Raw genomic sequence first — 72,089 nt, forward strand, 5'->3', positions numbered from 1 at the left:
CCTGGTCGGACTTGCATTCCTGGACAATCAAAATTTAAGTCCGGTGGTACATATAAAAAATAAATTATAAATGTAAACCAAGGTCTTTATTCATTGCGTGTTGTTCCAACTAATAAATGTTTAAACATTTAAAAGTAACTCGAAAAGATGTTCCATAATTCGAAGCATGTACTAGTACTCACAGATAAGTATAACTTGCCCATCTGATATACCAACACAATTACATGTTAGACATTATATACTGGTATTTGATACTACTACTACTACTACTACTACTACTACTACTACTACTACTACTACTACTAATATAATTAATATAATTGCCCGAATGAAACGAAAATGTCCGAATCTGGAACACAACGTATATTTATATTCGCATTACTACCAAGACGCTATATAGGATTCCAAACAAATCAGTCTGCATTTGTACATGGATTACAACTAATATTGTGAGTAGAATGATGGAAATACATGGTGAAGATTTCAAGCCAGCTCATTTTGCCCGAAAGTGACCATTTGACCCCCCCCCCCCCCCCCGACCCCACCTCCACCCAGTCTCCAACGCTCATTATGTTCCTAACGGCCAGGTATAACAATACAAAGACCCTTTCCCCAACTCGTCTCTTGTGCTTATGATGGTCAAAACTGCCATAAGACAGTCAGTGATAATGAATTTCAAATGTTTTGATGCTATTTTTAATTGTTCATCAGTAAAAGGTAATTTATCATGCTTATTATTCCTGTTATTTTTATATTGTAGTAGGGCCTAACTGGTCATTATAGTACTAGTTATTAGTACTAACTACTAGAACTAAGTACAGTTTTCAAAGTTTTATTTCATGGATTTTCAGGAATCATGTAATAAGCAAAATATCGGAAATAAATTCCAGAAGGACTAGGAGTACTAGGATTGAAAGTCCTGTGGACCAGGAGTACCAGGAATAAAAGTCCCACGGGCTTACATTCCTCGGAATCCACGTCCCACGGACATACATTCCTCGGAATCCACATCCCACAGACTTAAATTCCTAGGAATACAAGTCCCACAGATTAGGATTCCGAGGAATGGAAGTCCGATCGGGCAAAGATTATATTGTTTCTTTCGTTTGAGGAACGAATTAGAAAGTAACTATTTTCTCCTTGGTCGAAGTACATAAAGGTTGGTAATTTGCATAAGTGTTTGGTAGGGAGCGCTGTTAGTGCACTATATAAGGAGGTGGCAATGCGTTTTTTATCATCTCGGTTGTGGTGCACGCATTTTACACTGTTTTGAAAGTATCTCACATTAATTGTGTGTCGTCTTTTTATAGGTTGGCGAACCGTGAGAATACGTTTTTGAAGGTGAACAGCCACTGGAGGGGTAACGGCCCATTATAATTCGTTTAGAGGTTTACGTTGTAAGAGTGGTTTTCAGACTGTTGAGTGTTTATTATGGAATAAACTGTGGTACGTCCGTATGTGCGCCACACAGTAAGCCATTTACTTGTTGTTTTGTTTTATGTACAGAGGGGGGGGGGGGGGGGGGGGGGGGGGGGGGGTGAAGGGAGAAAAGAAAATAACAAATAATCAGATTGTGATTTACCGTCAAAATATAAACTTATAAAACATATTATTAAAAATTATGTTGGTATATACAGAAATTGTCTTTTGCTGTTCGCCAAAAGTTAAGCTTTTTGGAGTTACCAGTTTTCATATATATATATTTAAAACAATTTTGGGTTACATATTGTTTTTTAGATATATAGTTCTACGTATTGAAAACATGAGCACATAGCCTACTTTATATCTGTAGTTGCATTATATACTTTTGAAAAAAGCAAGATATTCGTCCTACTTCAATATGCTGACAAAATGTAAGACGATTACAAAAATTCACTCACGTATCTGATCCACACGTCTATGACGCAAACAAATAATTAAGTTGATACTCAAACTTAAATATAATATTTTGACATTAAGATTTGAACCCACAATCATCTTAAGAGACTTGTACACTTATCCATCACACTACGTGGGAAGGCTGCCAAAACCTCACTTTTTTCTCGTGTCTTTCTGGCAGCTCGTGCGAATTGCAGAGCATAACAAACGGACATCTAATTTGCCGGACTAGTATTTCTGTCACTGCTGTAGAAGGAATGTAAGTCCGGTAGGAATACAAGTCCTAGGATAAAAACAACTTAAAAATAAATCAGGTATGAAAGACCGGGTAGGACTATGGTTCCTAAGCTATGGAGGTCCGAAAGGACTACTGTTCCTAGGAACCGAGGTCCTACGCACCTGCGTTCCTTTTACACCGGCTGTAATATTCTAGTACTGGTACAATGGATCACATACACAGCGATTCACCTACTTCATGACTGTGATTATGGGTGTTGTATTTACATATCTGTTTTCAGTAATGCAAACATCATTAAACGCTATCTACATTCGGGCATGTTGTTTAATTCGGAAGAAAAACTCAAGATTCAGCACGCAGCACTTGTGTAGAATTAAACTTATAAATAAATACATACACGTTTGTTTAATAAAGACAAGGACACATGGGCACACATTAAGGACTTTATTACAGAAAACAATATGTGTATACAAATAATATATCATTTTAACCATCTTATAGTCCAACCATATGCCAAATAATTGATGCACCCAGCATAAGCCGTTGCCTGACACGTGAATCCCCAAGAAAAAGTACAAATGAAAACGAAATAAAAAGAAACTAGCTGTATTTTTACTAGTGTACTTTTCGTTGTAATTAAATTCGATCAATTCGATAATTTCAAATTAAATTTAAATGAGAGAGAGACTGACGAAAATCCAAGCGATGAGAAAACACCTCCATTTGAAGTTCGACATTCGGCATACTTGTGCAAATATATTTTCTGTATGTGAAATAGATCTGTTCGACCTTCCCACAAACTCTATCCCGTGAATAAATTGTATTTTGTGTCTTTGAATAATGAAACATCACAGTACACATATAACATCTACTGACGCCCCTCTCTCTCTCTCTCTCTCTCTCTCTCTCTCTCTCTCTCTCTCTCTCTCTCTCTCTCTCTCTCTCTATCTCTGTCTCTGTCTCTCTCTTTCTCTCTCTCTCTTTCTCTCTCTCTGTCTCTCATACACACATATCACTATCAAGCTCTATTATAACACTAAATCGTGGGCCTTCTTTACATCGTTATGTAGATAAACTTCTCAAGTTGCTGTACTTCGCATCTGAAAAAAAGTACATGTTTATTAAATAATTCCAAAATGGTAAATAATTCTATTACCCCTCTCCTAATATTCCTTTATTTCAACTAATTGGTAGTTGAGAATTTTATTTATAATATTCAAAGTGTACAGAAAATTAGCATACTTATATCTAATGCCATCTTATGCGAAGTTACGAAAAAACAGACGTAAAATTTGCCAGATATGTAACGTGACATTAGCGAAGACACAAGTTGTACAACAAAATAAGCATGTTTCACTCTTTTACTGCTTTAGGGTGTATACTACCAAATCAAATCCCATAGACGACAATAGTAACATATGTGGCTAAAACTCCTACCTGCAACGTATCAACCGACATAAACGCCACGGATATAAATACTACCACCCCTTACACTTAAAGTGAATCAGAAAAAAATGGGGGTCAAGCTGCTCGTTTCTGAGATAACGGGTAGCGTCTATGACTACCCTAGTTTCGCACAGAAATTCGAGTACTTTTTTTTACAGGTACCCCATACATGTTTCAAGCACAAGGCTACTTGACACATTGGTACTAGATGAAATAAAATTGCACATTTTGTTTACACAGATGAAATTATTATTTTTTACAACCAACACACTCACATTTATAACCAATCACAGGACTTGTGGTGTTCACTTCTCTATCAAAAGTTGGGTGCACCTCGAACTTTGACCCAGCCGGAAGTTATTTGGTTTAGTACTACCTATACTGATAACATACATTTTTCAAAAAGTGTCCAGCTATGTGTCTTTATGACAACCAGGATCTGGTGTATTCTGACATAAACTGACAACCTCACTGAAACTGTTGTTTCTACAGTGCAACCTAATATAATGTACACCTCAAAAAGCATATATATTGCATATCGTTTTGTACAAATGCAATATGTCATATTAAACAATAAAATGTTTTAAAATAAAACTCCTGAAGATATTTACTTTCAGTTGGGTGTGTGTACTCAGGTATATATGTAGAGACAACAGAGATAGTCAGAGTACCTCTACCCCTTTAAAGAATTCAATTAAAACACATGCACTTGATTGACCCCTAGATTATGAAGACCTTAACAGGCACATCAAAGAAAAATCAGTATTAAAAAAATACACTGTCTGAGGAAGGAAACACAAACATGACTGTACCTGTATGAAGTAATGACTTAAGGTCCTGAACATTAGTGTTGGGAGGAAATCCTGTATGCTGGGTGTGGGTGTCTTCAAGTTACCAGGTGTGGGAATTTCAAAAACATCGGCCATGCTGATTTTCATAATGAACCATCAAAACTATTGGCAGCCACCAATATTCCTGACTATATTTTATTTATAGCCTACTGTAGTTGGAGGTTTTAATAGTTGTGATATCTGGAATAATCATGCAGCTTTAACACATTTATTTTTGATTAATTACTGAAAAAAACTATTTTTAAATGACAAAATTACCTGAACATCTATTTTCTTGCATTATTATCTAATCCGGATGAATACAATATGTACATTAGATGTATTCCTACAATCTGTAATCCAGCATTTTATTTAGCTAGTAACATTAGGTAATACAGCTTTAACAATAAAATAAATTATCAACTTAATCCAAGGCAGATAATCAAATCTGAAAAAATTGGTTCTGAATCTAGTATAAACTCAAAATGCTTTTCATGAGAGCTAACTAAGTGATTATTTAAAAAAAAAAATGATCTGGAGATCTAAGTATATGTTTAACAACCTTATTGTTATGTACAAATAAGAACAGAAGGCACAATAGTGACAACAAATTTAATTATGTTTTTGGTAAAGTTTTTCTTCAAATTTACTTTACATTTTGCATAAAACTACAAATTTGTCTAAAATATAACTTAGCACCCTATAAATATGTCAAAATGACAATAAAAATCAAGTTCTTTACAAATTTGAGTTTTCAGAATTTCATACATAAAAAATTAACAATGTTAATGGAAACTAAAGACATTAACCCACTATTGGCACATGCTATTTTTAATATAAAAATAAATTGCTATTAAAATCTTAGTTCAGGTTGCCTATATATAATACCATATTTAAGAGCAGTTGTATATGGCAAGTCAAATACCATGTAAAAACAAATTATTGAAATCTTTACAGTATGAATTATAGGCCAAAACCAACTTTTCTTCAGTGCTAACTTTGATTAAAACTCCATTCAGAGCCATGTACAGAGATTATTGTCAAGGTCAAGGTCATTGTGAACTTGCATGATCGAGTGATGGCTAATTAATCAACCAGTATAGTTTAATTAAATAAAATGACAAAATCATAATATTTTTTATTATGCACTGAATATGTGCTATAGGGTGTATACTACCAAATCAAATCCCATAGACGACAATAGTAACATATGTGGCTAAAACTCCTACCTGCAACTTATCAACCGACATAAACGCCACGGATATAAATACTACCACCCCTTACACTTAAAGTGAATCAGAAAAAAATGGGGGTCAAGCTGCTCGTTTCTGAGATAACGGGTAGCGTCTATGACTACCCTAGTTTCGCACAAAATTCGAGTACTTTTTTTTACAGGTACCCCATACATGTTTCAAGCACAAGGCTACTTGACACACTGGTACTAGATGAAATAAAATTGCACATTTTTTTTACCCAGATGAAACTATTATTTTTTACAACCAACACACTCACATTTATAACCAATCACAGGACTTGTGGTGTTCACTTCTCTATCAAAAGTTGGGTGCACCTCGAACTTTGACCCAGCCGGAAGTTATTTGGTTTAGTACTACCTATAAGTCACTGATGGTAGTTACTAACGAATACATCTGGCATTAACAGTATGGACTAGAGCTATATGCATTATTTACCAGATTTGTGTAGATTTTGATACACGTGATATTAGCGAAGACACAAGCTAAACAACAAAATAAGTAGCACGTGTTTCACTCTTTTACTGCTTTAAGTCACTGATGTTAGTCACTAACGAATACGTCTGACATTAACAGTATGGACTAAGTATATACTTACTATTTACCAGAGCTGTGTAGATTTTGATACACGGTGAGTTTGGAGTATTGTGCCGAGTCTCTCCGTTCTTGAAGTCCTTCATACGTGCGGTCAGAATCTCCGGTCTGTGGTGCATCATCTGAACAGAGATATATGGAGGTATTATGGATGTATGAATGAACGGCAAGGTGGATGAATGAACAAGCAGATGGACAAATGAATGGATGGGTAGGTGGGTAGATATATTGGGCGATAAACAGCTAGATAAACAATAAACAGAGACAGACAGGCAGGTAGGTAGGTAGAAAGATAGATCAAATACTTAGTGTAGTTGTATTACATTTAGTAATAATTTTATTACCGCCACTATTTATACCACATCATCATGAACTACTAATCCTACCAGTAATCCTACTACTAATACTACTACTACTACTGCCATCACCATCACAACTACAACCACTAATACTACCATAATAACAACAAATAATGCTATAACCCATGACAACACGTTTACTCGCTTATATAAATTACTGATGTATATGGACTAAGAGTATTTTAAATATTTACCAGAGCTGTGTAGATTTTGATACATGGTGAGTTTGGAGTATTGTGCCGAATCTCTCCGTTCTTGAAGACCTTCATACGTGCGGTCAGAATCTCCGGTCTGTGGTGCATCATCTGAGATAGATGGAGGGATCAGTGGGTGTATGGATAGATGGATAGAGAGATTAAGCATAGAGCTGGATAGGTAAGTAGGTAGGTACGTAGGCAGGTAGGTAGGTAGGTATATATCTAGACAGGCAGGCTGACAAACGGACACGCTAGGTAGATACATAGACAGACAGACAGACAGACTGTCATTAGTTATATTACCATGAGTACTATTTATATTATAAACTTTGTTTCGTTTAATAAGACCACAGACAGACAGACATACTGCCATTAGTTATATTACCATGAGTAATATTTATATTGTAAACTTCGGTTTGTTTAATAAGACCACAGACAGACAGACAGATAGACTGCCATTAGTTATATTACCATGAGTACTATTTATATTGTAAACTTTGTTTTGTTTAATAAGACCACAGACATACAGACAGACTGCCATTAGTTATGTTACCATGAGTACTATTTATATTATAAACTTTGTTTTGTTTAATAAGACCACAGACAGACTGACAGACTGCCATTAGTTATATTACCATGAGTACTATTTATATTATAAACTTTGTTTTGTTTAATAAGACCACAGACAGACAGACAGACAGTCTGCCATTAGTTATATTACCATGAGTATTATTTATATTGTAAACTTTGTTTTGTTTAATAAGACCACAGACAGACAGACAGACAGACAGACTGCCATTAGTTATATTACCATGAATACTATTTATATTGTAAACTTTGTTTTGTTTAATAAGACCACAGACAGACAGACAGACAGACAGACTGCCATTAGTTATATGACCATGAGTACTATTTATATTATAAACTTTGTTTTGTTTAATAAGACCACAGACAGACAGACAGACAGACTGCCATTAGTTATATTACCATGAGTACTATTTATATTATAAACTTTGTTTTGTTTAATAAGACCACAGACAGACAGACAGACAGACAGACTGCCATTAGTTATATTACCATGAGTACTATTTATATTATAAACTTTGTTTTGTTTAATAAGACCACAGACAGACAGACTGCCATTAGTTATATTACCATGAGTACTATTTATATTATAAACTTTGTTTTGTTTAATAAGACCACAGACAGACAGACAGACAGACTGCCATTAGTTATATTACCATGAGTACTATTTATATTATAAACTGTGTTTTGTTTAATAAGACCACTTGAACACATTGATTTGTTTCATGGCTTAACAAAGTATTACTTAAAAATATATATATTTGATTTGTCCCTAAAGGTACTTTATTCAACCATCTACGTAACCACCATACTCCACTTATTAATGATATTTTGTAAAAATAAATGAACTATGGCAATGGTCCATAATTCAAAAACTAACATTGCTGAGAGGATTGACATGGATTTTACTCCAACATGATGTAGTTAAAGTGATGCAATATTTAGATTTGGTCTGTAAAAATTAATGTAATTTGTATTTATTATTTGTTAAAAAAGAAATAAGGTCCTTAAATCTGTGACAGTATGTCTTTAATCATTGGCTATTGGATGTCAAACATTTGGTAATTTTGACCTGTAGTCTTAGAGAGGAAACCCGCTACATTTCTTTTTTCATTAGTAGCAAAGGATATTTTATATGCACCATCCCACATACAGGGTATAGAGTAAGCATAGATATAGGTATGCAGGTAGGTAGGTAAGTAGGTAAATAACTAGACAGACAGGCTGACAAACGGATATGCTAGATAAACAGATAAACAGACAGACGACAGACATATAGACTGCGAATAGTTATATTACCATTAGAACTATTTAATTATATTATAAAGTTTGTTTTATTTAATGAGACCAATCTAGATGATTTATTAATAATTGGCTATTGGATCTCAAACATTTGGTAATTATGACCTGTAGTCTTAGAGGGGAAACCCGCTACATTTATGTTTCATTAGTAGCAAAGGATTAGAGATATATGTATATGTATATATATATATATATATATATATATATATATATATATATATATATATATATATATATATATATATATATATATATATATATATATATAGACCATCCCACAGACAGGGTAGCAAATACCACGGCCTTTGATATACCAGTAGTGGTGCACTGTCTGGAATGAGAGATAGCCCAAATGGACTCACTGACGGGGATCAATCCCAGACTGACAGTGCATCAAGCGAGCGCTTTTACCACTGTCAAGTATAGAAGCACAAAAGTTCTATTTATACTATACATTATCATCAGCTACTTAGTAGTTTGACTACTATTACTACTACTACTACCATCACCACCACCACCACTACTACTACTACTACCACCAACACCACCACCACCACCACAACTACTACTACTACCACTTGCTATTACTAGTACTATTAGAATACATGTTTAATGACTCCCTAACACGATAGTGGTAGTTGTAGTGGTAGTTGTAGTAGTACTAGTACTACTAGTAGTACTACTACTACTACTACTACTAGTAGTAGTAGTAGTAGTAGTAGTAGTAGTAGTAGTAGTAGTAGTAGTAGTAGTAGTAGTAGTACTACTATTACTACTACTACTATTACTTCTACTACTACTAATACTACTACTACTACTACTAACAATAATCTAGATAATTTAAATACAGACCTGTACTGTTTTCTGCGGCGACAGTCCTAAGAGTTATGCCTTCGTATCTACAACATTAAGTATCTGTTATTAATCAAATCTGAACAACAAAACCGCAACATTGTGGTTGATTCCGTGACCACTATCAAGTGCAACGTGTACTACTACCAACAGCCACCCACCCTACTAGATACTTTACTGGATAATACATCATTTCTACACAGATCAAAGAGGACTGCCACTAACTGACTACTAAATCAAAACTAGCACAAGACAGAGTTCATTGAACTAAATACATCTGTGATGACATCCACTCAAGAATCACTGTTAAACTAGTGATGATATCATGTGTTTGCGAAAGGTGAGCATATCCTGTCTCACTGGTGACACCCTTCATATCACACCAAATTAATAGCTGTATAAATTAGCATGTGCAGGTGTGTTTCTTTTAAATATATTTCAAACACACAATTCTTAGTCATTAACACAGAACATATTTTCAAAAACTGCGTTATAAAATAATAAAAAATTATAATAATAACAAGAAAAATAAGTAGAAAATAAAGAAAGAAAGAAAGAATTGACAGGGATTAAGAAAAAACAAGTCAAAATCTTTAAAAAATAGCCACAAACAAAAAGACCATAAAACAATATATATATATATATATGTATATATATATATATATATATATATATATATATATATAACTATATATATATACTATATATATATATATCATTATATAGATAGATAGATAGATAGATAGATAGATGTATATATATGTATGTACAGTGTACTACTCGATTTATTACCCCAACTATTTAACGCTAACCTCGCCACCTGCCAACTTTCTTTAAAGTACCGTTTTGATTCATGTTTATTTCCCTCGATATAACGCCACCCTCGGTATCCGCCATCCGCCAACGACGTTTTTGAACCGAACTCCATTTAGCCATTATAATTCCCTCGATTTTGCCGCCAATGGTCTGGTCACAAAGTTGATTATAGTGACATAATTACTAGCGATCCTAACACCGTTGTACACTGGCAGTACACACTGAATCTGTTTTTGTTTATTGTGTAGCAATTAACGGATGTAAATGGCTACAGATTACAGTTATCTTCCCATTTGGTTGTCCAAAATCCGGAAATTTGACCGCGCAAGTAGTCTGCTGTTTGACTGTGATTATTTCATGGCAGACAGCTATGAAGTGGCAACTATTTGACTGAAGTGGCAGGGGATAGCATGTAGTTTGTAAACATACTGTAACATCACCACATTGACTACAACCACTTGTACTTCCGGCCAACTGCAAAACTAGTCCTTTTTGTGTAAAATGGGTGTACTCCGGCCTGGTTTAGAGGGTGTGTCTGTTTAAACCAATATGCTAGGAGAAAGAGCTGGACAACAGTGGTTGTCCTTTTCAGGGTATGTGTCCCCCATGCTGGCAATGGTACATACAAAACCTCACGGGCCTGCTGATATTAATAAAAATGTTATAGCCACTAAGGCTATATAGAAACATATAGCGAAATTAATTGTGGTCTGAGGCCAAGTGCTAGAATTGTTTAGGCAGGCGCGGTGTTTGTGTCTAATCAACACTTGGTATAGAAAGAACAGCCGCTATAGTGATCACGTGACAGAGGGGTGTATTAGATTCATTATTTCAATCGCGGATTGTTACGTCGGGTCTTTTAAGTGCTGGCAGCAACGACTCAAGTTTAATTAATAAACAAACTTTAGGTAAGTTTTATTATGCTCAAGCATATTTCGACCATGGCCTCATGTTAAGTTGCTATTTAGCTTTGGCATAAATACGACGACACCGGTAACGCATTTTATTACAGCAGAATGGATTTAAAGCAAAAACGTATCGTATTAGACGCGATAAAAAAGAGAAATAATTCAGTACTCGAAGATAATTCAACTAAAAGTCAACAAGATATAGCCACTCACTTTTCAGCGTAGGTGGTCTTATCCTGTAAAACGAAGGACAGTTGGCGATTTTCTACTTAAACGGAAAGTTGTGAGAATTGTGAAAATGTCGACCGGCCCGACTCCTGAAATTGGCAAGACCCGATTTGGAAGCGCATTATTCTTATGGTTCAGCAATGCCCGTGCTCAAAATGTCCCTATAGATGATGATATTCTGAGCATAGATAAAGCCAGGTAGGTAGGTTGGTAAATAACTAAACATTTCCGACTTCGCGTATTCTAACAGGGTGGCTGCAGAGGTTAGAGTCGAGATAAACAGCATATAGACATCTTATTTCAGAATTACCAGTGAGTACTATTTGACAAACAGTTGTTTTGTTTAACAAGGCCAACCGAAGCCATTGACATTATCAAGAATTACGCCTTAAAAGATGTGTTACAACACCGATGAATTGGGTACATTTTTTTAATTTATTGGTTACATTTGTTAATTTTGATCGAAGTCTCTGAACGACGATCGATAACCGGGGACCAAACAATCATTAGTACAGAATGACGATTTTTTATGTACACCATCCCAGACGGCTCTGGTAGCAAATAAAACCGCTAGTGATAGGAAAATCGCGAAACCTAGCTGTTTTAAGAAACTTTACGTGAATGGTACGTGGATGAACGGGTTCAATCCCAGACTAAAAAACATGGATGAACGGCATCATTTGCACGCTTTAACAAACATAAGCTACATGATGAAATGACAGAAAATACAAAATCATGCAACCTCATAGACAATTCCACTACATATCACTACACAATCACCAAACTGTCACTACTAAAATTCACTACCACCACCACCACCACGACTAGCCACTAATTCAACCACTCGACTGCCGGCACTATATCCAGCTTCAAGGGACAGTACAGGCGAATGCAACTTCAACGACTGGTACCACTTGTACTGATGACTATTACAAGACTATTAGAATATCTGCAGCTACCACTGAGTGACGGCTTCGTTTTGTGAAACTATGCTTGAGATAATCGTCAGTACACCACCTGCACTGTTTTTGGATTCACAGTCCTAAGGGTCATTCCTCGTATCTACAACATAACCGACTGTTACCAAGCTCCAGCCAATGAAATGACAGCAAAACCACAGATCTGGTTGGTTCCCTCAATTTTTATCCGGTGTCTTTCAAGACGAGGAACAGCTGAGAATGGATGTTGACGAGTTTCCTTGACAACGAAGCAGATACATCCTTCCTAAATAGATCGAAAGAGGATTCTTGAAAGTAAATCAAAACTAGATTCACGACAGAGCTCATTGAGTAAACCATTTGCGATGAATGCACCGACGCTGAAAAGGTGAGCATATCCTCGGTCTCACTGGTGGCAGGGATTCCTATCACAGCGATACAAATTTGTAGCTGTAAAAATTAGCATGTGCAGATATTTTCTTTTAAAAATATTTCAAACACGACTGAATGAGATAATTCTAACCAGGTGCGTCAGCAAAAAAAATTTGAACTTTGTCAAAAAAATTAAAGAACAAAAATAAATGTATTTCACAGATCGAAAAAAAGTAGAAAATAAAGAAAGAAAGCAAGGATTGACAGGGATATACCGAAAAAATAAGCCAAAATCTTTAAAAACATTGGTTGGCAAACATCGAGAAATAAAACATATATATATATATATATATATATATATATATGTCCCATATATACATCAAATCAAAAGTAAGAACCACAAATACCAAAATAATCTACGAATATCGAAATATAATTAAATTCTAAGAAGTAAATAGGTAAATAAAAGGTAAGTAAATAAATTAATTAATAAGTAAGTAAATAATTTGCTTACGTGGTTGTTGCTAGATTATTATCTGTAAGGATAAACATGTTTGTTAGTGGTGAAACCAAAGATTATAATTCAATGGTCCAGGCAGTTACATTAATTTTTTTGAAGGTTGCAGTTTTTTGCGGAAGTAAAAACAAATTTGGTTTTATATTCCCAGGTCCCACCTGAACAAAAATCCCTACCAGTGTTTTTTTTTCTTTTCAATATGGCCCCGGACCCCCCTAAACAACTCGTGCCAGATTTTTTTTTCCAGCATGCAACTTCATTGGTGTGCTCAACTCTCAAAATCCTGGCTACGAGCCTGCGTATTATTAATAAAAGCAAAATTGAAACAAAAACGCTATGTGGTTGTTGAAAATAGCTCCATCTTTATTTTTGGAGCATTGCGTAAATCTGCCATCTTTGTTTCCGGAAGTGTTGGAATCCAGTCCGAGCTGATCAGAATAGGTCTCTCTTTTTGGAATTCCAATTAGGTTTTTAGAATTGCCCAAGTAGCATACCCATTGTGTCCGAATGTTTACATCTTTTGAAAATAAGGTGTTGCAATTGTTTATATGACAGTAATCTAATTTAACAATAAAATGAAATTAAATTAAAAAACCCTCGATAACACAGGTTTGAAAAGTTTGTATCGTGCAGTTCGCTGTGTTGTCGGGGAGCCTGTTTTGGTTTATGCGACGACTGTGCAACAGTATATAAATTTGGCAACTGCAGGTTTCCAACATCGTTGAAATTTGCATGGGGAACATAAATATGCGTCTGTCACATTCACAAGAATGACTCTTCAGTAAGTCTATTTCAGGTCCATATCGACAGTATCTGGAGTGTGTGTGTGTGTGTGTGTGTGTGTGCGAGTGGTGTGTACAGTTTCTAGTGGGAGGTGGTATCTTTAAATAAATAAAATTCGGACGACTTAAAAATTGGACAGGCAAGTCAAAGTGCTGACATGACATGGCAAGTCAATTTTATTTTAAATCCCAAATGCACACCATGTTAATGCATAGAAAAATAGCCGTGAAAACAGACATTAGACCACTAACTGAACATATTGAAATTTTAAAGTACAAAGTCACATTTCGAGTAGAAAAAGATAATAATAATTGTGCATAAATGCTTATCTTAGCAATTTTGTTAAATTACTATAAAGACAAGATTACTGAATGATCTAACATTTTATATTTATAGTGTTACTAAGTGATTAAGATATGTTTACATTACATAAAACATTGTTATTAAGTCCTGTGGTGTTTTAGTTTGTAATTCGTGTATCCAAACTGTTTGATATGGAATGACAATTCGTATTAAAGTGGGTATTAATTAACTAATGTCGATTTAAAGGGATATAAATTGATGTCGCTACGATGTCCATTGCAAATCACAATATTATTATCAAAAACAACCTTTTGGTTAATTTACAAACATTACATTTTGGACATTCAATATAATACGAAAAACACTAAAATTCAAGCACTTCAGGCAAACTTACCACCAACTGAGCCAAATCCCACCCAGCTTTCCAAACAAGTGATTTTTTAAAAGTAACACCACGCCTTTCAGTGATAGAATGTTGAGGTGAATGTGTTAAATGTATATTGAAATGTAAAAACAAATAAAAATTAAGAGTGCATAATCATATGACCCTCAGTTCAACCAGGAAGATCTTGTGGCATTTATATGCAGTTACATTTATTTACTTGTAGCTATACAGAAATAACGTGAAAATAATATTTTGTGTTTAATTAAGTCGATAAATATTAATATACAAAAAGGTTAAACTCCAGAGTATATGTTTTAAAGTAATCCTCCATTTTAATTCTAGAATGAATTTCTATTAAGTGTCCACCACCTTTTACTCTGCACAGATCACTTACTAAAGTTACTGTGCATGTACATACCAATCAAAATCACATAAGCATCACAAAATCTTACTGTTTTTGCTTGATAATCGTGATCGTCGTACAAAGAACACAACCAGCACCACTATAACGCCAACCACAGCAACAGAACCAACAGCACCTCCAACAGCTGCGCCAATCCCAAAACCAGATCCAGTTAGTTTCTCAGCCTCTGTCATATGAGAAATATTACATTTTAATAACAACTCTAATAAATATTGCAAACAAGAATTCCTCAGAATTAAATGTCTCTTCTACAATAAACTTATTCAGTGTCACTTATAGTTGTATCCATAGAGAGGTTCATCTAAAAAAAAAAATTGTTTTATTGTTTTCACATGCCTTGTGATGATCAAACATCTATAGGAACACGTATTAAATAAAAGTTTCATCGATCTTTGACTTATAGTTTGTGAGAAATGGAGCTAAACACAAAACTTTAATCTTCAATTAAATGCAAAAGTATTTTGATAAAAATGTTTAATTTTTAATTCTTTTCTATGATGAACATCCATAGGTGAAACTGTAAATCAAGTTTCATTGATGTAAGACTTACAGTTAGTGAGGAACTGGGGCCTTATTCACAAAGGTCTCTAGGCTCTGCTAGACAATGAAGCATCCTCTTTGCAAGTCTTTTAACATTGCACTGCGAGATCGCAAAGTTGCGACAGTTTAGTGAATAAGGCCCCTGATCTAAACGTAAACTTTAACATTGAGCAAAAAGGAAATACATTTTAATTAAAAATACTTAATTAATTGATAATTCTTTTCATGTGCTTTGTGATGAACATCCATAGGGAAAACTATACAAGTTTCACCCATCTACGATTTAGTTTGTGAGAAATGAAGCTAAAAGCAAAACTTTAGCATTTAGCTAAACACAAAAGTAATTCAATTAAAACTCAGTTGATATTTTACATATTTGTAACACTTGTGACGAATCCTCTAGTTATATCGTTAACAGTGACCTTGACCTTTGACACAGGAGGCGAAAGGTGAACTTAAGCTATTGTTCATGGTATCATGATCCTATTTCAGAGTTCATGAAAATTGGATCAGAAATGAAGTCGGTAAAGCAGAGATGTTGTATGACATTCATGTACAGGCAATATGCTACATCCTTTTTAATGACTTATCACAAGGGGATGATAATGCTGGTGCCTCTGAAAAAAGGGTGTTAGTGTAACAAAACATTTTATTACATACCCATTTAATCTTACTATAGTAACAAAGAAAATTCTAACTGTGCAATTAAAAACATTTTATTGAACATACCTGTATGTGTGATACAAAATCTCACATGCATAGTACCTGTTCAACTGAATGAAATCATGTCTCAGCGTTCTTTCAATTCCATAATATTCAACTAACTTCCCACCCAAAGTAAGTTGTGTTATTTAATTAAACTTTTGTTAACTGTAATATAGAAAGGTGGTATGTAACAAATACAGAACCACATACCACGTGTTTTGTAATGTTATTTATTGCACTCGTTTACAGTGTGCAAGATTTATACCACTTGACTGCTACACGGTCTCATGGTGTAATATTCTTACACACAATAAACTCCTGCAACAAACAAACTGGCAAAACGGCTGGTATGTGGTTCTGTCTATAAATGGGGAGTTGGTTAAGATAATGGCCCAATTGTGCATTATGTAATTGTTGAAACTGCATGTGTATGTATGCACACAAATGCACACACACATTTATGTACCTTTTGCTGTCATTGCTGTTATGTTGACAAAGTCACTAACATTGTTTTTTGGGCGTTCATTCTCAGCTGACAGTCTAATGTCATACACCTGGCTAGCCTCGAGGTTTGTGATGTTGTAAAACATTTTCTGATCTTGATGTAAATCTTCAAACCAGTCACTGGTCCATTTAAGTGTCCATTCAGACTCACTTTGGAGTTTGTACTCCAAGACAAATCTTTGTTTGTAATTTCCGCCTGGATAGTTAGATAGCCATGACAACTTTACTGTGTGAGATGATTCCCCTTCTTGTTGGAACTCTTTTGGAGGAAGAGGTGGTCCTGCTGCTGTCAGCTTTACAGAAAACTGAGAACATCCAACATCATTACAGACATTCAGCGTGTAGGTTCCTGTGTCATTCGGTGAGAATGAGGTGATATTGAGCGTGATTCTGTAGCCTGAGTCCTTTACTGTTTTACCATATATTTCCAGAGTAATGTTTTCTGGCTCAATATTTGTATAATTAAAGGTTGACTTGCTATCAGATCTGTTCCAATTGAAACTAATATCATCTGGTTTGGAAAACACAGTTTTCTGTAGTATTGCTGGTTTTCCAATTTCTGCACCCACAGGAATATGAAGCTCAGTTTCCTTAGTAATCTTTGGTGTTGCTACAAATGAAAACAAAAAGAAAGAAAAAAGAAACAAATTAGGTTTTTATTATTTGTTCTACATGAAAAAATATAGCAGTATTCTTCGGAAATTACATCATAAAAATTGAATCCCGCCTGAACAGGTGGTGTGTTTAGTTTGAAGACTTGCTGTGGCTGGTGATAATGATGAAATTATAGAGAATGATCGATGTCCCTGGAGCCAAATTAATTCATTAATCTATTGAAGAACGCATGAATTTTCAACTGAAAGAGGTAGCTTTAAAATTAAATGCTGTGAGTTAAACGATATGACAAACGTCCACAAAAGACTTTTCTTTACTAAGTCACTGGCTATGCAAAGGATGGACATGTCACTGTTTTGAGTTGGAGCTAATCCAGTGACATCTATTTTCATTACAAAAAAGATGGGCAAACAAAGGCACAATACAAGCGTTTTCCTGACTTTAATGTGTTTGTGATGAAAATTTGAAGAGCAAAACTAGCGTCTCGTGTACCAGCTTCGGGTTCAGTTTCAAGCCCGAAGCTGGTACATGAGACGCTAGTTAATATACTCGTTTGTCCATTGTTTATTGAATTGCGTGTGAAATACATAAAGAAATATTATTATATTAACCCCTTAATTTTTAAACTTATCCAATTATTACGCAACCCTAGCGTCAAAGTTATTAACACTATCTGTAAATTTATTTATGCTGCTACAGCTAAGCATAGAACTTTATTGTAACTATACTCTAGCCTACTGTGTCCCCCACTAGAATCAATCGTCCTATACATATATATCTACATGTATGTACAAAAAGTATTTACCATTATGTCTTATAATTATGGTACTGTATTGTAGTTACCGTTATTGTTATAATATTTACCATCTTACCAAACTATTGTTTCCGATTTAAATGTGCATTATTTTATTCGTATGTGCCGTAAGGCATAAGAAAAAATAAATGGATTGGATTGAATTGTATAAATACTGCATGCTCATTTCTCAAGATCATGTTTTGCATCTGTGCTCTTGATCATGGGTGCGAAATTAAGAAAGACAAAGGAAATATACGAAGCTGCAGTTAAGTATTCATGCATTGATGCAAACAACTATTGTTTTGTTGTTTTTGACACATTTACAACAATATTTACTTGTGTATAATCTTATTGTTAATGTCCGCAACCATGTATCTTGACACATGCGATCTCAGTTGACTATGAAGCGTGATCTATATATTCACACTGACAGGTTGGGATAACCTATACTTATCGTTTGGACCCGAACAAGCATGTATATTGACATTAACATGCATTGTTGACCAGTGTTTAATTACTTTGGTTCATGACTTCACAAAGTTAGAATATCAAGCTACAGATCTTTTCTTACATGCATGTTTAACACGTACACTTAAAATTAATAACCGTGATTATTAAAATAAGTAATTAAACATCATTACACTGTATTCTGGATGACACCGTTTCTCATTACCGGTCGCGAGATCTCTATTATACTAACTGAATATTTGGTATTATTATTATGTTTCAGGTGTCAGATAGATAATGTAACGGTTACCATTTGTTCACATTAGAAGATAGAAAATGGCTTAGCCAAAATTGTAGCCACTTGCAAATTTTATTTGCCATTTTGTTTTGTAAACATTAGCCAATGGCTAATTTGGCTACCGACAGTACGAGTCCTGTAAGACATCCTGGTGGTATTCTTAAAAATTAACCTCCTGCATATATATCCATCAGGAACTCACTGTTTTATGCAGTGTACATGTATGTAAGTTTTATCTGGAGTGCAAATATTGTCCAAGTGTAACTTCAACATGCAGAAGAATTTAAGACATAATTTAGATAAATGGGAAGTATCCAATGAATAGATTTAACCTTCTGACTACTGGATTACGTTTTGACAAAAATCACGTTGAAGCGGGTACAAATGTTTAACGTTTACTCACATATTTTCACTTGACATTTTTATAAATACATAAAATAATATTCATATGTGGGTTTTTCTAATTTTTATATTTTAGAGTTAGTGTTAATTAAAATCAGGCAAAAAATCAATAAAGCCATGTTTACTTGTGCCCAGATGGCCAGTATTTCCAATAGCTGTTTTTCTGACCAGAATTTGTTTCTTGAAACGATCTATGATTCATATTTCGTGATTTTCGTTGTTGTCGGTCAAATTTACCAACAAATTAGCTGTCACAATCAGCTATCAGGGGCGGGACGTAGCCCAGTGGTAAAGCGTTCGCTTGATGCGCGGTCGGTCTAGGATCGATCCCCGTCGGTGGACCCATTGGGCTATTTCTCGTTCCAGCCAATGCTCCACAACTGGTGTAACAAAGGCCGTGGTATGTACTATCCTGTCTGTGGGATGGCGCATATAAAAGATCCCTTGCTGCTAATCGAAAAGAGTAGCCCATGACGTGGAGACAGCGGGTTTCCTCTCGCAGTATCTGTGTAGTCCTTAACCATATGTCTGATGCCATATAACCGTAAATAAAATGTGTTGAGTGCGTCGTTAAATAAAACATTTCCTTCCTTTCAATCAGCTATCAATTCCTGAAAATTATTGCGACATTCTGCCATTGTTGTCAATTGAGAATATTTGCCGAAAAAGACTTTTTCATCTGACAATGACCATGTATTTTCATCGGAATCGCTAGAATATTTATTCTTCACTTGTTATCACACAAGACCGTTGTGGATAAACTTTAAAAACTGGTTTGAGATCAAAACAGGTACTACCTTGAATTTAGATATATATGTTATACTACTTAGAGGTCCACACTTTATTATATTAAACGATCTATTTTAATAGTGAAACGGTACATTTATAGTTGTAAATCAGGGAACATTTTATTTTCAAAATTTTGATTAGCGGTATTTCTAGTCAGTTAAAAATTGATTAGCAACTACTGTTTAATGCTTTAAAATTGTGTAGCAATCTCTGAAACGTGCGTAGCGAATCACGACGCAAAACTGAACAGAATGTTCCCTGTAAATATACAAATCATTCTCTAAATTTTATTGAAGGTGTAAATATAATAAAGTATCACAGAAATATTGAAATATGCACATTGTCAGGAAAAGAAGACCAGTTCACAAGTAAATGGGTGTAATTTACAACTTTAGTCATGTATTGTTTTGTTTTAAAACACACTGTACGTACAAATAACACACCCATCATTTGGATAGAAACTATTATTTCGTCCTCTTTATCCCTCCTCTCCATTTTTTCCCCACCTGTCATAATTGTTAATATTTTGCTTTTCGTCTTCTTCAAAACCTGATGCGCGACCGATCTTGGATCGATTCCCGTCAGTGGGCCCCTTGGGCTATTTCTCGTTCCAGCCAGTGCTCCACAACCGGTGTATCAAAGGCTGTGGTATGTGATATCCTGTATGTGGGATATGCATATAGACGATCCCTTGCTGCTAATCGAAAAGAGTAGCCCATGAATCTCAATATCTGTGTGGTCCTTAACCATATGTCCGATGCCATATAACCGTAAATAGCATGTGTTGAGTGCATCGTTAAATAAAACATTTCCTTAGTTCTTCTTCTTTAAAAAGAGTATTCTTACTACATTAGACACTCACTTAAAGTAGTTAATTAAAAAAAAAAAAAAAAAAAACCCATTTGGGTGTTCATATACAAAAATTAACCTTTCCTTTATGTCCTTTTTTCCCCCTTTCCTTTTTTCTCCTCTCCTATATGCTCGTTTGGTTTAAACAATATTTATTTCTGTTCAAAAACAGTAGTGGCCTGGGGATTGGCCTATTTTAAAAAGACATTCCTGAGTTTGCTGCATTGTAAGATGTTTCCGACTAATAAAATATATCTACGATTAAACTTACATATTAAATATATTCTCTTGTTTAGAATATCAGTGTCTCTATATTTAATGTGTTTCTGGTCGTCGTAATATTTGTAAGAAGCCCAAACTGGATGTTGTCTTCAAATAATTTCGTACGTACCAAAAACAAATTATTTAGGAAATAAAATGAAATTTAACCTAGTACAAATTTTTAGAACGATCAGAAACACGATTAATATACAGCCACTAGAGAGAGAGAGAGAGAGAGAGAGAGAGAGAGAGAGAGAGAGAGAGAGAGAGAGAGAGAGAGAGAGAGAGAGAGAGAGAGAGAGAGAACGAATGTGACTGGTTAATTAATCTCAAAGAAAGGGTTAAGAAAGAAAAGATAAAGAGGATTAACAGGTTATTACCTTTAAGCATTTATTATTTAAGATTACATGTCAGGAGAGAGAGAGAGAGAGAGAGAGAGAGAGAGAGAGAGAGAGAGAGAGAGAGAGAGAGAGAGAGAGAGAGAGAGAGAGAACGAATGTGACTGGTTAATTAATCTCAAAGAAAGGGTTAAGAAAGAAAAGATAAAGAGGATTAACAGGTTATTACCTTTAAGCATTTTGTATTATTTAAGATTACATGTCAGGAGAGAGAGAGAGAGAGAGAGAGAGAGAGAGAGAGAGAGAGAGAGAGAGAGAGAGAGAGAGAGAGAGAGAGAGAGAGAGAGAGAGAGAGAGAGAACCAATGTGACTGGTTAATTAATCTCAAAGAAAGGGTTAAGAAAGAAAAGATAAGAGGATTAACAGGTTATTACCTTTAAGCATTTTGTATTATTAAGATTACATGTCAGGAGAGAGAGAGAGAGAGAGAGAGAGAGAGAGAGAGAGAGAGAGAGAGAGAGAGAGAGAGAGAGAGAGAGAGAACAAATGTGACTGGTTAATTAATCTCAAAGAAAGGGTTAAGAAAGAAAAGATAAAGAGGATTAACAGGTTATTACCTTTAAGCATTTTGTATTATTTAAGATTACATGTCAGAGAGAGAGAGAGAGAGAGGAGAGAGAGAGAGAGAGAGAGAGAGAGAGAGAGAGAGAGAGAGAGAGAGAACAAATGTGACTGGTTAATTAATCTCAAAGAAAGGGTTAAGAAAGAAAAGATAAAGAGGATTAACAGGTTATTACCTTTAAGCATTTTGTATTATTTAAGATTACATGTCAGGAGAGAGAGAGAGAGAGAGAGAGAGAGAGAGAGAGAGAGAGAGAGAGAGAGAGAGAGAGAGAGAGAGAGAGAGAGAGAGAACGAATGTGACTGGTTAATTAATCTCAAAGAAAGGGTTAAGAAAGAAAAGATAAAGAGGATTAACAGGTTATTACCTTTAAGCATTTTGTATTATTTAAGATTACATGTCAGGAGAGAGAGAGAGAGAGAGAGAGAGAGAGAGAGAGAGAGAGAGAGAGAGAGAGAGAGAGAGAGAGAGAGAGAGAGAGAGTGTGTGTGAACGAATGTGACTGGTTAATTAATCTCAAAGAAAGGGTTAAGAAAGAAAAGATAAAGAGGATTAACAGGTTATTACCTTTAAGCATTTTGTATTATTTAAGATTACATGTCAGGAGAGAGAGAGAGAGAGAGAGAGAGAGAGAGAGAGAGAGAGAGAGAGAGAGAGAGAGAGAGAGAGAGAGAGAGAGAGAACAAATGTGACTGGTTAATTAATCTCAAAGAAAGGGTTAAGAAAGAAAAGATAAAGAGGATTAACAGGTTATTACCTTTAAGCATTTTGTATTATTTAAGATTACATGTCAGGAGAGAGAGAGAGAGAGAGAGAGAGAGAGAGAGAGAGAGAGAGAGAGAGAGAGAGAGAGAGAGAGAGAGAGAGAGAGAGAGAACGAATGTGACTGGTTAATTAATCTCAAAGAAAGGGTTAAGAAAGAAAAGATAAAGAGGATTAACAGGTTATTACCTTTAAGCATTTTGTATTATTTAAGATTACATGTCAGGAGAGAGAGAGAGAGAGAGAGAGAGAGAGAGAGAGAGCGAGAGAGCGAGAGAGAGAGAGAGAGAGAGAGAGAGTGTGAACGAATGTGACTGGTTAATTAATCTCAAAATGTTTGCTATTTGAATATAGCATTATTTTTCTGGGGTTGGAATTTATTTATTATTTATGTGTATTTGGAACTACGTTGTATAGTGGATAAAAGTGTGAGAAGAGTTCAGCGTCTTCAATTAGGTGTCCGCAATGACCATTTAAGTTACTATTACCCAAACAGAGTCAGCTATGTAATATCTTCTGCATTATATTGCCATTATAAAAGTAAGATTTTATAATCGGATAACATTTTTTATTTGAATTTTAAATCCATTTACTGATGAAGAATGCCTAATATAAGCTGATGTGTTGTTCCATAGTTTAACGGCGGATGGAAAGAAAGAATTTGAAAACAGTTTTGTTTGACAAAAATATGTGTGCAGATGATCTGTACTCCGTGTATGATGAGGATTTATTTCAGCAGCATAACGCGGTAGTTGTAATGTCAAGAAGGTGGATCGCAGTTTATTTTTAGTTTATACATCATGCACAGTTTGTGACGTTTTCTCCTTTCTGATAACGGTAAGAAGACAGTTTCCTTATATAGTAGCTGATGGAATGTTCCCCGCACAGCACCACATGCTTGTTTCACCTATTCGTCTTGACCCTCAGATCATTTAATAAACAAAACAAATATGGATATGCTTGTGCAATGTATGACAACAAATGAAATGAATATAACTACCATATATATGATTACTTTTTTATATACGTATATGAACTGTCATAAAACCTTTATCCTACAATTAGTTATACATGTGTACACACACAATCGTGTTATAATTTTATTATTGTTGTATAAAACGATAATTCAAGGCACCCCAACCTTTGCATTGTCAATGATATGTAGTAATAAAGGTTTTTTTTTTTTTTAAAAACCCCAAAACCCAACCCCCCTCCCAGATTCATCTTGATCAGTGTTCTGTTATTATTTCTATCAGTGCCATGTGCAAAACAGATGAAAACATGAGTGAATGTACTGTATGCGATATACAGTGTGTCGGCTGGCTTGCAGTAGTCAGAAGGTGGCACTACAGAAAATTGAGTCAACATATTAATGATGAGCTGCTTTTTTCGCGGTCAGTTAAAACAACCCACCTAGACCCTAAAAAGATGATTTAAGTAGGCTATTTTTAACCCACCTGCATATTTTAAATCACAAGGCCAGTTTTTAAACAGTAAATAATATTTACTAATTAATTAAACATTAACGACTAACATAAACATTCATTTTATTAAATTTAAATAAAGAAATTATCTGAAACAATCTGTTTTGTTATTTAAGAATTGTTGAAAGTAGTTGTGAGCATCTGTGGGTTTTTTAGTCACATGACGTTAGATGGACCAATCCAAGCATTCATAACAAAAGAGTACGTACATATCGCAACTTCATGTGTATAACTGAATATAACTGATACAACCACCTCTCTACGAATGACATTTCATATATATGCATGCAAATGCAGGTGGTTTTATGTTCTTACTAAGTAGTTAGGATGGATAAATATTTTGGGTCACTTTTATAAACAGGTTTAAGTACAGTGACATCGACTTTAGAAGACCATTACCTCTGATGTAGACATAACTGCTTGCTGTCTGTTGTTTAGTTCCCGACCTGTCTGGAACTCCATTATCAACAGTACAGTAGTACGTCCCACTGTCTTCATATGTAGCACGATTAAATGTCAGTCTGGTTTCATTATGTCCAACAGGTGTGCCGGACACATCCCGGATAAACACGTCATTCCAGTAATGGCTGAAACGTCTGAAGTTCATGTTGCCCGGGCGACCATCAGCAGGGCACGTAAAAGTTGATGAGTAATTTTCAGTTGAATTTAAAGAAAGGAAGGTCACATAAGGAGCATCTACAAAATAGAAATGACAAACATTACTGTTTTTCTATGAAAGCTGAAACATAATTTGTCACAAATGTACACAGTCCCGTATGATCATGGGGTGGGGGCCCTGTGCTTCCATCCTCCCCCCACTCCACTGGAGGACGAAACTGCCTACTGTTTATCCTATAATGTTCGAAACTTGTGAAGTTCATGTTTCCCGGGCGACCATCAGCAGAGCACGTTATACTTGATGAGTTATTTTCAGTGGAATTCAAAGAAGTGAGGGTGACATTAGGAGCATCTACAAAATATAAATAAAGGAAATCATTGTGTCTAATATTTTAAAATAACAGTTAAATAATAATGTGTTATAAAAGTACAACATTACATTAGTGTTTGAACCTATTCTCAATAGTTATGAACATTCCAACCAGTGCCACTCATTTTTGGTTTCCATTTTAGCAGTTGGAAATAAAAGTAATGCTCCTTCTCTGAACAATTTGGGAAGCAAACTTCCTTTTGTATATAAGTATTCTAGTCAACATTTTATCTTTTTTTTCTTGAAACAACACAAACTTGGTGTCTTACAGTCCATTTGCAAACTTTGGTGACACTTAGTGAATACAATGGTGATGTATATGCTGAAATTTGCTGGGGCGCTTCAGAGAAGAAAACATATGATAGCCATTATCTGCTGTTGCCTCGACCATGAACTTGAGCAGAATAATTATTCCGTTTGCTGTAGGCCTGACAGATCTCAGGTACTAGATGGTATTTAAAAAAAAACACCATTCAACTAACAGGAGAGTTTGAGTCAAAAGTTGAAAAATCTCAGACACCATGAACAGACCAAATACACCCAGGAGACATTTCTGACAGATGGAAAATATGTTTAGAGAAAACAGATGAGGCATTGAAGTCAAAGCTATCAATGACATGATGCATATACTTGTATCATCATGCCCATCTTAATATTTATGAAGGAATGGCTCGTTTCTCAGACCATTACCAGATGAATAGTCGTTTCTTCAAATGACCTCTAGCTCTTAATAAATACAGAGAACAACAGTATCTTCCTTGAAAGAAGACTGTTCTTGGTTTTACTATATTCCTTGTCCATGTGGACAATTCTACCGTACGCCATTAATACATGTCGAAAATTCCACTTACATCTCTGCAAGAAATGTTGTTGAAAGGTTTCAAAGCTATACTATTATGCAGAGATATGTCAGTGTGTTACAGAGAGAGAGAGAGAGAGAGAGAGAGGAGAGAGAGAGAGAGAGAGAGAGAGAGAGAGAGAGAGAGAGAGAGAGAGAGAGAGATCCAAGGGGTACTAGGGGTGAAACCACTTTTATGACATACTAGTATTTGCTGAAATCCTTTTATTGGTGTAAGTGGATTCAGTTCGTGTTCCTAATTGTATCCGATGTATTTCGCACCATGTAAGATCAAATACACCTGTACATGCTGGGGGAGGGGGGGGGTGGGGGGGGGGGGGGGGGGGGGGGGTGGGTTGGGGGTGGTGGGGTGGGGGTGGGTGTTGGGGGGGGGGGGGGGGGGGGGGTGGTGGGGTGGGGGGGGTGGGGGGTGGGGGTGTGGGGGGGGGGGAGGGGGGGGGGGGGGGGGGGGTATTGAAATGTACAAAAAGTGTACATGGGGGAGAGGTGGTAAAACAATCCCCGTTTTGTGCTTAAATAATTTGTGGATGCCACCACCCCCACTTAGTAGTCTGAAAGATATGCTACTTCTTTTACAGTAACAAAATGGTGAACATCTCTCCGGAAATGTACTTTTGTGTTAATAGTCAATACCCAGTAGTCTAGTAGAAAGCTGTGTGGTAGTGCATCCCTTACTTGACACCCCATTTTTGACAGTAACTGCAAACTTTGTTGTGGATTTGAACAAATGTCACATAACATCTAGTAGTTAGCACACTAAACATTTCTCCCCGCCTATAAAATGTCTATATCTGCCCCCAACATATTATATTAACCTGTATACAATAGTGATTATAATTATTAATATAACCTTCCAAAAATTAACATCAAATTCCCACTGGACCTGTTTTAGCTACATATATATGCCCGTACACCTTGAAAACATTTCTTAAAGACTTAATAAATCATTGATATGACTAATGAAAGGAAGGAAATGACATATTTGAATTGGTTAACTTTCATTTTAAACCCCAGCACCAGGCTACATGCTGATAAAATAGTTTATCATGAACATACATGTACTATATGCTACACACAATGCACAGACACTGCATTTTAGCATCGTGTTAATGAACAATATTATACATGTACCTCCAGTTTGTTATATTATGTAGACATCATGTAGGCCCAAATATTTAATACAGTATTACTTCAAGATCACATTATCCATAAGGTCAAAGCAAAGGTCCAATGGTCATCACTTTTAAAATCAGATTTGTAATCCTTATGGAATTCCCTTTCTAAAACAAAAGCTTGACCAAATGGTCATTTGAAAATTGGTGGTCAAGCCCAGTTATCCCAAAATTGTCAAAAATGAATGGAACATATCTCAGAAACAATTTAAGATCCACGATACAATAGATCAAATAAAATGAATTGTGAGCTGCTACAAACATGGTGATGACCAGAAACACATTGACTTTGTTAAAATGGTTAACTTAAGCTAAAAGTGGTCATTTAATGCCTGCAACATTTTCTGGTTATAGTACTTTATATGTTGTACTGTATGTTGTACTGTTCATGCACATTTATAAGACATTAAACGAGCTTCCATTTCGTATCATGTTTATGTCCCCAATGAAATAAGTTTCAAGTGTCACAAAATGGTAGGGAGTTTAATATCCTATTTATTACTAATATCCTATTTATTACTAATAATCAGTCTTAATATATATCACTCAATATGTTTGGTTGACGGTCCTGTAAGGTTGCAATGCACCAAATGATGACATCATCATGTAACGTCGAAGTGTTATGTTCCACTTGGGACTCTAATAGGACGTATAAGTTAGATATGAACCAAGATAGTTTTAACCATATGGGCAATAATTAGAGTTACAACCATTCTCTAGAAAAATAATGCATCTGTTTCTGTATACTTACAGTTCACAACAACTTGGATGTTACTCGAGTTTGTCAGATTTCCGTAGGAACCAGCAGCTACTGTTACATTACATCTGTACTGTCCATGATCAGTTCTGTTTAGGTTTGTTAATCTCAAGTTTCCACCACTGATCTCATGTCCTCCATAGATCCACTTGACTCGCTGTGAACTGGGATTGCTGTCTGCTGTGCAGGTCAAGTCCAGGTCATCACCTTCCTTGTGAGTGTTTGGAGTCAACATCTTTATTTGTATTCTGGGGGAATCTGAAACTCAAAAGTAATAAATAAATAAATATTTGATAATAATATTAATACATAATGTACTATACGTCACAGCAAATTTGTATGTGGTTTTCATTAATAAATCCAGTTTTCCTTAATACACAAAGAAAAGGAAAACTATTTTTTTTAAAGTTATATTTTTATTTGCCATTTAAAAATAACCCACTAGCTGGTCAATACAGATAAAAGAACAATACTCTCCAACATGGAACAATGTCATCTGGTCTTGGGAGTTTAAAATTATATTGTTTTCATTAGTTTATTCTACTAAACTCTGTGTTTGATTATTCTTTTGTTAATGTGTCTCTATTAGTTGAAAATCAGTTTTCTATGTATGTAGGATAACACTAATAATAATAAACTGAGAAGTAAAAGAACCAAAAAGTTTGTTTTGATAATAATTTAGTTGACTGGTTCTCCGATATGCAACCGTATCAATATGTGTCTTCTGGGGAAATTTGGGGCCAACAAGTGTATTCAAATAAAAAGCATTTGCAAAACGTCAGCCAATTTCATATATCAGCATGCAATTACATTGGGATCAAGCATTTCAATGTACCATTCCAATTGTGTTGGACTGTCACCTAGTATGGATTTAGTACAGTGTTATGAGGTTATTATACAATGTTGGAATCTTACTGTATGAGTTCACATTGTGTTCTAACAGTGAAGTGAATCAGCTACAACTTAATTCTACATACAACAGACACTGAGCTGCACTGTTTTTGGATTCAGGTATGGATTGTCCGTCTCTATCTGTGAAGAGATTCCCAGCTGTACACTTGTACTCGTCTCCATTACTCCTACATACTAACATATTACATACTAGTATACTAGAAACTAAAATAGTGTTACTTACAGTACACATTGAGCTGCACTGGTCTAGACACAGGTCTCGATTGTCCGTCTCTGTCTGTGAAGAGATTCCCAGCTGTACACCTGTACTCGTCTCCGTTGTCTTCCTTTGATGGTGTGAACGTGTAGTTGAATCCTGTGTGTTTTTCTATATCATTGTTATTTCTAATCCAGTGAAAGGTAGCCTCTGGGTTTCCTTGATCTCCGCTTGGTAAAGAACAAATCAGTGAAGCTGTTCTGTCTTCAAGCCATGGATGTGATGAACCTGGATACAAACTCGGTGTGCCAGGAGGATCTGAAGTATAAAAACGCATCTGACTATAATTAAGTATCTAACTTAAAGGTTATTGCAATACATGGTTTAGATAGTGAGATAAGAAGAGCAATAATGAGTATTTTGTATGTACTTTCCCGTAGGCAGAGCAGCACAAACCAATTGACGTGCCAACTGACTAGATGTAATGCGAAATAGCTGGGTTCACCTAGGGTACAAATGCTACAGAGACCTTTCGAAAACCCAGGAGTGTAACAACACACACACTAAATTGCTTAGAAGGAATTGGAATAGGAAGTATGTAAGGATAAAAAAACAAACTTATTTTGGTTTATTGACACCACTAGACCACAGTGATTAATTAATCATCAGGTATTAGATGTCAAATAATTCTAAAACACATTGTTCAGAAGAAACCCGCTATATTCATTCTGTCACTATCAGTAATGCGTCTTTTATATGTCAGACATGACAGGCTTCTATTTTGTTTCTAGTGATTCTCTGATACCTGGCCCCTGTTCAAGGCGGGCCACTATTTTTATTTGATGCACAATTTTCTAACATACCTTTGTTATTTTTTTTCAGGAATGAGAAAGTTGATCGCCTATAATACATTATTATGTTTAAACATTGTTTGATATTAAAGAAATAATTTTGTTATATGAATTAACTTTTAGTAAAAAAATCAGAAAACTTGACAAAGTTAGAATACCAAAATATCCAGAACTTTAAAAAGACTTAAAAATCGTTGTTTTAAGACCGCTACGAACCCTGACATGACTATTAAGACATGCATTTAGCTCCTACAAACAAAAGGTAATGTTGATGGCTGCACATTAAGCAGTTATTAGACTGACCACTGTTTACTTCTGAATGCATTTAAAATACAATTTATATATTAGAATATATTATGGAAAATACGAAAATAATGAGAGGGTTACGTGACTGTCATATATAGTCGTTTGGTAACCAACATACAAAACGTCAATGTAGGCTACTCTTTCGAATTATTCACCCTCATGCGAGTACAAAACTTCATATTACTGTTATATAAATGAAAGCATACCTTTATGGGGTTTTTTTATGGTTTTGTTATGATTTGGTAATAAAAACAACAAGTGACTTCAAAATGATGTGGCTATGTATAATCAGCAGAGAAAGATTATAAAATGTATCTGGTATTTCATATCAGTTTTTAATGGAGACCTATTTCGTACACCGGACTATATTAAGCTGCTAGACAACGTAAACACACGGGTAATGGGACACTGCACCGTGTCTTAAAAGGCTGTCCACAGACTCAATTTCAATGTGATAAAAATTTACTTAATATAGCTACTGTACTGTCAGGATGAATAACCAATGTTATTCCTAATTAAGTTAGCTGTCAATATTGTATTGTTAAAAGCTTGTACAAATTACGTTCAATTAATATGTTGATTGGGCGATTCGTATAAAGTGTAAGTATGAGGTTAAAATAAGAATAAAGCCATCTGCTTACAGTAAATGATCATCTTCCTGGATTTACTCTCAGTGTATGCACCATACTGCCAGGATGGAGTACACACACAGTCTACGTTATTATGACGTCTGTTGGCTGTAAATGATATTGTACAGGTTCTGGTTTCTCCACTGTCAGTGTTAGAACAAGGAGTAGACCCTCCAGGGCATAACCAAGTCAGGGTTGGTTTCGGGTTTCCACCTGTTGTAGAACAGTGCAGTGTTATGACGTCACCCTCTAACACAGGGAATCCTGTTCCTGATATAACTGGAGCTTCTCTTGGTGGATCTGAAAAGAAACCAAGAAAACAATTTTAAATACAGTCTCATACAATATGTTAATTTTTCTAAATACATTTTCAGCAAATTTATGAACATTATGATATATATTCACCACATTTAAAATTCATATTTGATGAGTGATACATAAAACCTACACTACTGACACAAATCTGTATTACTTTCGTAACACCAATAGAACCCACTCTACTTACAAAACAAGACCCTCCACAAAAAAACCCCAACAACAACAAAAAGCCACACTGCTTAATTGATATTTGTTTGATTCTCATTTCTGACACATTCAAGAGAAACTCGCAGTAAACTGTCAGAATGAACTATCCACTTCTCGACTGTGGCATAAAAGTGTTGTTCACTGTGCATGTGTGATATCTGGAAATAGGTGTATCTATGTTTACCTTAACTATGTTATGGTTATGAACAAAACCCCATAAAAATGAATAATAAAAACATCTTTTAACATTCAATTTAATGACCAGCCAAAACCTATTCACTGGAATCTAAAATAGCATAATTATAAAATGCTGAATATATTTTATTTAAGTTTTAGTGTTTTTAACACAATGTTAGATAACATCAAAAACCATACAAAATTACTTAATTGTCTAAAAAGATACAGTATTATGGTATCTAAACCCCTAAGTGTTCAGTTGTGTGTGTTTTTAGATGCACAGTATCAGCACAGTGAGAACAGTGACATTATTAAATAACAAAGTACCAGTGTGTACAGTGAAGGAATTTTGTTTAAATGATAATGGAAATACAAATGTCTGGTAACCTATGGGCTACCAGATCTATATTTTGTAGTAACCTGTACATGGGTTACCAGACAAATTGCTTATTTCGATGCCTGTTTCCTGTCCAATCAGGCCTCAATGTAGATTTGAACAAATGGAAGAAGTGACGTCTCCTTCCAAGGTGAAACGTGAGACGTTTCATGTGAATAGGCGAAGTTAAAAATTTTCGGTTCTGGACGTAGCCCAATGGTAAAGCGCTGACATGATGCGCAGTCGGTTTGGGATCGATCCCCATCGGTGGGCCCATTGGGCTATTTCTCGTTTCAGCCAGTGCACCACGACTGGTATATCAAAGGACGTGGTATGTGGTATTCTGTCTGGGTGGGTGGTGCATATAAAAGACCCCTTGCTACTAATGGACAAATGTAGCGGGGTTTCCTCTCGAAAAAAAACTATATGTCAAAAAAATTATGAAATAGCAAATTAAATATAAATCAATGTGCTCTAGTGGTGTCGTTAAACATAACAAACTTTAACTTTAATATTTGCGCGGCACATTTCATGTTTCGTTATGTTCTGCATTCATTCGGAAAGATTCTTGCAAACATTGATAATTAATGAGTCGTTCTTAAATGTTAAAATGAAAGTAATCATTAGATTTTTTCTGGCAGTACTGTAATGAATCTAGGGCGAGACGTAGCCCAGTGGTAAAGCGCTCCGCTTTGCTGCGCAGTCGGTTTGGGCTACATGTGGGCTATTTTTGCGCCTCCAGCCAGTGCACTTAAAACCGTACATTCAAGGCCGTGGTAGGTGCTATCCTGTCTATGGGAGGGGTACATATAAATGACCTCTTGCTGCCAATCGAAAAGGAGTTAGCCATTTGAAGTTGGAAACAGCGGGTGGTTTCCTCCACAATATCTATGTGGTCCTTAACAATATGTCGTACGCCATATAACCGTAAATAAAATGGGTTGGAGTGCGTCATGTACATAAACAATTTCCTTCCTTCCAATAATGAACTGGATCTGGTCACTTATACTATGTGGTATCACAACACTGCAAACGGCGCAGACATTTGGCCAGGGGCGTATAGGCTGGGGGGGGGGGGGGGGAGTTTCGGAACGACCATCCTCCCCCCACCAGCTGTGAAGCAAAATGGTCCTTTGCAGAACTAAAACATAACAGGTTGATACATATGGAGTTTTTGGTGGTGCAAGAACAAAATAGGAAAAAGGGGTCCACTTGGTTGCATATTCGACCCCCCCACCCCCCTACTCCCAGAGTACCGATTCACGCTAGCTCCCCAGCAAGCGTCGATTGTACAGTATGGTGCCAAAGTAACAACACAGGACCGACAAGGTGCCGAGTAAGTTATGTCTTTTTTAACACAATATTTATTCCAATTAAACGAAGAGTGATTCGTCAAACAGGCGATAAGCCTATATAAATGTCTCTCCACAGAGTTCAATGAAGGACATGAAACGTAAACATGTCACCAATTGCATACAAAACTACGAATACTGGGTTGGGTTTAACATATCAGTACACATTACACGTCCAGTGGTCTTGACGTTGTTGTGTGATTTGTTTTTGAAATCCGGGGGAAAAATTTTTGGGTTCAAAAAGGATATTATTTGATTAACGGTGACTTCAACGTGTGACTATTGCTAACTAATTTGGTGGCTAGAATAGAGTCTGGGAATATTGGGGTAATAGACCCCAACAAACTTGAGTTGCACTCATACCGGAATTATCTATGAAACTACAGGTTGCTATGGGTTTTAAAATAATTCGAGCGTAACATTATGTAAATCACAATATTATCAGAAAGTCGATATTCATTGGTCAACAAATGTTAGCTGGAAATACTAGTATCTATGCAGAAGCTGTGTATGACTCACTCATATACAGACTCATTTCTGAACAGAATAAAATCAGGCGATAAGTCAGCTGTAATTAGCTCACAATAAACTGTGCAGATTGAAGGTGGTCCTAACTTTTCGATTTTGGTATAAAAAGTGATGGCTCGCTGTACACTGTGTAAACTCCTGCCTGGGTTCTATTGATGTTTGTCAGTGTTAAACAGAGAACTTGACGAGAGTTGCTGAGTTCCCAGTTGTCCAGGAGTAGCCACATGGTGGGATTACAGTCAGCAGTGGAACATGTTCACAGTCAGATCCTCTCCTTCGTGTGACGGCACCGGTGATGGAGGGACTGAATGTGACAGAGTCTGGACCACCATATATAAAAAGCAAATTCGTCAGCAGTCCAAATTCACACATTGCAATGCCACTAGAAACTAGTAATAGCTGAAAGGCAATCAAAATGTGAAATAATTAGATTACTTTAGTACATGCGTATTATGGCAAATCTGTATCATGCTTATCTAGATAAAGATTTTCTGTATAAGTATCTTTTATACTACTCACAGATCAGCCAGTGGAGAACAGGGACATTATTAAATAACAAAAGACCAGTGTTGTACAGTGAAGGAATTTTGTTTTAAATGATAATGGACATACAAATGTCTGGTAACCTATGGGCTACCAGATCTATATTTTGTAGTAACCTGTACATGGGTTACCAGACAAATTGCTTATTTCGATGCCTGTTTCCTGTCCAATCAGGCCTCAATGTAGATTTGAACAAATGGAAGAAGTGACGTCTCCTTCCAAGGTGAAACGTGAGACGTTTCATGTGAATAGGCGAAGTTAAAAATTTTCGGTTCTGGACGTAGCCCAATGGTAAAGCGCTGACATGATGCGCAGTCGGTTTGGGATCGATCCCCATCGGTGGGCCCATTGGGCTATTTCTCGTTTCAGCCAGTGCACCACGACTGGTATATCAAAGGACGTGGTATGTGGTATTCTGTCTGTGGGGTGGTGCATATAAAAGACCCCTTGCTACTAATGGACAAATGTAGCGGGTTTCCTCTCGAAAACTATATGTCAAAATTATGAAATAGCAAATTAATAATAAATCAATGTGCTCTAGTGGTGTCGTTAAACATAACAAACTTTAACTTTAATATTTGCCGGCACATTTCATGTTTCGTTATGTTCTGCATTCATTCGGAAAGATTCTGCAAACATTGATAATTAATGAGTCGTTCTTAAATGTTAAAATGAAAGTAATCATTAGATTTTTCTGGCAGTACTGTAATGAATCTAGGGCGAGACGTAGCCCAGTGGTAAAGCGCTCGCTTGCTGCGCAGTCGGTTTGGGCTCATTGGGCTATTTTTCGCTCCAGCCAGTGCACTACAACTAGTACATCAAAGGCCGTGGTATGTGCTATCCTGTCTATGGGATGGTACATATAAATGACCTCTTGCTGCCAATCGAAAAGAGTAGCCCATGAAGTGGCAACAGCGGGTTTCCTCCCACAATATCTATGTGGTCCTTAACCATATGTCCGACGCCATATAACCGTAAATAAAATGTGTTGAGTGCGTCATTAAATAAACAATTTCCTTCCTTCCCATAATGAACTTGACTGGTCACTACAAACTGCAAACGGCGCGACATGCCAGGGGCGTAGGCTGGGGGGGGGGGGGGGGAGTTCGGACGACCCTCCTCCCCCACCGCTGAAGCAAATGGTTCCTTTGCAGAACTAAAACATACAGGTTTATACATATGGAGTTTTTGGTGGTGCAAGAACAAAATAGAAAAAGGGTCCACTTGGTTCATATTCGACCCCCCCCCCCCCCCCTCCCCCCAGGTCCAGATCACGCTACGCTCCAGCAAGCGTCGATGTACAGTCTGGTGCCAAAGTAACAACACGGACCGACAAGGTGCCGAGTAAGTTATGTCTTTTTTAAAACAATATTTATTCCAATAAACGAAGTGGATCGTCAAACAGGCGATAAGCCTATATAAATGTCTCTCCACGAGTTCAATGAATGACATGAAACGTAACATGTCACCAATTGCATACAAACTACGAATACTGGGTTGGGTTTAAACATACAGTACACATTACAGTCAGTGTCTTGACGTATGTTGTGTGATTTTGTTTTTGAAATCGGATTGGGTTCAAAATGATATATTTTATTACGGTGACTTCCACGTGTGACTATTGCTAATAATTTGGTGGCTAGACTAGAGTCTGGGATATATGGGTAATAGACAACAAACTTGAGTTGCACTCATACCGGAATTATCTATGAAACTACAGGTTGCTATGGTTTTAACATAATTCAGCGTAACATTATGATAAATCACAATATTATCAGAAAGTCGATATTCATTGGTCACAAATGTAGCTGGAAATATTAGTATCTATGCAGAGCTGTGTATGACTCATATATCAGACTCATTTTATGAACAGAATAAATCAGTCGATAAGTCAGCTGTAATACTCACAATAAACTGTCAGATTGAAGTGTTTACTTTTCGATTTTGGTATAAAAGTATTGCTCGCTGTACACATGTAAACTCCTGCCTGGGTTCTATTGATGTTTGTCAGTGTTAACAGAGAACTTGACGAGAGTTGCTGAGTTCCCAGTGTCCAGGAGTAGCCACATGGTGGATTACAGTCAGCAGAACAGTTCACAGTCAGATCCTCTCCTTCTGTGACGTCACCAGGTGATGGAGGACTGAATGTGACAGAGTCTGGACCACCTATATAAAAATCAAATCGTCATGCAGTCACATTCACACATTGCAATGCACTAGAACTAGTAATAGCTGAAAGGCAATCAAATGTGAAATAATTAGATACTTTAGTACTATGCGTATTATGGCAAATCTGTATCATGCTATATCTAGATAAAGATTTTCTGTATAACGTTATCTTTTATACTACTTAAACAAACTCATCAGTAGTGTATGGTATGGGTCTGAAACAATTAGAATATATATGGGTCTAGAAAATTAGAATATACGTAGCCAACAGGGGCATGCAACAACAGAAAATTAAAAATCTCTGAAAGCCTGAAACGCACATAGAACATAACTCTTTTTATTTTAAAATAACGATCTTCGACTATTTTGTACACCGTACTTTATTATTAGTAGTAGTATTTTTAAGATAATAAAATTCTAGCACATAACAGGAGTTAAGGGTATTATTGACCCGAAGTATTTGTTAAATATTGTTGGCAATTGCTTATTATAACCTCAGTAACAGACAAGGTACGTGTAACTCAGAACTATGATCAGTTCCTTTAATAATGAATATATGTATGAAAAACGAAAGACATTTCCTCCTCAAAAAATATATCACCACGAGTCACAGCCAACATATGCAGACCCTGTTTAGAGTACATGCATAGTAGTCCTCAAACGTTTTCAGGAAAAGGTATTTTCGGGGTTCCTTAAAGAATAAATAATGATATTCATCGCCAATATCATTAGAGTTACATATTGTGCATAATCAATTTTCTACAGGGGTGTTGTTCCATCGTGCTATTTCTATTGGGAGATAGTGATTCGATGTTCTAAATTTAAGTATGGTGATCTATAGTTTTTTCTGTGATTAGGGTGAGGTATTTTTCTAGTGTAGGTTTTTCTTTAAAAATTAAGTACGTTTTTCTCCTAGACGAAGTTGCAATATCATTGGTCCACGTTTAAATATACTGGTCATGCTGTTAATGTAGCAGAAAGTACAATTAAACAATTTTGATACATGTAGCATCCTTTGGTTTGATTTTGCCAGATTAGTTAGAAATTCTGAACGACGTACACAGCAGCTTTGATAAGGGGATGTTAAATGATGAATACAAGCAAATATTGTTTTATGGGAGAGTTGCAAATGTTACAATCAAGTATTTGTGCAATATTTAAAAAAGAAGAAACACCGAACACCGAACCCCCCTAAATACGGGCCTTTGATACAAGTTGAATTTTATTCTAAAGTTTATTTGAGAAATGTCAGTCCATGATTAAGAACAGAAACGTTTGAAAAAAGCAATCAGAGCAAGGAAGGCATTTATTTCCGAGAAAATTGACGATACTATATCTTAGTCTACTATTCAGTATCAAATTAAAATAAAATAAAAACAACTTTTAAAATTGCATGTACATATTTGCTTACTTAATTATAACGTCTTCATGGTGTATTTTTAATAACTGGAAGAGTAAAAGGATACCTACATTTACAAATGCATTAAAAACGAAATGAGGGATTGCGCAGTTTCTATAGCCTCTATTAGAAACCTACTTATCTGCTAAGCTGCCCCAATTAGCCACTCAATTATTTCCGGCGCGTTCACGCTCCAGTCGCTTGCAACAAAGGCCCTTGGTTACAAACATGTAAACATGCACATATTTTTCAGAGGAATAAACACAGGTAACAAATCGTAAATCATGACGTATATTAAATTTAACTGAATACTGATGATGCAAATAAATGCGTTATTGGTGAAAATCGGGACAGCGAGAGAGAGAGAGAGAGAGAGAGAGAGAGAGAGAGAGAGAGAGAGAGAGAGAGAGAGTATTTTTTTAAATGTGCGTGTTCGTCAGGGTTATGTTTTTGGTTGTGCGTGTGTACTGTGTGGGCTTGTTTTGTAGGCTATTGTTTATTTGGGGGCAGATTTGTTGTTGTTACTGGGGTGTTTTGTTTTTTGTTTTTTTGTTTTTTTGGGGGGAGGTAAAATTGTTGAGGGGGGTTTATTTTTAAAATATTAGATTTTTTGTTTTGCCTGCCACTTACACTTATAATCATGCAAATAATAATGTCTTCATTTTAACATGTTAGGCACAGGGCTACTTACCTTAAATAATCGGCATGCAAGACTAACATAAATATGTTTACACAAATATTTTGATGTAAACAAAACAAGTACTGTTACTATAGGTAGATGTTTTTAGGTTAAATTATATATTTAGCTGCAAAATTTACTCTTTAAAATGCAATGCATATAGGCCTAATTGATTTGCAATAAACGAAATGTTTAGTTAACCGCGTGTGCAGGAAATTGGGTAGAGGAAGTCTAGACTGACTAATGGTGTTTTAGGGGAGGGTCCGGTCATGCGTCCGCGGAAATACATTGAAAAACAACAACAAACAAACATAATATAGTACGTGGGGAAGGGGACTGTTTGGATCGGAATATTACATATAGTCGTCCAATCCTCTTACAAAAATGTTTTGTTGTTTTTGTAAATAATTTAAGTTTGGTTTGACGTAAAAATAAAAATAAAATTGTTTTGGAAATAACCAAAATATACTGTGTTAAATGGGAGGAGAGATATATAAAGAAAATATAGGTCATGGGAATATATGACCAAACCTTTATTAAGTTGCGCAAAAATTAAAACAAAAATGCAACCTTCAAAAAATGAGCATAGCTCCCCAGAATACTGATATGTTCTGTATTATGATTGGTTAATTATATTATTTTTCCGTGATCAATTAGAGAATACTCTATTAGAGAATAGATTGAGTAGGGTTGATCTGGGGCCGTATGCACGAGGGATGGATAAGTCCACTATCCGGGAATAGTGCCTATCCGCTGGATAAGTGGGGAAATTTGGTATGCATGACGGCAGGATAGAGCTCCACGAATAGCCTAAATGCGAATAACGCTATGTCTCGTGCAGCAGGTGAGTAAAATTCAATGTGAACATTTGGAGATACAGGGATGTTTATGTACGTTTAAAAAGTGCCTTACGGAAAATAGTACTTTTAGTTACATGATATTTTTAATTGTCAATACTTACTGCAAGCTGGCAAATTGTAAACATTGCTTTATTTATATTAATAAAAAATACTTCCATAAACAAAACATTCTGCATTTGACGTCATAGCTTTTCGTTGATGACGCACAACTGCTATTTAAAGTTAGCGAGCCAAAATACATACCGTGCCATAATGCATACCGATATAATATGTCTATATCTACACTTCCATGATCGTGGAATATTCATACTGCTAAAACTATAGCATCATGATTTGTCACCGAGTGTGGATGGACTTGTGAATATTCGTCATATTTTTGGGTAGATATTTATTGTAACACATGATACACTAGCAAGCCCGTAGCCAGGATTTTTGAAGGGGGGTTCTTTTTGGTATTAAAAGGGCACTTGCGAGCGTAGCGAGCAACACTTGGCTGGGGGCTGCCTAGGGCCCCCGGTGGGGGGCGGGGGGGGGGGGGGGGGCTCTAGCCTAGTTTGAAAGGGCACTTCAGAAAAAGGGGGGTTCGTTCGAACCCTACGAACCCACCTGGCCACGGGCTTGACTAGTTCAAATAAATATACATGTACATGTGTGTGTGTGTGTGTGTGTGTGTGTGTGTGTGTGTTATAAAATATATTAATACGATCATCGCTTACTATAAACTTCCAGACTGAAGTTGTGACTGCGTGTTCTAGCTGTATTCAGTAAACACCACCAGTCTGTATCATCATGTTCTGCAGTTCTGTTAATCTTTAATATATAGTTCTTGGTGGAGGACGAGCTGCTGTCTGTTCCACTCCCACAGGTCGCAGTGTAACCTGGTGGTGGACCAGATAACACAGTACATGAAGAACCAGACTGGTAGAAAGGTGCAAGCAAAGTAGCCTTTGTTTTCTTATAAATATATACTGCATCACTGATACCAGCCGCCTGTGAGACTGTACAGGTGAATGTAAACGGCTCGTTCAACACTGCATGAGACGAAGACCCAGAAATATTCAGTGAAACACCTGGAAAAGAAAGGAAAAAGAAAACAAAAGAAACACAGAAACTATTGTCAAGTAGCAAAACCACACATATTCTTAGTTTAGGCTGCAACCAACCCACTACATACCAAAAAGTTTTTTTTGTTTAACGACACCACTAGAGCACATTGATTTGTTAATCATCGGCTATTGGATGTCAAACCTATGGTCATTTTGACACAGACATAGAGAGGAAATCCGCTATATTTTTCCATGTAGCACATACCACGGCCTTTGATATACCAGTCGCGGTGCACTGGTTGGAGCGAGAAATAGCCCAAAGGGCCCACCGACGGACATCGATCCCAGAACGGCCGCGCATCAAGCAAGCGCTGTACCACTGAGCTACGTCCCGCTCCCCCCACACTATATAAGCCACGCTTTCAATTATTTATTACAGATTTTGGTGGCTGAGGTGATGGTAATCTCTAGGATACCTTACTAGAAACTTAATTTAACTGGGCAACACATTGAAAAACCCCCAACACATCCACAAAGCAACAAACAACCCTGCCCCTCCCCCCTTTATACATATAACCGTACAAAACACTTACCTAGAACATAGTTAGCAGCAATCACAGACACGAGTACGCACAGTAACACGGCCATTATCAAACTGATCTGTGTAAACTGACTTCATACTGAATACTAAACTAGAACCGTACAAAACACTTACCTGGAACATAGTTAGCAGCAGTCACAGACACTAGTACGCACAGTAACACGGCCATTATCAAACTGATCTGTGTAAACTGACTTCATACCAAACACTAAACTAGAACCGTACAAAACACTTACCTAGAACATAGTTAGCAGCCATCACAGACACTAGTACGCACAGTAACACGGCCATTATCAAACTGATCTATGTAAACTGACTTCATACCAAACACTAAACTAGAACCGTACAAAACACTTACCTAGAACATAGTTAGCAGCAGTCACAGACACTAGTACGCACAGTAACACGGCCATTATCAAACTGAACTGTGTAAACTGACTTCATACTGAATACTAAACTAGAACCGTACACAACACTTACCTAGAACATAGTTAGCAGCCATCACAGACACTAGTACGCACAGTAACACGGCCATTATCAAACTGATCTGTGTAAACTGACTTCATACCAAACACTAAACTAGAACCGTACAAAACACTTACCTAGAACATAGTTAGCAGCAGTCACAGACACTAGTACGCACAGTAACACGGCCATTATCAAACTGATCTGTGTAAACTGACTTCATACCAAACACTAAACTAGAACCGTACAAAACACTTACCTAGAACATAGTTAGCAGCAGTCACAGACACTAGTACGCACAGTAACACGGCCATTATCAAACTGATCTGTGTAAACTGACTTCATACCAAACACTAAACTAGAACCGTACAAAACACTTACCTAGAACATAGTTAGCAGCCATCACAGACACTAGTACGCACAGTAACACGGCCATTATCAAACTGAACTGTGTAAACTGACTTCATACTGAATACTAAACTAGAACCGTACACAACACTTACCTAGAACATAGTTAGCAGCCATCACAGACACTAGTACGCACAGTAACACGGCCATTATCAAACTGATCTGTGTAAACTGACTTCATACCAAACACTAAACTAGAACCGTACAAAACACTTACCTAGAACATAGTTAGCAGCAGTCACAGACACTAGTACGCACAGTAACACGGCCATTATCAAACTGATCTGTGTAAACTGACTTCATACTGAATACTAAACTAGAACCGTACAAAACACTTACCTAGAACATAGTTAGCAGCCATCACAGACACTAGTACGCACAGTAACACGGCCATTATCAAACTGATCTGTGTAAACTGACTTCATACCAAACACTAAACTAGAACCGTACAAAACACTTACCTAGAACATAGTTAGCAGCAGTCACAGACACTAGTACGCACAGTAACACGGCCATTATCAAACTGAACTGTGTAAACTGACTTCATACCAAACACTAAACTAGAACCGTACAAAACACTTACCTAGAACATAGTTAGCAGCAGTCATATACACTAGTACGCACAGTAACACGGCCATTATCAAACTGATCTATGTAAACTGAGTTCATACCGAATACCGAACACTAAACTATAACCGTACAAAACACTGGGTTCTTCCGGGTGTAATGTGTGCGGTGTTTCGTTCACGTGACAGATATCAACAAAACATCTATATGTATGTCAGACTGTCTTCTTGTATACGTGTTGTGGCTCTATAACACTACAGAGCAGGACCCATATTCACATAAAAGTGTAAATTTACGTCTACGACTAGCACTTACGTGTGCCGTAGATTTACGTTTACGTGCAAGAAGCACCTTATTCTCAAAGATGGTCGTAAATGTAAACGTAACTTAGTTGGACGTAAATCTACGATTTAACATTCTCACTGGAGTAATTAATAAAAACACATTAAAAAAACGATGGCTACCGGGTAAATAACAAATGCGCAAAACGCAATTTTGTTTGTCGTCTGCTAACAATAACATTGCGAACAGTGAACCATGGCATTTTGGTATTGGTGGGGATCCGCGTTTTGGTACGAACTTGAGGACATTTCTTAAAAAGGAAAAGATAACTCAGGAGAAATTGGCCGAGTCGAAAACATCCGTTCGATCACGAACAAAAATATGTTCAATCCGTGGGCGTTCGCCATCGCAAACCGCTTCATTTATTGGAAATACTGCTAGTTTCTGTAAATAATAGTAAATAACGGCGATCGTGCTTGATTTATTATATGTACACAACTTACGTGCAGCGTTAGTTGCAACCTGAGGCACTCTTATATTTACGTCCAACTTTACACGTAACTTACGTTTTCGTTGTTTCGTGAATAGCTCTTCAGTCGTAGATTTACGTTTACGTGTAAAAGTAGGCTTACGATATTTTGTGAATATGGGTCCAGGCGCGGATACAGGATTTCTGAAAGGGGGGGGGGGGAGCGGGGGGATGTCGAAATGTGATGAATGTTCTCTCCTCAAAAGATAATTGATTTCAGAAATAAGCAATGATTTAATTATAGTAATTCTACCGGGGGGGGGGGGGGGGGGGGGGGGGGGGGGGGGGGTAAATAAAACGTTTCATCCATCTATTAATAATTTGCTTAATTTCAAATAATTTATTTTCAAAATTAATACTGGTAATTTCTTTAATATTTGTTGTGAAGTTTATTTCAAGAATCTTAAATATTTTTGGATTCCATTCAAGTTTTAAGTTTGTTAAATATACATATTTACAATTTGTTTTGGAACTTATCCATATAACTTGAGATTTATCATAGTTAATATTCAGGCCAGACATATTTGCAGTCATTGACTCTCGTGTTTCGAACGATTTTTTACTCCCATCAAGAACTCTCTCTCTCTCTCTCTCTCTCTCTCTCTCTCTCTCTCTCTCTCTCTCTCTCTCTCTCTCTCTCTCTCTCTCTCTCTGCATGCTTGTCTGTCTCTGTCTGTCAGTATATATATATATCTCTATCTCTCTCTCTCTCTCTCTCTCTCTCTCTCTCTCTCTCTCTCTCTCTCTCTCTCTCTCTCTCTCTCTCTCTCTCTCAACCCGTGTCAGTAATGAATTGTTTCTGTTGAAGCAATAAAGGTGTTATAACGTTACACGTTTTTAGAGAGTGAATGGTACAATAATTATGCTAGTGATTGCTGCTGTTGCTGGCCACACAAGGTACTGATTTCAGCGCCCTCGTACGACGCTGTTTGGTGACGAAAACGCCTCCACTTCCGTCAGTCCATAGCAAGAATATTGTCACATACCCATGTAAAATGTGACTTTGTATTAGACTTTGTATTAAAGATAAAAACATGGATATTTCGCCTATGCGTTTCTTTTTCGATGGAGTATATTATTATAATTACACTACTGTGGTAATGATACAAATATTATATATAACGTAATGTTTGAAACATTATACACAAACACAACCACACACAGCATCAATATGTGAAAGCATCATATATACGTTATATTTTAATTATTGCAGTCAGTCCATAACAAGAACATTGTCACATACTCATGTCAAATTTGACTGTGATACGATCATAAATAACGAAATTATGCCACTTTGTATTAAAGAGATAATTCCATGAATATTTCGCCTATGCTTTTCTTTTTTGACAGAGTATAAAAAAATACACTGGGTTTAAAGTCTGAAATTTGGTACATATACACACTGACCCATTACAAACATTTTCCGATGTGGACCCAAGTCACCAGCGCCCCTAGTGGCCAGGAAGGATGTACAAATTTCGCCCACCCCGGTTTAGTGGAGCGGCTAGGTTTTCTCCTGTTAAATTATAAATATTTTACAAACGTACTTTTTATACTTGTATGTTATATCTTTAAAACTTAAACTTAATATTGTCTTAAATTATGAAAAATATAAATTTACGGAGATGTAAACTGTGTTGTCTGCTGTCGAAATTATTTTCAAGGGGTCAAGGTTAGTAGACTACTTGTTATTTTGGCGTAGCATTGTAATAATAGCTAATTATGAATTTGAATGACAGAAAAGCACATACCACAGCCTTTGCTAAGTCGTGGTGCACGGGTTGGAAAGAGAGAACAAAAATCAGCCGAATATATGAATCCACCGAGTTGGTTCGATCCTACGACGCAAGCACCTCAGGCAAGCACGTCAGGCGAGCACTCAGTCGACTGAACTAAATCCCGTCTCACGAGTTGTGTGAGAAACGTATCTAACACAACTGACATTATTTTACAACATACTGGCGTATGTAAAGTCGACTGAACTAAATCCCGCCCCACTAGTTGTTTAAGAAACGTATCTAACACAACTGACATTATTTTACAACATAGGCCCTACTGGCGTATGTATGTACAGTCGACGTCGAAGAAAAATAAAATAAAAGCCTATTCAAACATCTCTTACCATGTCCTGCGCACCCCCTTCAGAAAGCCCTAGATCCGCACCTGCAGACACGAATCCATGGGGGTGGGGGGTGGGGGGTGGGGTTGGGAACTATTTATACACAATAACAAAAAGAAGAAAATATGTTTTATCAAATAATCAAAGAAATGTTTTTTTCGAAAAGACTTGGGTATCGCGCCTTCTTCGTTCTTGAATACTTTTCGTAGCTAATTTCAGACCCTCCCTGGGCTACTTTATAAATACACTCTCATCCCCTCCCCCCCCCCCCAAGAAGCGAGGATATCCAAATGGATCCGTTCAGTTATGGTGTACGAGGAATAACTCTTGTTTTAATTTTAACAAATGAACTTGGAAGATTGAGTCTCCACTAATATGATTATTATGGCATTTAAAAAAAAAAAATAGCCATAATTGATTGTAGTCAGCTGGTAAACAAAAACATTATGTACTTGCTTAAAAACATGAAATTATGTCAGTTATATACCTTAACCCATTTTCAGCTATGGGGCCATTCAAATATTCTGTAACGCTTGGGGGTGGGGGTGTAAGTCCAAGCGTTATGTGGCGTTACATGGGGTGGGGGTATTGAACAGCGTTACGTAACACAATTTTGTGTAAAACGTACCATGCCATGACAACAATATATAATGTAAGGTTTTAGAGGTAAATGTAAACCCAAAACAATTATAAATCAAGCTGAAATGCTTTAATACACCAGGCATTTAAAAAACCAATTTCCATGGTACAGCAATACGTCACTTTAATGACGTCATCGTAGTACACATGGGTATAAATAAACATTGCCACGTTGCTTTGTCTGTGTGTTGGGGGGGGGGGGGGGGGCATCTCCGAGCGTTAGATAACAATTTTTTTTTTTTTTTTTTTTTTTTTTTTTTTGGTCTAGCGTTACGGGGCGTTACAAGGGGTTGGGTGGGTGTCTAATTTTGACAAAAATAGCGTTACGTAATATTTGAACGGCCCCTATGGATCAGAGTCCCCAGGTGGCCGGAGAGGATCTACAGATGGCCACCACCCCCTTTTAATGGGGCGATTAACTTTTTTTTTTTTTTTTTTTTTTTTTTACACCTTTGCCTGGTTAAAAAACATGAAACTTGGCACATATCTATATTGACCCAGTACAAATATGTTCAGATATTGACCCGAGTCAGCAGGGCCCCCTGGTGGCCAGAGATAATATACAAATGTCCACCACCTGCTTTTAGTGGGGCGGCTAACATAAAAGTTGACACTGGGCTAAAAGTCAGCAGTGTTATCTGCTGGCCAGGAAAGATCTACACATGTCCCCACCCCCTTTTAGTGGGGAGGTTAACATAAACAAAATACACTGGGTTTAAAGCCTGAAATTTGGTACATATACACCTTGACCCATTGCAAATATTTTCAGACGTGGACCCAAGTCACTAGCGCCCCCTAGTGGCCAGGAAAGATGTACAAATTTCGCCCACCCCGTTTTAGTGAGGAGGCTAGGTTTTTTCCTGTTACATTATAACTATTACGGTCGACGACAGTCATTCTTCGCACACTTGTTTTGGCTTCGTACACAATAAATATAACATATCCAACAGGTAACTTTTGTATATGATATATTTCACAAAAGATACTTTTTATACTCGTATGTTATATCTTTAAAACAGAAACTTAATATTTTGTCTTAAATTATGAAAAATATAAACATACGGACATGTAAACTGCGTTGTCTGCTGTCGGAATTATTTTCATGGGGGTCAAGGTTAGTAGATTAGTTTTCATTTTGATGTGGCGTAGCATTGTAATAATAGCTAAATTTGAATTTGAATGACGTCGGCATTCCAATGAGATCATTTTCCACATCCTTTGTGTCCTTTTTGTATTTATTTATTTATTATTATTATTATTTTACACATTAATATTTCCCATTGTAACCAAAGTCTGATATTGAGTTTGTACCCCATCCGTCAGTGCCCCCACCCCCACTCCCAAAATCGTTCCTACGTGCCTGTTTAACAACACCACTGGAGCACACTGATTAATTAGTCATCGGCTATTGGATGTCAAACATTAGGTAATTCTGACTCATAGTCATCAGAGGAAACCCGCTACATTTTTGCTAATGCAGGAGGGATCTTTTATATGCATTTTCCCACAGACAGGAAAGCACATACCATGACCTTTGTCCAGTTGTGGTGCATTGGTTGGATCGAGAAAAAACACAATCGACTGAGCTAAATCCCCCCCCCCCCCCGAGTTATTTAAAAAACGTATCTAACGCAACTGACATTATTTTACAAAACACTGGCGTATGTACAGCCAACGTCGAACCCCCCCCCCCCAAAAAAAAAAAAAAAAAAAACCCACCCAAAAACAAATCCTGTTCCAACACTTCTTACCCTGCTCGGCGCGCCTAGATCCGCACCTGATGTACGTTGTCTGCGAACATCTTCTGCAGACTCGAATCCATGATGAGTTGGGGTTTTTTTTTTTTTTTTGGGGGGGGGGTGGGGTTTGGGGGTGCAGAGTGGGGGTTGGAAACTATACATGATAACACATATGGGTATGGAGACCCCCTCCTGGATCCGCGCCTTCTCCCTCTTTGTACGCTATTCACTTTGTACGCTATTCAAAACGCTATGCAAAATTGCTCTTGAAAATTGTTTGTTCGAACATTACCAATGTTTTTGAACAAAACTTATAATTAAAACTAAAATGTAATATTTAAAAAAAAACATTTTGTAGGACGATGAGGCGGATTAGGCCTATAGCTATACATCAAAACGGTAAAATTGTGATCATTATATTAGTAAATTTATCTTAAAATAATAATAATAATAATAATCATAGTAATAATGAAAGAAAAAGTGCAACAAAAAATCTGAACATTTTAAAGGACCTTTATGTCTAAATGTGGATTAGTCATGTAAATAAAATTACAGTCATTTGGAATACCAAACCTCTCTATTGTGTCACCCGAAAATGTTCGTTGAAGATGGAGAATACAACATGAGTGGTCGTTGGATATCATTTATCTTAGAAATAGTTGTTTAAAAAGATTGTTTGTTTAAAAGTTTGTTTTGTTTAACGACACCACTGGAGCACACTGATTAATTAATCATCGACTATTGGATGTCAAACATTTAATAATTCTGACTCGTAGTCATCAGAGGAAACCCGCTTAGGCTACATTTTTCCAAATGCAGCAAGGGATCTTTGAAATGCACTTTCTCACAGACAGGAAAGCACATAGTATACACAGCATTTGACCAGTTGTGGTGCATTGGTTGGATTGAGAAAAAAACATAATCAGCCGAATGGATCCACTGAGGTGATTCGATCCTGCGACGCAAGCACCTCAGGCGAGCACTGAATCGACTGAGCTAAATCCCGCCTAACGAGTTGTTTATGACACGTATCTAACGCAACTGGCATTATTTTACAACATACTGGCTTACTATTATGTACAGTCGACGTCGAAGAAAACTAAAATAAAAGCCTGTTCCAACACCTCTTACCCTGCCCGGCGCACCCCCGTTCACAAAACCCTAGGGACGCACCTGATGTTCGGTGTCTGCGAACACCTGGAGACACGAATCCATGATGTTTTTTTTGTTGTTGTTGTTGTTTTTTGTTGTTTGTTTTTTGTAGTTTTTTTTTTTTTTTTTTTTTTTTTTTTTTTTTTGGGGGGGGGGTGCAAATCTATTTATACATAAGAACGAATAGGGGAAAACATTTTTATCAAATAATTAAAGCAATTGTGTTTTCGAAATGACTGGGAGATCGAGACCCCCTCCTGGATCCGCGCCTCCTCCCTTCTTATACTCTATTCGTACATAATGCCAGACCATCCTTGGGCGTAGCCTTAATAGGCTACTTTATAAATACGCCCCCCCCCACCCCCTCCCCCTCCAATAGAAGAAGCGAGGATATCGGATTAGAGCCATCCAGTTATAACGCTTGTTTTAGTGTTAACAAATTAACTTGGAAGATTAAGTCTCCACTAATATGATTATTATGGCATTTTGAAAATGCGCCTTAATTAATTGTAGGGGACCATTAAATAAAAATATTATGCACTTGCTTAAAAGCATGAACATATGTTAATTATATACCTTAGCCCGTTACAAGCATTTTCGGATATGGATCAGAATCGGCAACGTCCCCTGGTTGCCAGGGAGGATCTACAAATTCCCACCACCCAGTTTTAGTGGGGACAGTATTTCTTTTTGACATTTGGTTAATAGCATGAAACTTGGTACATACATACCTTGACCTAGTACTAACATTGTGTATTATGGACCACAGTCGGCAGTGCCCCCTGGTGGCGAAAGAGGATTTACAAATGTCCCATCCCATTTTAGTGGGATGGCTAACAAAAAAATATATATAAATGTTGCGCTGTTGGTTAAAATGTCAAATTTGGCACATGTATACCTTGATTTAGTACAAACATTTTCAGATATGGACCCTCGTCAGCAGCGCCCCATGGTGGCCAGGGAAAATCTACAAATATCCCCCACCCCCTTTCCATATAGGGAATTCTTAATAACCTAATATTATCTGCATTCATGTGCATAGTTGTCACCCAGTGTTAATGCAACATCAATTGCAAATGTAATTTTGAATGTACGAGATAAATGCAGGTGCAGATTCGGAAGGGGATGTCGGGTGGGGTGTTTGTGGGGTAGGTGCGGGTGTGTGTGTGTGTGTGGGGGGGGGGGGGAATTGAAAGGTGAGCTCTGAATTATGGATTTATTACTATAAGAAGTAAAATGTTCAATAGAAATGTCATGCATGTGCAGGATGTATGAAATAAGCAAATCATCTTGAATGATATACGTGTATGCCCTGCATATTGGAATTATTAATTGGGCTAATGCCATGACTACACTGTATTCTCTATCCCATATTTTGTCTTCTTATATACTGTGTAGAACAGACCGACACCAAAGCAAGAAGCTGGTAGGTTTCACGATAGAGAATGCAGCGTTTTCCCTTAATATGTTTACTCCATATTTCATTCGTTTTCTAAAACTCCATCTAGTGGTACTTTTAAATAATATAGTCGCATTCCTTGTCCCCAAAATGTAAGTGAGATCAAACAATTGTGAACCCAGGTGGAATGGGTGCTAAGATATTGATACTAATAGGAAATTCAAGATGGCCACCATAATCTTATTTTGAAGAAGTCGATTCTATTAAAAATGGAACCTAGAGCTATGGGCAGTACGAGGAAAATATGTAGTCCGGAATCCAGAGACTCACTAAGCCATAGACACTGGCATACAAATACTACATGTAAACTATTACAATTATCAATATGAACTTTCTCCACTGAGAGCTTTGAGGTCATGGTACAAATGTATATATGTGCCAAGTTTCCTGTTTAAAAAAAAAAAAAAAATGCACAATTCAGTTTCATTGTTAGCCTCCACACTAAAGGGTTGGGGCCATTTGTAGATCCTCTCTGACCAGCAGAGGGCACTGCTGACTTGGGTCCATATCTGAAAATGTTTGTAATAGGTCAAGGTATCTATGTGCCAAGTTTTCATGATTTTAATCAAAAGTGCACAATTCAGTCGAACATTGTGTTTAGCAGCCCCACGATTATACACTCTTCAAAAAAGGTAGGGGAACTCTAATAAAATTGTAAGGTATATTAGCTGTGGGGAATGGTTATAATACTATTATGATAATAGTGAATTAATTGGGCAAACAATACAACCGGTAATTCAGTATTACAGTAGGTTTTATTACCACCAAAGATCTTGAAGGACGATTGGAATCCGAAGTGAAATTTGAAAATCGACGTTTTCTATCAGTAAATCGCAAATTCAAACAATAAAAATAACTAAAAACAAAACAATAACAACTGTATGATCAACAGAATGTAAAAGATTGACAGAAATAATGTTTGCGTTACGTCGTTGTTTACCTTAATGTCCAGTTACACGAGCGTTACAACATTTTACCAGCTATTTATGTTTAAAGTAACATGGATATTATGTAGTTTTGCTCTCTGTCATAATAGGGGCGGGACGTAGCACAATGCTAAAGCGCTCGCTCGATGCACAGTTGTTCTAGGATCGATCCCCGTCGGTGGGCCAATTGGGTTATTTCTCGTTCCTGCCATTGAACCGCGACTGGTATAGCAACGGCCGCGGTATGTACTACCCTGTCTGTGGGATGATGCATATAAAAAATCCCTTGCTGCTAATCGAAAAGAGTAGCCCATGAAGCGGCGACAGCGGGTTTCCTCTCAATATATGTGTAATGTCCTTAAGTATATGTTTGACGCCATATAACCGTAAATAAAATGTGTTGGGTGCGTCGTTAAATAAAACATTTTCTTCTTACTCTCTGTCATAATATGCACATTAATTCTTATCTGCATATGCTTTGTTTCTACTGCTGAAATCCACATAATAATGATGATGGAAAATTAATAAAAACACCCAGCAACCTTTGTGGAACTAAATGTAACATATGTTATTTATCTAATTTCATATTTGGTAAAGAAGATATTTAAATCATATGTATTTTCACATAATTGAGTATTTTAGTTCATGCTGCAGATATGCTACGCCAGGGACTAGATGTTAAAATACCAGGTTGCAGGCAACCTTATAATGGTATATCACATGCCCGCTTGTCGGGCATGGTGCAGGGCTCGAATGTAACAGCGACCATTCAGAAAACTGCTGGAGTGCCCTAATGATATACTCCAATGCCCTCACAATTAAGCAGAGTATTTTGGCCAAATGGCTGTGCCTTATTTTGCATGTTAGTAGTTCGTCATCATTCTGAAAGGCAACTACTCTAAGTTGTTCAACATGAACAAATGACCTTGCCATCTAACTTGCCAAAATCGAAGCTATGAATGTGCAGTTTATTCACCGAGGGTTCCATACAGAAGATGATTACTGTTTGTCATATTGAAAGTTTAAAGCTGTATACATACATAATGAATAATTAAGTGATTACTGTATATGATGTGAGTAGTAGAGGGGGCACTTGAGCCCCATGTATGCAAATGAGCTAGGTCACGTGACCTGTCCTGCGTTCTGATTGGTTGACCTCTAAGGGGCGTGGCCTCTTCCGATTGGCTGACCTTTAAGTGACCTAATGACGTCAGTGCACCTCGGGGTCATGCAGCTGGCTGACCTTTAAGCGTGGGGACGCTACTGGGTTAATGACTTGGACAGCTGTGGGAACCTGACCTCTGTGTCAGGAAACACCGGATGTTGGTAAGATTGATGGGTGTGTTAACCGTCGGGGGTACTTTGATGTACAGGAAACAGATGGTGCGGAAGTCGTTAATGACCCCTAGAGTGGTGTCGAATGATGGGGTGTTTATTTAACTGTGACAGCCGTTTGATGTACAGGAAACAGATGGTGTGGAAGTCGTTAAGATGGCAAGATGGATTTGACAGGTGTGGGTTGATTAAGGAGAACCAGTCAACGGGGAGTGGAAAATTCCAGGGGTTTTACCAGATGTCGGGGGAAAGGTTTGAAACGTATCCATATACGGCGTTGGCCATGAGTCATTTCAGAACGTGTTCAGACACGTCTTGAGTGGGGGTCTCTGCATAATGAGAAACAGTCAACGGGGGAGTGGAAAATTACAGAGGAAAATCCCCAAGGTTTTGCCAGATGTCGGGAGAAGGTTTGAAACGTGCCCATATACGACGTTGGCCATGAGTCACCCCCAGAGAGCGTGTTCAGACACGTCTTGACTTCCAGATAGCGTGGGGACGCTACCGTGGGGGGCCTATAAAAAACCCATATTCAGGACGCTTGCCATTCGCTCAGCGACACTGCTAGAGAGAAGACGTATACCGTTGATGAATGATATTCACGTTCCTGTGTCTGATCGCGCTGTACTTGGAAAGAAGAAAATGGCATCGGGATATAATAGAAGCACTACAGAGGGCATTGTCAAAAACGAAGAAAACGAAACGAGGTGCAAACTAGACCTCGGCGGTAACGTCTACGTCGTGGCTAAACTGTGGAAGGGGGACATTGCCATTCACGTTCGTCAGTTCGACGAGGACCGTGGAACACTTTTTCCCACCAAGAAAGGCGTTTCTCTGACGATGAAACAGTGGTTAGAACTGGCCACCTTCAAACGAGAATCGAGTGTACCGCAGCATATTGGTGGGAACGTCTACGTCGAGACCATTTACAAAGGTGTGGATATTCGTCAGTGGTGGTATTGTGATCAAGAACTAAAACCTTCCCGTCGTGGCGTTCGACTGACTGTCGAACAGTGGAAAGAGCTCCAGAAATGTTTTGACACTATCTACGACTTTGTGCCTGAACTGAGAGACGTCATACCGTGCCACTTACGAGAAGATCATCAAAATCTGACGGGTGCCATAGAGTGTTCGGAATGCAATCCGAGATATTAGACGTGTCCAGACATGTTCCGTGACGTCACGGGAAAACCCACAGGACGTGTTTGGACATGCTCAGACATTGTGCATATAAACCTTAGATTAGAGCTGTTCATCATTCGTCAGTCGACCGTTGTATAGTGAAGACGTGCGCTCCAGAGATGGCATCGGGATATTCGAGAATGGACAGCAGTAGTAACAGCAGTTATAGCAGCAGCGGTGACGATGTCTTGGTATGCAAATGTTCTGAAAGACACACAATCCAATGCAAAAGAGTGGCTACCAAACCAGAAGAAAATGATCAAACTGACGCTGCTCGGGAACCCGGTGAAATTGTGGATGAAGAACCCACGGATTTCCGTGAACCCGTCAAAAATCGTGGACGAAGAACTCATGGATCAGACGGATGCTGCTCGAGAAACAGACTCGGCTCCCCACGATGATGCCTACGACGCTGATGGCGATGGCCTTTCGAGACAGTACTTGTTCTGTCATCGACCCGAAATGAGAGGATTCTACAGACGACTCGTTTGGGTGGTGGCCCATACAGTTACGCCAGAAACCGAGGGAGCTTGCCAAGGCTGGTTTCTTCTACACGGGAGACCACGATGCCGTCGTCTGCTACTGTTGTGGACTACGCACCTACAGATGGCAGAAGATGGACGATCCAGTGATGGAACATTACAGGCTGTCCCCAAGATGTCCCTACATTAACAATGTGTTGAGACATTAAACACGTGTGTGCTACTTTTCGCTTTGTAAAATAAACATGTGAATAACACGTTTTGTTTGTTATTAATGTGTTGAGAAATTAAACACGTGTGTGCTACTTTTCGTTTTGTAAAATAAACATGTGAATAACACGTTTTGTTTGTTATTAATGTAAGGGTGACTCTGTGTGTGTGTGTGTGTGTGTGTGTGTGTGTGTGTGTGTGTGTGTGTGTGTGTGGACCTGTGTGTGGCTCTGAGTGTGGCCCCGTGTGTGGCCCCGTGTGTGGCCCTGAGTGTGGCCCTGAATGTGGCCCTGAGTATGGCACTGAGTGTGACCCTGTGGCGCTGAGAGTGGCCCTGAGCTGTGCACGAGTTATTCTTTGGGATGGGGGGCATGGACCATACGTATCACACAAAATTTAATCTTTGTGCGCATACGCGAAATTATAGAGAGTATAAATAAAAGGGCAATGGGTAACATCGTCATTTGAGATAGAACCTTCAGAGGCGCAACATGTCAGACCAGTACAAGTTGTACGTTCCCGACGCGGACAAGTGGACCCCCTTTTTACAAGTTGCAAGCCCAAGGCAAACTTCAATCTCATTTTTCAGTGCAGCGTGGTGGGAAAAGTCAGATGATGTACAAGCGTGGATCGATGTCTAGAACTCTACGATCCCACTTGGAAAAAAGAAAAAGAGGAACAGAACAAGCCCCCGACACCTAAAGTCGTCATGGTGTCTCCCCAACGCAACAGGTGGTAGAACAAGCCAAGGCCGAGCAGAAATGGAAACGAGAACAGAGCGGCGTGGAACGGAAACGACGAGAGCAGACTGGGCAAAAACGGCACAAACATTTCTAAGAAGACTATAAAAGGGTGGGGTGGGGGTGGGTGGGGGTGGGGTGGGGGTGGGGGGGGGGGGGCATGGCAGTTTCAACATCGCCAGTTCACGTCGATCACTTCAACAGTCAACAACATGAATCAGTGTCACATTTGCGAAAAAAAATATGTTTGGACCCACGACCGAACTCGGCACGTACGAAATAAACATGGACTCTTGGAATCTGAAAATAAGCCTTCCCAGCAGCAGCAGCAGCAACAGCAGCAACAGCAACAACAGCAGCAGCAGCAGCAGCAACAGCAGCAGCAGCAACAGCAGCAGCAGCAACAGCAGCAGCCCTTAAAATTGTTACATCCGTTCACCATGATCGTGTCGGGACCCACGTCGTGTGGAAAAACATTTTTGTTGTACAAACTGCTACGGGATGGTAAAATCCACCCGCCTCCCCAGCGCATCATCTGGCTCTACAAACGATGGCAACCTCTCTATGATACGATCAAAATTTGTTCAAGGCATACCCGAGAATTTGGAAAAGGATCGTTATTTGGATCCCAGAGTCAGAAATATCATCGTGTTGGACGACCTGATGTCTACAGCTGGAAAAGACTCTCGTATCACCGATCTGTTCACGGAAGGAAGTCACCACAGAAACCTCTCGGTGATTGCTATCAACCAGAACCTCTATAGCAGCAAAGACCCGACACAGAGAAGAAACTGTCATTACCTGGCACTGTTCAACAACCCCATCGACAAGCGGCAAGTCCTAACCTTGGCACAGCAGATGTATCCTGGAAATACTCGTCATTTCATGCAACGGTTTGAGGAAGCTACCCACAGGCCCTACGGACATCTCTTGGTGGACTTGAAACCGACCACGCCCGAACATTGGCGCCTTCGACCTAATAGTTTAGAGACGGGGCCGTCCGAATGGTATAAAAGCACGAACGTAACGGCGAATGTCTCAGAAGTTTCAACCACCGTCGGAGAAAGAGCTCTACGTGCAAATCATTCAAAGTAACGCATTCAAGAGAAAACTACCAGGCATACCCGCCTACGAAAGTGACGACGAAGACGTAGATGAGGTAGAGCCCTATCTGAAAAAAGTCAAGAGGATGCAGTCTTGCGATACGTATGGTCTGGTCTACGATTTAAAACGTGCAAGGAGGGAAATGAAGAAGAGGAGCCGTCGTCCGATCTGGAAAATGAAGGCATACGTCTGATGATCGAGCGTGAATTCGACATCAATCGTGATTATATCGAAAGCAAGAGGAAACGCTACGAAGAAAAAAAAACATGTCCCAAGATGCCATCGAAAGAAACATGAAGACTTTACAATGGAAGTTATTTAAAGACACGTACTCTCGCTTCCTGGCTTATATGCATTACTTTGATAAAGGCCCCAACACGAGAAAAATTCTACAGTCTGTGAATCCGAAAAGAGATCTGAGACCTCAGATCCGTTCTAAATTAAATCAGTATCGTTCGTGGATCGGCGAATATTTGGACGAACTAGACGGCGACGATACCGATGGTGATGATACTGATGATGAGGACGAAGATGAAGAGAAATGAACACTCATATTATTCACATAATCGCCCTTTAGGGCCTCTCGATGTAACCCAATGTGTGTCCATTATATATATATATATATATATATATATATATAATATATATATATATATATATATATATATATAACATATAACATGCGAGGTTGTCCGAATGATTTTTGTGTTACAGAAGTACCCGACAACGGCCGAATGCATGGTTCGAACTACCCGATGGGTCGAACAGACTTTGATGCACCGACAATGTTCGAGCCAATGAGATTCTACTGTATGTAGTTGTCGCCCTTAGGGTCTCTCGATGTAACCCAATGTGTGTCCATTTTATATATATATATATGTGTAGTTTGTGATTTGTCATTTAGAAATAAAATGAAAAAACCCAAACCATTACGTTTGTTTTTTGTGTGTTTTACTCCATGACTAGTTTTGTGATTGAATGTCAGTCACTACCGCTACATTATAGTAGCAAGGGATGTGTGTACAGGACAGCACATACCACGGCCCTTGGCATAATGCACTGGTTGGCTATAGCCTATTGGACCACCGACGGGGATCGATCCTAGATCGACCACTGTATTTACCCATCTCTCTCTCTCTCTCTCTCTCTCTCTCTCTCTCTCTCTCTCTCTCTGCGTTTGTTGTTTGTGTTTTCTACTCTATGACTAGATTTGTGATTGGATATTTCTACCGCTACTTTATAGTAGCAAGAGCTGTGTGTACAGGGCAGCACATACCAGACATAATACACTGGTTGTCTATAAAGGCTTGTACTCTAGGGAAATACTCGTGTTTCAAATGCAGTTAAAAGATCATAGGTTACGTTGGAACGTTGAGTTGTAGTCACACGTTCTTTCTTCAAAGCAATGGGCTGGGGTGTTTCACACACACACACACACACACGCGCGCGCGCACGCACGCACGCACGCACGCACATTCCTTTCTTTCCTTAACAATTAAGCCGTCTATACATTCCTTTATTAATGTTTGTAATGGGCTGTGTTGTTACGCACATTCCTTTCTTCCCCCTACTGGCCACCGAATAAGTGTATGACTTTTTCCACTGTATTTCTTTCTGTCTTTGAAAAATATCGGCTGCTTCGCTAAAAATAACCCGGGAAATTAAACTTGACTTTGTAAGCTTCGGTGCGTCGTTAAATAAAGCATTTGCTTGTAGCTTCAGGGGTATCATATTTCCACCATCAGCCACAGTGTAGTAAGAAAGTAATACTTGGAAGTGACCCGCGTGTGTTTCTCATTACGTATCTATAGCAGACGATATAATTTTCTGTATTTTAAGAGATCTAGCTACACATCTGTCTCAGTGGGAAGTGATTAATGTTGAAATAAAGTTTCAAACTATGAGGTTATATTTATTTTTCCGTACCTCTATCCCATTAAGGTTTAAACACGCGCGCACGCCAGTTATCTGTGGCTAAGACAGTGGGGATAATGTAGGGGTGAGAGAGATTATCTGCTCTTACGTTAAATGCCACTACCAACACCCCCGTGTTTGTTATTCTTCAAATGGTATATATCGTTTGAGTATACATTCAGTATTTATTTTATAGTGATACATATGTAATATTAATGCTTTGTCTGTTTATTTTTGAAATTACCATCGTGCGATCATTGCGAGATATGAAAGAAGGTCGTATTTCAAAACAAACTAGCAACCTTCTCATTGGCTAATCTTGTTATGAAGTCTCGGGGGCCATCCTCTACGAATGTCTGGCAATACGAAATACTCTATCCCGTTACGGTTTAAGCACGCCCGCACACACACGCCAGCTATCTGTGGATAGCTAAGACAGTGGGAGTTGTGTGGTATGTGCTATCCTGTCTGCGGGCTGGTGTAGGACCCCTTGCTACTATAATGTAGCGGGTTTCGTCTTTATGTTTCAAAAGTACCACATATGTTTGACATCCAATAGCCAATGATTAATAAATCAATGTGCTCTAGTGGTGTCGTTAAACTTTTAAAACTTTTAAAACAAAGCTTACTATTTGTATTTATTTCAATTTATTTCCGTGCTCATATTTCAATTATGGTTCAAGCACGCTGTCCTGGACACGTGTCAGCCATCTGTGGCTAGTGAAAAGGCTGGGTGATGACCGGTTGATACCCGGATACGAACCCCGGTATCTACCCCGGTCTTAACCACCGACTACAGCAATAATTCGGGCATTTCTTGTGACGTCAGACCCCCACGTCTGAACACGTTCTGGGATGACTCATGGCCAAAACGAACAGATGTCACAGTTAAATAAGCACCCCGTCATTCGACACCACTCTAGGGGTCATTAACGACTTCCGCACCATCTGTTTACATTACATCAAAGGACCCCCGACGGTTAACACACCCATCAATCTGACCAACATCCGATGTTTATTGACACTAAGGTCAGGTTCCCACAGCTGTTCAAGTCATTAACCCAGTAGCGTCCCCACGCTTAAAGGTCAGCCAGCTGCACGACCCCGAGGTGCACTGAACGTGACGTCATTAGGCCACGCTCCCACCCTTAGAGGTCAGCCAATCAGAAGAGGCCACGTCCCTTAGAGGTCAACCAATCAGAGCGCAGGACAGGTCACGTGACCTAGCTCATTTGCATACATGGGGCTCAAGTGCCCCCTCTACTACTGATGTGAAAAGTCTAGAATACACAATGACTAATTAACAGTTCGGGTGTAAGGTTAGTCCCTCGTCCCGTCTCTCTGTGTTACTATTTTGATGCTGTTAAAGTTACAGTTAAAGTTTGTTTTGTTCAACGACACTACTGGAGCACATTAATTAATCATCGGCTATTGGATGTCAAACATTTGGTAATTCAGAGGAAACCCGCTATATTTTTCCTAATGCAGCAAAGGATCTTTTATATGCACACTCACACACGGGAAAGCACATACTACGACCTTTGTCCAGTTGTGGTGCACTGGTTGGAACGATAAAAACCCAGTCAGCTTCATTGATCCAACGATGTGGTTCGATCCTGCAACGCAACCAACTCAAGCGAACACTGAATTGACTGAGCTAAATCCCGCCCCATTTTGACGCTACAGTTCGGCCTTAAAGGAGGCCAGTGTTCATAATTAAAGGAGGCCAGTGTTCATAATTAAAGGAGGCCAGTGTTATTAAAGGAGGCCAGTGTTATTAAAGGAGGCCAGTGTTCATAATTAAAGGAGGCCAGTGTTCATAATTAAAGGAGGCCAGTGTTATTTAAGGAGGCCAGTGTTCATAATTAAAGGAGGCCAGTGTTATTAAAGGAGGCCAGTGTTATTAAAGGAGGCCAGTGTTCATAATTAAAGGAGGCCAGTGTTCATAATTAAAGGAGGCCAGTGTTATTAAAGGAGGCCAGTGTTATTAAAGGAGGCCAGTGTTCATAATTAAAGGAGGCCAGTGTTCATAATTAAAGGAGGCCAGTGTTCATAATTAAAGGAGGCCAGTGTTCATAATTAAAGGAGGCCAGTGTTCATAATTAAAGGAGGCCAGTGTTTATAATTAAAGGAGGCCAGTGTTCATAATTAAAGGAAGTGTTCATAATTAAAGGAGGCCAGTGTTCATAATTAAAGGAGGCCAGTGTTCATAATTAAAGGAGGCCAGTGTTCATAATTAAAGGAGGCCAGTGTTCATAATTGATGCAAAACACATTTTTATGAATTTGATGAATGTGATCCAAAAGTATGTAGGAAAATTACGGGATGAGTTCTTGATTTAAAAGTTCGCTAGTCCAAAGGTAGGATTCCAAGATTTTAAAGGGGGTGGGTTACTACAAAATATGTCATTCACATGTTGTATATAAACTGTATATTCATACCAATAAATCTACCTGTTTTTTGTGGGATGATAAAATAGCCATGCATTGCAATGTAGCACCATTGTCAAAGTGGCTACACAACAAGTCAAAGTAAGTATACCATGTTTTGTCCATGCATTAACCTGCGTACTGAAATTATACACTGTGTGTTTTCTTAGTTAATTGGTCTATTGGTCTGTTAGTTTACTCTACCTGTGATTCCTGATAGGCAGGTGTATATTTGATTGGTATCCCAGCCAATTAATTGACGCTATCTAGATACAAAAAATACATACCGGTATTGAATAATATTACCTGTCGCCCCTAAAATGGTAATGGACATAGTTTATTACTGTGAATAGTTATGTAAAACTATTGATTAAGTCCCCTGCGTGTGCTGTAACCTCACCGTGGTGCAGGGGTGTAACATTCTCTTTGAGAATGGCCAATACAGCACACAATTGAAGTTTTGAGTAAAATTCAGTATCCGTAAAATTCTGTGATATTTGTGTTTTTGCACAGTTCTTTGTACTGTTTTTGTTTGTCTTGAATTTTTGTATTGATGTTGATCATCACTTTATTTATTTGCATTACCATAGTTTGACACCAAATAGCCGATATATTTTTCGTTCTATTGATTAAGTAGACTTTCCCATCTAAAACCACAGAACTGACGCCCAATAGCCGATATATTCATTCATTCTATTGATTAAGTAGACTTTCCCATCTAAAACCACAGAACTGACCAATTAATTACGTAGTCCTAAGGAAAAGAAAACTGTCACTTGGGTATCGTGGGTTGTCGTTTTTGCTCCAACGTAGCATACTAATAGGACTAATAGTGTACATTTTTCCTTTGGATTATTTAACAGAGAAAAATACTGTTCCGTTAATGCAATTTGAAATATATTTAATTAAATAGTTTATTATATTATCACGTCATTTATGTTGTTTTACAAGTCAGGTTGATCAAAGAGAAGCGCCTTGTCGAAAATTATTGCTTTTGTTTAAACTGTGCATACTGAAGTTGGTCAGGAGCTGACGTCACTACGCTCCAAGCTAGCTGTACCGGACACCTAGGAAAAAAAAGAAAATGGCTGACCTCAGTCGGCAGGAATAATCACGATTTGTATTAACACTACGCGTTTTTCAAGTGTAAGTATGTGTTGGTGGTCCGGGTATGCATCTTTCCAACTCGTTTTTTTTAGTTTACTCTCCCTTTAATTCGAGCCATTATGTAGGCGGATGTTGGTGTGTGTTAACAGTAGGACACCACCAACGCCATATAAGGATCCTTAATTGCGAGGAAGGACATCCCCAACAGACACTCCGGAACATCGTGGCCTCCATGCGTCGGCGCTACATGGATAGTATTTCAGATAATAGACCTCTTTCACATTCCACTACGCATGTGCTAGTTGCGGAGAAACTTGTGGACGCTAACCGTGAACTCACGCGAGATATCGCAAAAATAATGCTGTTTTCAAGTTGGGGGGGGGGGGGGGGACAGACAATGGGAAGCCACGCAATAGGAATGTGAATATTTCCATGATTAATTTTTCTATCAGTAGGGAACCCGAAAATTCTGTCGACATCCAACAAATACCTATTGGATATGATTGTGAATTATTGCTTATCACGAAATAAAACAATATTTTGTTCATAACTCCCGAGAAACCATCGGTTCGGATCCGTACACAATAAATATCTGATATGGGCTGAAATAATATTAATGTGTACGCGTATATGTTGGCTTCACTGTTGCTACCGATCTGAGAATGGCCAAAAATGTAATTGTATTGCACATTATATTCGAAGCAAGATTATGTAGCCTAGTAAACATTTAAGTTTTACTTATAACATATTAAACTAGCCACCAGTTTGATAATATGGCTACAAACTCAGGATAGTCTCTTTATTATAAACTCATGAGGGTTTATTATGCGCAGTCATAAGGTACATCGTTTGAATGTTGGAAGCAAACATATTACTATTACTACGCCTTGGACGACGGACAATCAACACAAGTAAACAGGCTAAGCCTGAATTTAAGACAAAATAATTAAAATGGTGAATGCGAAAAAAAGAAAGAAAAAAAAAAAAAAAAAAAAAAAAAGAGAAAAGAAATAGGGCCTAAGAAATAAGTAAATATTTGTTTAAACTTCGTAAATATCAGGTATTTTAAATGAAGTTGTTAGTGTATGATATGAATTATAATGAAAAGTAAATAAAATATATATATAAATAAATAAATAAATAAATACATAATTTGTGGATATACATATAACAATGATTAGTAGTTGTACGACTGTCTTTTTTAGTGAAACGATAATGGGAAAATAGAGTTGTAATAAAGGTCTATGCGAGGTAGGGGTTTTGTTGTTTCTTTAGGGGGAAGGAAGGAGGGGGGGGGGTGGGGGATATTTTATTAAATATTAAATACTGATACATGTGGAGAATTAAACATTACTGGAATTCCGCGTATTTAAATATAATTCTAATTGTTAAAAGCATTCCAATTAAGTTAATGTTATTGCATGGATATTGTAATTTTGTGTTGTTACAGCCCTTCACAGGTGACGCCAGAGACTTCGTCTAAGTTAATGTTTCACTGCTTTTGGTCTTAAACCATTCCGATGTAAACTCTAGTAGACCGTTTTTCGCAGCCATTATACCATCTGATAGGTACTTTAGTGGCCAGAGATTCATTTAATTTAATTTAATTCAAGTTATTTTCGTGTTTATATCCAATTACGGTTCAAACACGCTGTCCTGGGCACACACGTCAGCTATCTGAGCTGTCTGTCGAAGACAGTGGGATAGTTGTTGGTTGGTTAGTGGTTAGAGTGGTTAGTGAAGAGAGAAAAGGGTGTAGTGACCTTTCACCTACCCACTGAGCCCTTAAAAACCCGCCCTGGGTTGGAGCTGGTACCGGGCTGCGAACCCTTTACCTACCAGCCTTTAGTCCGATGGCCTAACCACTGCGCCACCGAGGCTGGTTGCGAGATATTCACAGATCCTACGAAGCTACTTAGTACGCTCATGACAACTGTCCTCCATCATGCCCCCAAAGTTGTAAATAGCCTGGTTAGAGTCTAATTCGACAAGAGACGTTACTATTCGCGCACATGCGCAATGGGAATGTGAAAGAGGTATATTGCGAATATACTCCCTATACACTTTGCCATGGACATGAGTCACTTCTGTGAATTTAAAGATAGTCATTTTTGAGAGCGTGCCTTTTTCCTGCTGTTCATAATGAAATGAATCCTCAGTAAAACGTTTATTAAATGACTGAAATAAATTTAAGTTTTTCAACTTTACTTTATTACTTGTATTGTTGAGCGCAGTAATCATGTGAGTATGCTCACTTGTATGACACTTGTCTAATACAAATATGATAATGTGGTAATAATGTTTCTCAATTGAAAAATCAGGGCTGGTGTAAGAGGAACGCAGGTCCTACGAACCTCGGTTTCTAGGAACAGTAGTCCTATATGACCCCCATAGCTTAGGAACCATAGTCCTACCCGGACCTTCATACCTGGTTTATTTGTAAGTTGTTTTAATCTTAGGACTTGTATTCCTAACGGACGTAAATTCCTTCTACAGCAGTGACAGCAATACTAGTCCGGCAAATTAGATGTCCGTTTGTTATACTCTGCAATTTGCTGGAGCTGGCAGCTTTCCCTCTTAGTGTGATGGATAAGTATACGATTCTCTTAAAATTATTATGTGTTCACAAGTCTGTGTCAAAACATATTTTTAAGTTTGAGTATCAACTTAATTGTTTTTTGTTTATGTCATATACTTGTGGATTAGACACATGAGTTAATTTTTGTAATCGTCTTACATTTTTACACTGAAGTAGGACGAATATCTTGCTTTTTAAAAAATTATATAAGGCAACTACAAATATAAAGTAGCCTATATGTTCATGAATTCAACACGAAGAAATAAAAAAACAAAAACAATATGTAGCCCAAAATTGTTTAAAACTATATATATATGAAAACTCGTAACTATAAAAAAACAAAAAACATTTGGCGAACAGCAAAAGCTAATTTCTATATACACCAACATCATTTTTAATAATATATTTTATAAGTTTATATTTTTAACGGTAAGTCACAATCGGATTAATTGTCATTATCTTAATCTTTGTCTGATCGGACTTCCAACCCTCAGAATCCTAGTCTGTGGGACTTGCATTCCTAGGAATTTAAGTCTGTAGGACGTGCATTCCGAGGAATGTAAGTCCGTGAGATTTTTATTCCTGGTACTCCTAGTCAACAGGACTTTCAATCCTAGTATTCCTAATCCTCTGGAATTTGTTTCCGATATTTTGCTTAGTACATATATACGATTCGTGAAAATCGTTGAAATAAAACTTTGAAAAGTGTTATTAGTTCTAAAAATAGTTAGTACAAATAACTAGTAATATAATGATCAGTTACTACGTGTACAATATAAAACAACAGGAATAATAAGCACAAATACTTTTCATAGATGAACCATTACAAATAGCACCAAATCACATGCAATTAATTATCACTGACTGCCTTATGGCAGTTTTCACCATCATAAGCATAAAACACGAGTTGGGGAAAGGGTATCTGGCCGTTAGGAACACCATAAGCATTCGACACTGGGTGGGGGTCGGAAGGGGGATCGGTCACCCCCCAGCATGGGTTGGGGGAGGGGGGGGGGGGGCAATGGACACGTTCGTGCAAAATGAGCTGGCCTGAAATCTTCACCATATATTTCCATCATTCCAGTCACAATATATAGCTTCTTGGTAGTAATACGTTGTGTTTTCGTTTCATTCAGGCGACCCACTGAGCTGTTAAAACCCAGTCTTAGTCATTGATATTTCTATTAATTGATAAATCTTAATAAAAAAAAAACATAATTATATTTTTATAGATGGTATGGTTGGTTGGGACTAAGATATCGTAGAGTCCAGAGACTGATATGTCGTATGTTAGACCAAATTAATTTTTGAAAATGAGCAAAATTGACAAAACAGGCACATGTTCAGTAAGTTATACAAAGGTGAGGTCTAGACTGTGGCAAGTAGAAATTTGCTTTGAAGAGGGGTGTTTAGACCACGCCACCCCACCCCACACCCTATGTACACACGCCTTCAACATTATTGACAAAAAGGCACAAACTTAAAATTATATAATAACAAGATAATTTAAATATCACATTTTATTAGTTGAAATTATTATTATTATTATTATTATTATTATTATCAAATACCAGTACATAACGTCTAACAGATAATTGTGTTGGTATATCATATGGGCAAGTTATACTTATTTGCGAGTACTAATACATGCTTCGAATTATGGAAAATGTTTTCGTGTTACTTTTAAATGTTTAAGCATTTATTACTTGGAACAACACGCATTGAATAAAAACCTTGGTTCTGCTCATGTTACCAGGTAATCAAAATGTGTATAAACTCTTCAAAATGATATAAATGGAACATATTGTAATAAATAGAAACTATTTAAATAAAGAGAGGCGCCAGTATTGTAAGTGACTTAAATAAACCAGAAAGGAAACTGCTTTTCGGTTTGTTTACATCATAATTTATTTTTTATGTGTACCACCGGACTTAAATTTTGATTGTCCAGGAATATCCTGGCAGTCTGACCAGTATTTCTAAGGAACGTATTGGACCTAGGACATGCATTCCTAGGAGATTATTTCCGGGTTGACAACTGTTCCTACGGACTTGCATTCCATTTACACCAACGATGCCGACTCTATATCCTGCGTATTTGTACAGTGTAGGCGCGGGAATTAGCCTAGTGGTAAAACGCTCGCTTGATGCACGGTTGGTTTGGGATCGATCCCCGTTAGGCTATTTCTCGTTCTCGCCAGTGCACCACGACTGATATGGCAAAGGCCGTGGTATGTGCTATCCTGTCTGTGATATGTGCATACAAAATATTCTTTGCTGCTAATGGAAATATATAGCGGGTTTCCTCTCTAAGACTATATGTCAAAATTACCAAATGTTTTAATTCCAATAGCCGATGATCAATAAATCAATGTGCTTTATTGGTGTCGTTAAAAACAAAAAAACAAAAAAAACAACAACAACAAAAACACACACACTTTTTACCGTTCACACATTGTACACACGCCTACTGTTATGGCTGGGGTGGGGGGGGGGGGGGGGCGGTGTCTACTAGATACTATTATACCAAATGAGCCTTTCACTTACCATAGCTGTGTACATACAATTATGTAACAATGCAAAAGAAACCCACAGATTTAACGCAAATAATTTCTCATAGAGTGTATACTAATACTATACATTTATATCATTCAGGGATGGCATAAATTGTTAAAAAAGTAAACTTATTTGTGAAACACGTTTTTAAATATACTAACAGACATTTTGAAACATATTTTTCAAATATTTAGTTTTAATACATATTATACTCATCGCTAGTAACATATCTTCATTCTTTGTGTTTACAGTTAACCGTTAGTTTTAATGATTATAGCAGCCTATTTGTGTTCATTTATAAAACTGCTCACTTCATTAAAAGGGCTTGAAGGTTTTTGTAATCTTCTTAAGTATTCAATCATTATATGATGGATTAAAAATACATTGATGGTCGTCTATTGAAAGTAATGACATGTAAGGTATTCTCCAACAAGTTTTAGATTACAATGCAAAAGTCAACTGCAGATTTATATATTCAACTTATGTCTGCTGTTAGAAATGTAATACATATGCTCGTAATTTCTTACATAGGAAATCACATTCCTTTGTGGCACCCCGCTAGTTTATGGTTAATTAAGTCATATTTTAGGCATTTATTGCCCTTTTTTTCTCCATAAGGTAACGTTTGTGTGCTGGCAAAGTGCTAAATGGTTACGTGGACCCTGAGTGTGCTTTGTGAATACGACTTAACGCGCACTCTCCACATTTAAATACAGTTAAAGTTCTGTTCACAGATGGATTCTGAAAATGAATAATATTAGATTTGCCAATATTAATATTGTTTTTATTACACCATAGATTAAGACAATACAGCATAACTTGCAAGTCCGACTCAGTTTAGGCCAATAGTACAAGATCATCAGCATGTAGCAAAACACAAACCTCTGATAATGAATCAAAAGCTGCTTTCTTAATATATATATATATATAACATATATATATATATAGAAGATATATATATATACAGAGTATATATATATATATATATATATATATTTCCTATATATATATATATACATACTGAAGGAGTAAAGAAAATAAATAAAACTATAATGCATGGTGACAAAAATAATACTTTCGAGTTTTCAAGGTTCATATTCCTTATCAACATGACGAGTTAACGTATTGCGTACTAACAGGAAAAGAAGGAATAAAGTCAGGAATAGTTATGTAGGTGCATAGTCCCGACCAGATCCAACACAAACACGTTTGTCATTGATCAACTTCACTACCACAAGCGTTCCCGTTTTGTTGAGGTCACACCATACTTCACAGATTCCTCCAATGTTGATGTTTCTACGTAACCCCACGCCGCTTATTTGTGTTGTAAATGTGCATACGTCCTTTACTTGGTCGTGTTCTCGAACATTTCTTCTAAAAAAAGAATATTCGATAAATGCATATGTTTTAAATACATAGATATACCCCCAGGCATTTCTTATAGGGCTGTTAAATCAGTTACAACTAGAAAGGTGAAGGGAATATATTACAGCATGAACCCATGATTCAAACACCAAACCTAAGTATACTTTACAAACTATGAATTATCTACATAGTCTAAATTCAATATCAACCCCGGATATAATGGTTCCTGTGGTAGCCGTGCGGGAACGTTGAGTGAATGTATGCAGGGGTCAAACCGTACTCAAACCCTGACTCAGACAAAGCAATGACGATATTTGTGTTTCTTTAAATATTCATATAATTTTAATACTGACTGTTTTTAATATATACTGACAGGCCGTAATTGTATGTCATATATTGAATCATTCCAAAAGTTAATTAGTACGTCCTTTTAACACAAACAACATATTCCAAAGACTGTCTTACGTTTGCTGCTGTTGTTAATATCTTATCAGTGTCTTAACAGCTATTGCAATCACAGGGTTAGGGTTGGGGTTATTGCAGCAGATTGCCTGATATTCATGTCCGTTTTCGTATGTATGAAATGCGTGAACTTGAAAATCCACTTTGGTATATTACAAACACTAGAATGACCAGAAACGCTATGAAAATACTTAAAGATGATTGTATGAACAAAAACAAAAATCATCCACAAACTGTGTGAATCGGCGAAACCTTTCGCTTATAAGTTTGCAGATGGTTTATTTTTGTTCATACCCAAAAGAAAGTAGAAGAAAGATAAGACAATCATTAAGATTAAATTTCAAACATACTTACAAATAATAATACTAAAACGTCATGGCTATTTTGAATTATTTTATTTTCTAAAAACATAACGTTCAATAAGATAAATTACCTACATAAAGTGACGTCAGTGGGCTGTACCGATTGGATGACGTTAAGTAATTAATGCAACGAGAATGTAATTATAGATACATGTATGATGATGGAATGATTAGCTGTTAAAATAACATATACCACGTACATTGTTGTACGAAACATAACTTCTATTACCTGACTGAGGCAGATTCTCGTATGCATTCAGTTTTTCATAAGGCGTTGCATCATGGGATTGTAAACTGTCGTATGTGTTGGTCGATTCATTTGGCATCATTGTAGTGTCTGAAATGGAGAAACATATTTGAAGATATCGTAAGCAAAGAGGTATTCAACATAACATTAATATAAAATAATTATGTAGATTTATATGAATATAATTATATTATATTTGGAAACATTGCAAATAGTGTTAAAATCAAAACTAATTTTATATGATTAGCTATGTTGGTTTATACAAAGGGAATATTATGGATATTTTTTATGCTATTACACACCATGTCATAACAATTACTCAATATCTAACTAGTTTAATATTGGAGCATGTGGACTGACGTAGTAGCTTTTGAATTTCAATGACGTCGGTATTAGAGTGACGCCCTGCAGAAAATGAATTTGTTCCACAACGGATCCTTTTTTTAGAACGCAGGGATACTTTAAATACAAAATTGCTATTGAAAATGTGTTGTTCAATGATGACTAACGTATCTAACCGTGTTTGTACAAAATAGTATAATAAAAAAATGTACTATTATGAAATGTGAAATTACGGTAAGATAGGTTGTTATATTTAACCTATTGTATATCACGCCAAAACGATGGTATCTGTCGTCAACCTGCTACACAATGTCAGCGTCACATCTATTCAATGCCACTCAGCGTGAATTTCAACACCTCATCAAATGACAATTATTTCAAGATTCGCGCCAAAATCTAAACTGTATATTGCTGACGTCATGTTGCTAATTGTGACGTCATATAGGTTTACGTGTGACGTAAACGACTATCTGACCCAATTCGTGTACAAATTATAAGTACATGTTGTAGGTTTGGACATCAGTTTACTTTTGTCTTGAGATACCAAACCTGTTCCTGATTTTATAAATGCACTATGCTATGTAAGCTCATTTAGTATTATATATATATATATATATATATATATATATATATAGATAGATAGATAGATAGATAGATACCAGTTCGTTTTTGTTACAAAATATACACGGTAATGTTGGCTGCATCTGCATTTACCTGAACCAGTTGTCTGTTGAACTGTGTCCATTGTGATGTCTTGATAACTAAATGGAGAGAAAGAACATGACAAGTCAAAGCAAACGTGTAACATGTCCATGTGTAGTATACAGAGATTATTATACGAACCTGACACAAGTTTCGTAAAATCATTATGACTCATACGTGAATGTAATCATGTCTTTATTATCAATATTATTATTTTTATTATTTATGAATAATGACTGTATCATAATGTTTCAAGTAACTAGAAGGAGTCGACGATATGCTGTCTTGTTCAGAAATGAGATAATTTTTGTAAGCTAAGTCATTTTTCCTTTATAGATCGTCCCTTGATCTAATGACAAACCAATGTCAAAACGAAATAAATGTTAGTTTATTAATGAAATATAAAATGTAACTACACATTTCACATACACACAGCTAACATTGGAGAAGCAACGTCATGTTATAAAAGTTTAAAGTTTGGTTTGTTTATTGACACCACCAGGACACATTGATTAATTGGTAATTCTGACACATAGTTATCAGAGGAAACCCGCTACATTTTATTTAATGCAGCAAGTGATCTTTTATATGCACTTTCCCACAGATAGGAAAGCACATACCTCGGCCTTTGACCAGTCGTGGTGCATAGACGAGAACGAGGAAAAGCAAAAACCCAATCATTTGAATGGATCCGCCGAGGTGATTCAATATATGAAAGAAAGAAAGAAATGTTTTATTTAACGACGTACTCAACACATTTTGTTTACGGTTATATGGCGTCAGACATCGGGTTAAGGATCACACAGATATCGAGAGAGGAAACCCGCTGTTGCCACTGCATGGGCAACTCTAGTTTATATGCAGTCTACTATAATAAACAACTCTGTCACATAAGCTAAATAAGGTTTTGGTACCAGTCCAGACACATTGAGACACATTAAGACAAACTTCCAGGACAGATCAATTACAAATAAAATTGTTAGGTATATTATTAATTATGTTATACTCACACGCTCGTTTCCTTTTGGCGTTTAGATTCTGAAACCAATAAGGTTAACTAAATTGTATATAATGTAATATAGTATAGTATAATATAGCATAGCATAGCATAGCATAGCATAGCATAGCATAGCATAGCATAG

The 72,089-nt window shown here is 37.3% G+C and overlaps 1 protein-coding gene and 1 long non-coding RNA gene across 2 annotated transcripts; both read right to left on the minus strand.

The window, feature by feature from the left end:
- Positions 1-2,545: 2,545 nt before the first annotated feature.
- Positions 2,546-41,592, minus strand: LOC121391403 (hemicentin-1-like). Its single transcript, XM_041523049.1, has 14 exons — positions 41,538-41,592; positions 40,615-40,968; positions 36,700-36,957; positions 31,303-31,590; positions 29,532-29,822; positions 28,391-28,654; positions 25,020-25,316; positions 16,920-17,567; positions 15,237-15,374; positions 13,311-13,332; positions 9,535-9,581; positions 6,793-6,903; positions 6,244-6,361; positions 2,546-3,216 (listed from the first exon to the last, which is right to left on the minus strand). Coding segments are annotated over exons 1-14 (2,892 nt in total). The 3' UTR covers positions 2,546-3,215.
- Positions 41,593-68,442: 26,850 nt separating this feature from the next.
- LOC121391401 lies at positions 68,443-71,989 on the minus strand. The gene is made up of 4 exons (XR_005960363.1): positions 71,958-71,989; positions 70,960-71,006; positions 69,886-69,993; positions 68,443-68,841 (listed from the first exon to the last, which is right to left on the minus strand). It is a non-coding gene; the product is annotated as an uncharacterized LOC121391401 (long non-coding RNA).
- Between the last annotated feature and the right edge of the window lie 100 nt (positions 71,990-72,089).

This window comes from Gigantopelta aegis, unplaced genomic scaffold (genome assembly GCF_016097555.1).
Source record: "Gigantopelta aegis isolate Gae_Host unplaced genomic scaffold, Gae_host_genome ctg2337_pilon_pilon:::debris, whole genome shotgun sequence".
Classification (NCBI taxonomy): Eukaryota; Metazoa; Mollusca; class Gastropoda; order Neomphalida; family Peltospiridae; genus Gigantopelta; species Gigantopelta aegis.

What these genes read in the sequence shown, in the direction of transcription:
- LOC121391403 (XM_041523049.1), bottom strand. Translation starts at nt 41,592, where the DNA reads ATGGCCGTGTTACTGTGCGTACTCGTGTCTGTGATTGCTGCTAACTAT. An exon ending in TGCTGCTAACTATGTTCTAG is followed by an intron (nt 40,969 to 41,537) that starts GTAAGTGTTTTG and finishes TTTCTTTTCCAG; the next exon opens with GTGTTTCACTGAATATTTCT. An exon ending in AATAATCTAGCAACAACCAC is followed by an intron (nt 9,582 to 13,310) that starts GTAAGCAAATTA and finishes TTAATGTTGTAG; the next exon opens with ATACGAAGGCATAACTCTTA.